Raw genomic sequence first — 72,089 nt, 5'->3', positions numbered from 1 at the left:
ACATTTTTATGTGTAACTGCTGAGTGACAGACATCTCGAAAATTTTTCACGTACTCTAGGTAATGTGATTCAATTTGAATAGTGCTACTGTTCGAAAGGTTGTGGTGAAGGGAAACAGGTTGTCGTTGGTTCATGGAGAGGAGTCTTCTGTTTTTTAAAATCATTCAAAGTGTCAATACTTTCCAAGAAACATCCTATTCTCTACCAACGAGCACTATTTTCATTAAATTCCTCTTCTACATAGCCGCGTGATCATGTCAGCTAGGTAAATCGCTACCCCGGCAGCCCCTTCCGCAGCTAAGGGTGACGTATTCCAAAACCCACCCAACGCTAGTCACGTGATCCCTTCAGCCAATCAGAGGAGTCGTAGCATTTGTCAGACCACTGGAAGTGACATTAGGAGAGGACATTCGGTATTAGTGTGTCTCGGTACAGTAGTGTGCTAAGTTACGGTTCGCTTTATGTTGAAATGCTCGTTATTGTTATTGGTGTTCTTTGTGGGATACTTTACTGTGTCTTAGTACCATCCTTCATCCAAAAGTAGAACTAGTTACGTACAGGTCTCTCTCCGACCTGCCATCAGGGCCTCTACTCAAGCATCAACCGAAGCCGTAAACGACAGTGAGGTAAGTAACAAAGGATTTCGCAGCTGAAGAACAGCCGGAAATGTAGACCGCCGAGAAAATACTTTTCGTATGGATGTATCTTATGGAAAGCGTCAGTAACATCCATCAGAACCGCCGCTGTCTTTCATGTCATCGATTCATCTGTAACAGAAAACGCGATTTGCCACCATTTGCATCACTGTTTAAAAAGCTTAGCTCAGTTACTGTTTTCCATATCCTGCTACGAAATCCGTGTATATGTACAAAAGTATCCGAACGACCTGATTTGCATTTCGCCATAACGCAGCTGTCTAGCAGGTCCTCTAATCGTTCCTTGGTACAGTAGATTGACTATTGAAGATGGTTCCAACAAGTCACCACTTGAAAACACTGCTCTATATCGCAATAACTCAAGATGTAAAGTAATACTACGATGCTACTAATATCAGGGAACACCTGATCACAAATAAGACTGTCCTTATGGCTTGTAAGCTCACATTTATTACAATAAATGACACACCTCAAATGTTATCACTACCGTTATTACGTCAGATAGGTAATGCCCCTAGTAAGTTCGTCGTATTCGTGATTCCCTCTTCAAAGTAACATACCGTACTTAATATTTAACACAAAATGAAATTAGAACTTTAAGTTATTCACCAGCAGCTAGTTGAGAATATGTATGAACTTCAAATGACGCGACGAACCGTCTCGTTGCGCATATGGATTCAATACCAGGTTTGCAGACTAAGTAAAGAGTGCGTGACTGAAATTAACAATAATTCCTGACTAGGCATACAGAGAGTGATATACCTCGATTTTAGACAGTATCAGGTAGCAAATATCAACTTTAAATTACATAACGTAAACAGTTTTAATTTACGCGAATTCCTACACAGAATCAATTGTCCCTGTTAACGAACTTCGAGAGATGTTAAATATGGCTTCTTCACAAGTAACTTACTTGAAATGCCGTGAGGTAAAGCTTTGTGTTGGACAGGGATTCGAACCCAGAACCTAATCGGACTGATATCGAAGCAAAGTCAACTGCGACATATCGGAGTTTCTCGGCAGTAGCTAGATGTCTTAACTGAAATGACGAGACGATACATTAATGTTTTCCTTCCCAGGACTCAAACCTGGCATCTGTTATATTGTAGAGAAAACTAACGTTAAATATCGGTTTGTTACACCAGCAGCGATATGTGAGCATGTTTGACCTAGAAATAATATGACAAAGAGTTCAGTGCTGATTGGAAATCGAGCCCCACACATATCGTTGTTGACTACACACAAAGAGACGTCAGCTACCGAATTTTTCTACAGCAGCAGCTCGGAATAACATCCTTGAACTTAGAGTGATCTCACAAATAGTTCTGTGTCTCACTGCGAGTAAAAAACGTCAGATACGTTAGTGCTGACAACGTATGAAAAGACATTAAAAATCAATATTATTATCCACCAGCAGATAGGTGTTCTTATGCTAGAGCTTGATAATACATAATTAAAACTTTAGTACCGGGCCAGGATTCGAACCCATTTTCGTGCAATATGTGGAGATGTTGAGGAATCTGCAGTTTTGAACAAACAACAAATTGCAGTCGAACTATATTGTCATGAGGGGATCAAATTCCGCGTTAACTTCGGTCTGAGTTGCATTCCCAGTTCAGAACCAGTTTTATCGACATACAGAAGCTCAAATAAAAGATAGAATAAGTCCTGTGACCCTACATAGCGTTTGTTTAGTCACTGTAAATACGTAACTAATACAGGAAACGTTACTGGTGATAGAGTTTCTACATGTCACCACTCTTGACCTTATTCTGGTTTAAAAAATGGTTCAAATGGTTCTAAGCACTATGGGACTTAACTTCTGAGATCATCAGTCCCCTAGAACTTAGAACTACTTAAACCTAACTAACCTAAGGACATCACCCACATCCATGCCCGAGGCAGGATTTGAAACTGCGACTGTAGCGGTCGCGCGGTTCCAGACTGCATCGCCTAGAACCGCTCGGCCACTCCGGCCGGCTATTGTGGTTCAACCCAACATCTATTTGATAGAGAAGGAATATCATCTACAATGTAAATTTCAGACCACAATGCCATTATACCTTCTTCACTTGGTATAGACGGAAGAGAATAGAATCTGTCTCTGCCTATAAAAAGTCATCGGCAGAAGTTGGATCGATCCCAGATCATAAGTATATGAACCAATCATCAATCCAACAATTCACCAAATCCTGTTCTCTGTGACTCATTTTTCAATCATAAAGCCGTTGCGCCACACTGGATGAGAATTCTGACACACAGGTTCCCTGTAGTGGTTTGCATCATGTTCAGTACATTCATTTACTTGATTGACCGAATCGCCATGAACTAGCTGCCTCAGCGCATACAATTTTGTTATCACCAAAATAAAAACATGTAACTGCCGTCTACACACAACAGCCAACACTGTAGGATGCAGAAATTTAAATAGCAATTGTTCCTTTAGACCTGAACTACTCTATTGCACTATCTGTTTGTTGAAAACGTCGTGCGGTGCAAAAGAAAAGCTGTAACTGTCTGTCTCTCAGAAGTCTAGATCCGGCCATATGCATTATCTCACAGCACTGTGGGATGCGGAAGTTCTGCAGGAATTGTTGTCGACTTTTGGTGCTACTGCAGCTACTTGTCAGGTGGCAGCGTAACGGTAAGCGTTGCGTCCCATACATAAAACGTCGTGAGTACGAGTACATTCTCTCCTACTTTTTTTTTAAAACGAAATTCGGATGTCTGCTGAAGTTATCACTCTAATGGAACTTTGAACATAATCCCCTTCACTTCTTAACCCAAAATAGTCGCATGTGGAAAAAGGGCTAACTTCTGCGACATTTTGTTCTTTTCAGGTTTAATAGACGGTCAGACAGCAGATGCATCTCGAAACTTTTGTATTATGGATGGGGAGAGCGCATCGTGCCAAAATACGCCAGAAAAGTATTTTCTACATTATCTGTCGTGTGCTAGTGGTATTTCATTCTTCTTCAAAACTTGATTGACAGCTTTAACTGCAATTGCTGAGCATTAAATTTCCACTGGACACTCAATGGAGTATGACAAGACGACAATTTTGGCCACAGCAACATCCTTTTGGGACTCTGTCATAAAAGAACCAGTGGAAATTCGCATGACAGACAATCTTATCAACCGTGACAATGGCTACCAGCTAGATTATGCATGGAACCCCGTCATCTCTAAGATCTGCTCCAGACGAAGACGTCAGAGTACTCCGATGGCCGCGGCAATTGACAACGCCGAAGACAGCTGAGTTCTGGAGTTCCACCAGCGGGGGCGCTGCTGTCAGGCGGTGTGGTTCGCCTGTCCATTTGATTTTGACGCATACGTGGAATACTCGCTGCACGCTATATATTATGGAACGGAGGGCGTCTTAATCAGTCTTCGATGGCTTACCGGAAAATGGCTGGCAGTTGCCCACTCGAAATATCGTGGATGGAAGCTATCGACGACCGGCTGCAAGCCCGAAATCTTTTTGAATATTTCGTTCGCCGTGAAAATTGCAAAGGAAAACAATTGACTTTCTAAAACATTCTCTGTCATAAACAACTTGAAACAGGTCACGTCGACCAAATCATATGGAAGAACTGACAGCGACGTACATGGGAAGGCGGTAAGATCCCTTGGCTTTTGGTTTGGCTGTATCCGACAGACTTTTCTAGGTGCAAGTAAATGAAGAAAGGCAGCGCGTTTTTGTTATCAAATAACGTCTTCATCAATTACTTTAGTTTTAATGTAATTTACGAGTAATTGCTGATGTTTGTTATCAACATGGAAAGCGTACCATAGACAAGGAAAGATCATATTCTTGGGCAAATACTTCTATAATGACCAAAAGGCATTAAATGATCTTCAAGCACATGTGTTCCAGCAGCGGTATGAAGAAAATGATCGTAATAATGACTGTAATAATCGAATTATGCGGTAACTTTATACTTCACAGTGGATTTTCTCGAACTAAGAAATTTGCTGAATTAGTGAAAATATCAAAATGGCTTCACATCGAGGCTATGATGCCTAGAAGAGTCTTCACATCCTGCTGGCATGAGAATAGCATAATCTCCACGTCAGAAGCTTGCTTCTACATAACCATTTAATAGAATCGTATGTTTTCCACCGTGACTAATTTTGTAAGCAAAGCACATCATTCGTTACAGCACACTTCTGGGGCTGGGAAATGTGACCACAATGGTCGGGTGGAACCAACTATCACAAGTGCAGTGCGTGGGTTCAGGCATTTACCTTTAGAGGCACAAACAGATTTACTGTAACTCTGGTAACCTCAAGAGAAAGACGTTATAATCCAGAATCCGCATTAAACATCACGTTCCTTCATTACCAACTGGGCAGAGCTGGTTTACGTTGGGAAATAACGTAGGCGGAAGTCATGAGAAATAGAAATACTGTCGCCAGTAAACTTACTTACATTCGAAAATTTTATTTTATTTGATGAACCGATAGCCATTTAAAGGAATAGGGCCCTTATTTTACTTGTGCTTCATTGAACTAGAGACGTTGAAAAATTTGGTGCCGGACTGTGATTCGAACTCGTATCTCCTCTTTCGAGGATCTGAATCTCTCGGAACAGTATAGTTCAATCATTTCGCTCCCTTTCCCAAGACTGCCATCTTCTCTAGGTCTCCTCCAAAGGTAAGTATGTGGGTCCGAATCCTGATCCAGTACAAAAATATTCATAATTTCATTTCAAGCCCTATCACGTGCAAACCGGCCTGCTAGTGAAAATTAACATGCATTTTTAATGTCTGTTCATGTTCCCAACAATCGCAATAGGGTCGTTATTTCTGGCCAAAGACGCACACTTCTTACTGTTGGTGGGTAAGCAATTGATACTTAAACTATATTCATGAATGATAAAGAAGGACGGTAGGCGTGCGGTTCGACTCTCTCTCTCTCTCTCTCTCTCTCTCTCTCTCTCACACACACACACACATTGTTTTTTTTATTTTTATTTTTTTCTTGTGCTCGACTATCGGCAAGGCACGAAAACGTGCTTCAATGAGTTTCTTAGTTTTGAGTACACTTACGAAAGAAATATAAAAACAACTATGAGAGTTACTGATTTATGATGCGTAGTTTGCAGTCAGGTCTGCGTATTATTAGTAGCTACGCTCCAGTCCCTAAACCTAGTTACAGAAATGTGACTCAGACGCTTTACGTATTCCAGGCCATAGCAGCCGCATCTTTGAGATGCCAGCTATGGTCATTTCCTAGCCCGTTATAGAATCACATCGGTTCGTCTTCTTCCTGCTGGTACTGTATCTGAGATTTGGCAACAAAGCAAGGTATGTTTGACAACTCTGTGTTACTTCCTGGTGTACACGGAATTAAGTGTCAAAGTCACTGCACGTGAAAATCGCAACTAATCTCGTCCTTTAAATAACGGTTTACAGTTCTAGCTATTATTGCCGCGTAAAAGGAAGCTGGACACGTATCTCTTATCTAGCGCTGTGGTAACGTGCTGACCTGCAAATAAGGGTCTATTATGGTTCGCCGTTCCGGTGTCGCTGACTTTGACGTTTTTATCCCTTCTGCGAAAGAGCTACAAGCAGTCAGATCAAACATCGATAAGGAAATCGTAAGAAAGTACTTTCGGCTCATAGTGCAATGGTGAAAAAGTTACCATGCTGCACAGCAGGTACCGCCTCTATCTGCAGCTGACAAACAAATTTTGGGTTTCTAAGAATACATAACTTTATTTATGAAATGCCACATTTTCATACCTCTTGAGTATGGAACAGCATAGAAATTAAACACATACCCAATCGAAATCTAGATGAGTAGTATTTTACTAATTCGTGTCCGATAGAGGCACGCTTGTGTACAGATACTCAGTTTTATTAAAACAGACTTCTGTCGTAAGGTTGTTGTGGGTAGTTTTCTTTCATTTCTTATAATACAGTGCACAATTTTCGTAGGGTTTCTTTTAGTGCTGTTAAAACAATAGTAAACATGAGAGAGAAATTAATCATCAACGAAATATGCCAATTCTCTGGTGTTATCTATAGCAGTCTGACAATGAACACGCAGTTCATTGATTACATGCATGTAGAAAACTTGTTGCGAGTTAAAGCTGTCAAACAAGGTTTGAAGAAGAATAAAATACCACTACCACACGACACATAATGTAGAAAATACTTTTCTGACGTATTTTGGCACGATGTGTACTCCCCATACATAATACAAAAGTTTCGAGATGCATCTACCGCCTGGCCATCTATTAAACCTGAAAAGAACAACATGTCGCAGATGTTAGCCCTTTTTCCACATGCGACTATTTTTGGTTGAGAAGTGAAGGGAATTTTGTTCAGAGTTCCATCAGATTGATAACTTCATCAGAAAGCGGAATTGCCTTTTAAAAAAAGCAGCAGTGAATGTACTCTAAGTTACGACGTCTCACCTAGCGGGCGTAACGCTTACCGTTACCCTATTACCCGACACGTAGCTGCAGCAGCTCCAGAAGTTAACAATTCTTGCAGAACATACAGATTCCACAGTGCTGTGAGAAAATGCATATGGCCGGATCTAGGCTTCTGAGAGACAGACAATTCCAGCTTTTATTTAGCACTGCACGACGTTTTCAACAAACAGATAGCCCAATAGAGTAGCTCAAGTGGAAAGGAATACATCCTATTTAAACTTCTGCAACCTACACTGTTGGAAGTTCAGTGTAGGCGGCAGTTTCGTGGTTTCATTTTGGTGATTACAAAATAGAGTCGAATGTATGCACTGGGTAGCCGAGGCAGCTAGTTCATGGCGATTCGGTCAACCAAGTAAATGAATGTACTGAACATGCTGCAAACCACTACAGCGAGCCTGTGTGTCAGAATTCTCATCCTGTGTGGCGCCACGGCGTTATGATAGAAAGATGAGTCACAAAGAAGGGGTTTTGGTGACCTGCTGGGCTGATGATAGGTTCATATACTTGTGGTCTGGGTTCGATTCCATCTTCTGCCGATGATTTTTGATAGGAAGAGACAGGTTCTATTCTCTTCGGGCTCTACCAAGTGAAGATGGTACAATGGCATTGTAGACTGTGAGAGGCACCCACATGCCTTGCTCATACTGTGGCATCAAGCAGTCAGGCCTGCAAGATGAGTGGTCTGCCAAGTGAGTGGATTCATTCTTATTTATCGAGTAACATGAACTCTCGTACTCACAATTAAGTTACAAATTATCCTCCTATGTGAATAATACGCAACGGAAACGCACATCTGACTATCAGTAATTTACAGAACTCTTACTGTTCACTTCGCACTGGCAATACCACATTTTCTTTTTGTCTTTCATTTAACGGCTTTTATCAACACGTGGCCACCGCACTGAATACGAATGGCGCACATATTATAAATTCGGGACATCATGACAACATACAATTCGAAGGAAAAGTCCACCAATCTTTCACTTTTCACTATCTTATTTATTCCGATAAATTCTATAACCTAAACACACAAATTGTATAACCTACAACAATAACACATGAGAAATTCCGCCCCAGTGGGCATGGCTTTACATTGGTGATTATCTTATGGTCTCGTAATTATTTAACGCTACAGTGCACTTTCTAGATAGGATGGTTGATCTTTTATTATTTCTCACACTCACGACAACATACCATACCTTTGCTCCCTTATACTCAACCACATAACACATGATGCTGTTTCGGATATAGCTTTGCAGTCTCCGAATTCGTCCTTTCACCCTGGCACCTCTCTCCATCGGCTTACCTCTGCATTCACTTTACCGATTATTCATCCTGCTAAATATCAACTTAGAATTGCGACATTTCATCTAAGAACAAAAAATTCACAAATTATTCATCCTGCAAAATAACTGTACACATTCTTGGTACCGTTTTGATTAGTTATACTGGTACCAGGCTTCAACAACAACAACAAAAGTTCTTTTTTTCATATTGCAAATATTATGGTAAGAATTAGATTTACACTTATATTAGATCTTACGTCAGTATTCCACAACGTTCACCATCTGGATCTCATACTCCCTTTATGTCCCTTCACGTTGTGCAGTTGTCCTCATCTCTTCATTCGTATTTCGGCTCTCCGTCCGTCCATTACTCCATCATTTCCTGGTCTTCCTTCGCCATTGGCATCAATCTCTATTGCAGCATACACAGGCCTCTCTGTAACATACATCTAAGACATCTCCACATTATTAATTCTACTCACCTTTATTTACCACTGTTTCATCACGTCGAATCTCTCTTTATTAATCACACTGCTTCACGTCACTTCTCTCCTTAAATATCGCCTTTATCAACTACTATTTATCACGTCGCTTCTTTCTCTATCTAACATCTTTATCCACTCATTAATCATCATGTCGTTTCTGCTTGATCCTTATTTATATGACAATAAATACGTACATACACCACGCTGTCGACTCCTGTTCATGACTCATTCGACCAGTCTATTCCGTCATACTTCCTGACATCCCGCCTGAAAATTCTTATGTTCGATTTAACCCTGCACAACGTTACACACCACAAATAAATACACTGACTATCTACCATAAATTGCCTACTTTCGATCTATCCTTAACTTTTCCATAATTTGATGTTAGAAATGTGATGAAGCCCACGAGATTGTTTTCCCTTGATCGTCTCAATCAGTATAGCATTTTCATGGACAATCCGCCTCACTCTGAATGGTCCACTATACACAGTAAAGAATTTGCTAGTTAGGAATCTGTGCTTACATGAAAATTAAATGTGTGCAGAGAATATACACGCTGGGAGAAATGGGACAACCCAAGTGTTAGAAACTTTGGTGCTAGTGGCCTCTTTCACTAACACCAGATTCCGAACAACCATTCACAGCGCCTCATTATAACTGTCACCACTACTATGACATACTATAAATTAGATGGCATCTTACTTAAAAACTTCGATCACATTACTGATGTTACCTGTAACAGCAGTATAAACGTACCCTATTCCATACAGATCACAATGTTTACATTTTACATTACGTGTTAAGTACCTGCAATAGTGAAATCACACTAATTAAACTGGACTCATTGGCATTATTACATAAAATTTTTTTAACAACTGGTTTGTTTTGAGGAAACAGTCCTTTTACTTTAGTGTTCGAAATTAAAATTTGCAAATTTTGCTCTGAGAGACCAGCCTAACAGATACCATTACTGGTGTTTTATTCTCTGATCAGAAGTATGGTATTTGCATTCCTACATATCAGTAGAGTATGTCTGTTACATAGACAATTTTCAGTGCCAGCAGCATGTGTTTTAAGGCAAGATGCTAAGGGCTGATATGTTGGATTAGTTTCTCCTATTCTCCAATCCATTATGACAAGAATGAAATGCCAGGATTCCATGCTCTCCTGTCATTCTGATAGTTTCTGCCGTTCCTATCCTCGACTCTGTCTGACCTATGAGTCGTGGCTCCGTTTACGATGTTGCTCTCATTACCAAGTTCCTGTAACAAGTGCTGAAATGACGAAGAATCGTCTAAGCCTCTGCCTGCTATCACTATATCTCTGCGCAATTTCACTGGCAACTTCGTTATACAGATCCTAAAGAGCTCCCCAAGTTCGTATGGCACATCCAAATACCTATTTCGTCTCAGCATTTCCTGATAGCACGCCACTGGTTCTCTTACACCACCTTCGTTACAATTTGGCATCATCAATATGCTTTGCATAACCTGGTCCTGCTTACTTTTCGACCAGAATTCATTTAAATACCTACTACAGTCTTTAATAACTTCCTGCATTTTCGCTCTAGCCTCGTCCCTCAAATGGTTACACACAAACTTCATTTTCAGGGGCAGTCCCCACGATGAAGGTAATGAATCTTGAAATTGAGACAGCCTTGGACTATACCCAGTTGGGTTTGCCACCTGTTTTATCCGACACAACCGTACTTCTAACTCTCTGAGTTCGTCTTCCGCTTTCTGCCTATTTTCGTTTTTTGAACTTATCTCACTCTCCCTCTGCAATCTACCTGGTGGTGTGTCACCTTCGCTACTGCACGCTAATTGCAACTGTGCTAGTTCTTCTCTATGTTTCCTACTTATTTCTAATTGCACCTCTTTAAGTTGTAATAGTGATTGTATCTCCCCCTGGTTGGCATAAACCTCTCGCTGCGTACTGTCAGAGCCTGTCTTGCCTCTTATACTGAGCTTTTCTACATCTGCACAAATCGTATTCATTCTGACCACTACCTCTTTGATTCGCTCGTCCGGCAACACGTCTCTACATTCAGTAGTATCACTCTCTATTGCAAATATTCGTACCTCCAAATTATTGGCTTTTTCGTTCACGGCGTCACATACTTGCTTCAGTGCACCCAGATTCTTCTCCCCCTCATCTAAATGATTATTAACTGTGGGCAGACGCTCATCGATAACTGTGTGTAGCTTCGTCATTGCCTCTTTATTTCCCTTATCCACTGCCTCCAATCTTTCCTTATTATTTTTATCCACCGCTTCCAATCTTTCCTTTTTATCTATATCCATCGTTTCCAATCTTTCCTTATACACTTCCCATCTTTCCTTATACGCTTCCCATCTTTCCTTATTACCTTTATCAATCGCTTCCAATCTTTCCTTATATGCTTCCAATCTTTCCTTAGTCTCCCTATCTCTCTCCTTATTATCTCTGTCCATCCTCTGTAAAAACTGCAGTAGCACATTGTCATTTGCTACTTTCGGTGTGCTCACCTCATTCGCCTGAGAAACCGTAGCTTCGCCAAGCATAGGTTCACTTTCACTCCATACCTGACCTAGTCCCGGCTCGCCCGCGTCATCGGGAAAAGCCCCCATTTGTGGACAAAGTCCGCCGCATAAAGGATCACCTAGCCGCGGTTCGCTGAACAATTCAGCCCCTTCCGAGTGTTTGCCGTTCCCGCTCATTATCCCATGGTCGACAGCTACTTCCTGCTGCACTGCTACGTTCATGCCAGAATCACTATTCTCCATGCTGACTACACTTTTCGACTGCAACCTAGTTACTACGGACATTACGCAAAAAAAAAATTATACAACGATCTTCCAACTTTAGATGATATAGCAAGCGATTACATAAAAAAAGTAAAAGATCCTCACCAATACAGAAAGAAATTGCAAACAAAAAACAATTACTTCTTAGCGCTATCACAATATATTCCATTAAAAAAAATCTTCACAGCAAACCCTAACAGCAAAATATCCTGGCACGGTCGAAATTATGAGAGGCACCCACATGCCTTGCTCATACTGTGGCATCAAGCAGTCAGGCCTGCAAGACGAGTGGTCTGCTAAGCTAGTGGATTCATTCTCATTTATCGAGTAACATGAACTCTCGTACTCACAATTAAGTTATCCTCCTATGTGAATAATACGCAACAGAAACGCACATCTGACTATCAGTAATTTACAGGACTCTGACTGTTCACTTCGCAATGGCAATACCACATTTTCTTTTTGTCTTTCATTTAACGGCTTTTATCAACACGTGGCCACCGCACTGAATACGAATGGCGCACACATTATAAATTCGGGACATCATGACAACACACAATTCGAAGGAAAAGTCCACCAATCTTTTTCTTTTCACTATCTTATTTATTCTGATAAATTCTATAACCTAAACACACAAATTCTGTAACCTACAACAATAACACATGAGAAATTCCGCCCCAGTGGGCATGACTTTACATTGGTTATTATCTTATGGTCTCGTAATTATTTAACGCTACAGTGCACTTTCTGGATAGGATGGTGGATCTTTTATTATTTCTCACACTTCGACTCTCACAATCATCATCACGAAACTTTCCTCCAAACCGAGCAGTACAAAAGGAACACGCATAACCCACTAATCTTTTGAAACTACCTCGCTACTCTCCCATGCAAACCACACATACCCAAATTACATGGCATACACCACACTACAATATGAAATACTACACAGGGAATAGTCACAACATTATCACTTTCAGCTTTCCCACTTCAATTAATATTTATCCCAGTTTCACACGACACTGCCCCACTTCGTAATTCTACTTTCCTACTATGAACTCTGGAGATATATGCATGTCTTCCCGTGCAATGCAAGCCAAGTGGCGTTGCTGGATAGACGGCCGACTCACCTTGCTTCTCTCTCAGAGTTTGAATCTAGCGTCGCACGGAATCATATCACGCAAAGTAATATTAAGAACGTATTCATCACACATATTCATCACACACGCGAGTCCTCAACTGATACCATGGACGAGTACTTCTCTTTATCTTTTGTCTCATACACAGTTTGAGTCTCACACAGTACTCACCACATGGAAATACTCATCTCTAATTTCAAGTCCTGCACATGCCATTTCTTAAATATTTCAACTTATGATACACACGCTATTTCTTAAATATTTCAACTTATTGTACACACGCTAGTAATTCAGCTTAACTTAAGCACACGGAAGTATTTCAACTTATTGCTACACGTGGTTTCATTGTGAGCATTGGTCACTTCCGAAGATTATTACAATCCCATTAATATTACCTGCCTCACATTTAATTCTCCCCACAAAAGTTCCTGAAATAGAGAAATTATTATTTCAAACTACTCTTAAATATTCCACATGCATACCATGTCTCCACTCTTTTGTCATTACAGAGCACAACTAAAACAGGTCTTAACAGCACAAGATCCAGCGCAGAGTGCTGAATCATTGCCGTTCTTCAGGTTCTCTCGCCCCTCTGTCGAAGTGGGGGAGCACCTTGCTACCGTATTGGTCAGCCACATTTCAGGCGCTCAAAGCTCAGGTAAATTTCATCTCTTTGGTCCCATCAAGGGTGGCCAAAGGATCGTCTCAAAGATGATCATATATTCACATTCACTATCTGCGGTTAGCAGACGACCATACATGCATTCATTTCACAGATCTCACCAAACTGGATGTAGGGATTTATTTTGTGGGAGTGCACATGTGATAAATTAAATAAATAAATTGCCATTCTTTCTGACACTGGTATCCGGCTTTGCTGTATTAATTGAAATTGAGTTATTTTTACAAAAAAAAATGTGTTGTTCTGACAAGAATAATGACGTATGTTGTACCTATTTTCAATGTCGGGTGGTACTGTACCCTTTCAACTGAAATTCACATTAAAGATGATATTCCTTCTCTGCCAAGTAGATGTTGGGTTGAACCATAATGAAGGCAGGAGTGGCGACATGTAGAAACTCTATCATCAGTAACTTTTCTTATACTGGTTTCTTATTTCTAGTGACTAAACAAACGCTATGTAGGGTCACAGGACACTTATTCCATCTTTTATGTGAGCGTCTATAAGTCTATAAAACTGGCTCTGAACTGGGAATGCAACTCAGACCGAAGTTAATGCAGAATTTGATCGCTTTGTGAGAATACAGTCCGACTACAATTTGTTGTTTGTTCAAAACTGCAGATTCCTCAACATCTCCACATATTGCACTAAAATGGGTTCGAATCCTGGCCCGGTACTAAAGTTTTAATTATGTATTATCAAGCTCTAGCATAAGAACACCTATCTGCTGGTGGATAACAATTTTGATTTTTAATGTCTTTTCATACGTTGTCAACACTAATGATATCTGACGTTTTTTACTCACAGTGAGACACAGAACTATTTGTGAGATCACTCTAAGTTCAAGGATGTTATTCCGAGCTGCTGGTGTAGAAAAATTCGGTAGCTGACGTCTCTTTGTGTGTAGTCAACAACGATATGTGTGGGTTTCGATTTCCAATCAGCACTGAGCTCTTTGTCATATTATTTCTAGGTCAAACACGCTCACATGTCGCTGCTGGTGTAACAAACCGATATTTAACGTTAGTTTTCTCTACAATATAACAGTTGCCAGGTTTGAGTCCTGGGAAGGAAAACATTAATGTATCGTCTCGTCATTTCAGTTATGACCTCTAGCCACTGCCGAGAAACTCCGATATGTCACATTTGCTTTTGCTTCGATATTAATCCGATTAGGTTCTGGGTTCGAATCCCTGTCCAACACAAAGCTTTACCTCACGGCATTTCAAGTAAGTTACTTGTGAAGAAGTCATATTTAACATCTCTCGTAGTTCGTTAACAGGGACAATTGATTCTGTGTAGGAATTCGCGTAAATTAAAACTGTTTACGTTATGTAATTTGAAGTTGATATTTGCTACCTGATACTGTCTAAAATCGAGGTATATCACTCTCTGTATGCCTAGTCAGGAATTATTGTTAATTTCAGTCACGAACTCTTTACTTAGTCTGCACGAGCTGGTATTGAATCCATATGCGGAACGAGACGGTTCGTCGCGTCGATTGAAGTTCATACATATTCTCAACTAGCTGCTGGTGAATAACTTAAAGTTCTAATTTCATTTTGTGTTAAATATTAAGTACGGTATGTTACTTTGAAGAGGGAATCACGAATACGACGAACTTACTACGGGCATTACCTATCTGACGTAATAATGGTAGTGGTAACATTTGAGGTATGTCATTTATTGTAGTAAATGTGAGCTTACAAGCCATAAGGACAGTCTTATTTGTGATCAGGTGTTCCCAGATATTTGTAGCATCGTGGTATTACTTTACATCTTGTGTCATTTTCTAGTGGTGACTTGTTGGAACAATTTTCAATAGTAAAATGACTGTACCGAGAAGCGATTAGAGGACCTGCTAGGCAGGTGCGTTATGCGGGTTGCATGTGAATCAGGCGAAATATAGTTCAATTCGTTCGGATACTTTTGAGCACGACTGTACAACCACGTTAGTTCATTACGATTTTGGTGAAAAACGATATGTAGTAACATCTGTTTCTACATCATACTCCACAAGCCACCTAATGACGTGTGGCGGAGGGTACTTTCGGTACCACTAATCTGATCCCTCCAACCCTGTTCCATTCGCGACTAGTGCGTGGGAATAATGATTCTCGGGAAGCCTCTGTATTGGCTCTAATTCCTCGATTTTTCTCCTCGTGGTCAATACACGAGATGTATGTGTGGGGAAGTAATATGTTGTCTGACTCCTCCTGAAAAATATTGTCCAGAAATTTTATTAGTAAATCTCTCCGTGATGCACGAAGTCTCTCTTGTAACGTCTGCCTGTAGAGTGTGTTTAGCGTCTCAGTGACGCTCTCTCGCCAGCTAAGCGATCCCGTGACGAAACGCGCCGCCCTTCGTTGGATCTTCTCTATCTCCTTATCAGTCCTGCCTGATAGGGACCCTATATCGGTGAACAATACTCAAGAATCGGGCGAACAAGCGCCTTATAAGCCACTTCTTTCGTGGATGAGTTACATTTCCTTAAGATTCTGCCAATGAATGTGAGTCTAATGTCTGCTTTTCCCTCTATCTTATTTATATGGTCATTCCACTGAAGGTCGCTCTGGATAGTTATGTCTAGGAATTTTACGGAAGACGCTGTCTCCAGCTGTTTGTCATCAATAGGGTAGCTGTGCAGTAGTGGAAATTTGTTATTATGTACTACAGAGAAGAAAATGTACAATCAAATGCATGATGTTAGGAAATTTTACTATCGGCTATACGCTATTGAGGTGACAGCGCAAAATCGTGGTTTGTGTCCGACGTAGCGACAAAGATTGAGCTCCAACTTTCTGAATATGATATTTCTGTTGGTGCTGGGTGGTGTTCAACAATCGGTGGTAACATTTTTGCGTTTTAGGAGTTCCAAATTCTACGGATTAAAATTAAAATGAATTACTGACCATGAGATAGCAGGTTGACTTCTCCAACTACTGTGAATGTAGCTTCTTGATTCTGAGCGTTTTTAAAAGTTTTGTGATATCACTTCCTCCTTATTTGCGTTTTTACTTCGAAGATGGAACTTCTAACAGATAGCGTCACTATACTTCTATTCTTTTTCTTTGAAAATCTGTCAAATTAAATTAAAAGAGTGTTGCTGAATGTGACAACTGAGGGGATTTTCAAGAGTATCTACTGCCATGAAATCTAGTTAGTAGCATGTAAAGTGATCAGAGTATTACAAGGAAGTCATATTTTTAAAAAGTTAGAGCTGTTGATAAAAAAGAACCTTCATGAATCACTAGTTTCAGTCAACCGATTATCATCGTTAGCTAGTATAGAATTATTTACATCTTTATTATTATACTACTCAGCCTAATGGAAATGTTTTATATTGTCTCATGAGCTTCGTCTAATCGAAACTGGTAGTAAATAAAAATTCTTTTTCATCAGCAGCTCTTGGTGTTACTTAAATATGCGTTTCTCCAGTTGCACAAAGTATTTTGAAAATAAACTGCCTAACATAACTAGTGAAGGACCCACAACGGGAAGAGGAAATCAGATGAAATTTTGGTCTGGATGCATGGACTGATTCAGTTGGGAAGGGCACATAATGATGTCAGAGGTAACACCACTGCGATTCTACATGACATTGGAAAATTGTGACTTCACTCCAAGTCGCCACCATACTCGCAAACGTGGTCGTCCGGGTTACAGCAGAACCAAGATTCATCAATGAACGCAATACACCCCATTCTTCAGCAGACCATGCTTTCCAGTCCAGACACCATTCCAAACACCTCTGTTTTTATGTATTAATGGCAGCCTACTCATGTGACGGCAGTTCCCTAGTCATGGTCTCCTACTCTTCGTCCATTGGTGCAGTATGACACGTAATGTTGCAGGATGTACATTATTTTTTCTCTGATAGCAGAAGCAGATGTGAAACGATTGGAATTTGCTTGATGCACAATACTGCGATCCTCCCTTTTGATGGTCAGCTTGTGGTCCACTGGAACCTTGAAGATGGGCACGTGTGCTTGGCTACCACAAGCGGAGAGGCAGTCCCCAGTTGCCGGCACCGTGCCTGTCTCTGTTCAGTTTTCTTACGCCTTCAGTGGAGGCAGGCAGCGCCCTACTGTCTGCCTTGCCAGGCATATTTAAAAATATCAATTGTTAACGCAAACGCACGTTACACGTAGCTCTGAATGCGGGTTTCCAAAAAGTTTCGAAAGCCGCCAAGAAACGTATGATTCAGTTTAGTAAAATACGTAGTTTTTTCAATAACTAGGTAGATTAAAAACAAAAAAAAGTGGAATGAACACAAAAATAACTTCGTTCTTTGTGTTCTATCGTTTGCCAGTAATTTAGATTCGATTTATAAAAACATGGACAGTATATCGTGAGTTTCCAAGCTTTTCATCAGAAATATTGGGTTAAAAGAAGTCCGTATTCTCTGAAGTTCGTTGTGGATGACGTAGTAGCACCCAGGACTTTAGATGAATTTAAAATTGTTACGAGAAGCAGAAAAATCCGGAGGTGCAACATCTTCTTCAACACTATCATCGATAGAAGCCTGTACCTATCACACTACTGTTCTAATTCAATACCTCTTCATTTTCTTATCATCTCAGAAAGGACTAAACCATTTGTCATCGCGTCTTCCTTAAAGCATCAGTTTGTTATGTTGGTAACTTCTATCGAGAGGCTACTGGCTGAGTGTATTCGAATACAACGCCACTTTTGGTCCTTCTCGATCACAGTAATTTCAAAAAGAATTGACCGATTCCGACCATCCTCAGATCTCCAAGACAAAAACGTTAAAGGCAAAATATGTTAATTTACGGCAAAATCTGCATAACTTCTCTTTTAAGTTCTAAACTTACGTGTCATGGAAATCTGAGGATACGCCTTGAAAGCCAAAACCGATTATTTTGTTTTGAAGTTAGTTAGATTGTGTCGGAAAGTTTATCATTTTCTTAATAATCAATCATTGTTTGTCTGTTGTTCGATCGTAATGTCATTCTTTCCTGAATCATAGCCATCACCTTTGCGCAAAAGCGCTGCTACTTTATTTACTTCACGCATTGTTCTATTGAAATTCATTCTTTAATGCATTATAAGGTAGATTTCCTTTTTTGTTTCTTGTAACTTATCCTTCTACTAGGCACTGCAAGATCCTGATCAGTACACACAATGTATTGCCCCAGATAAGGCACAAAATTGTTTTCAGAAACAATAAACTATGAAGTTAATTTTGCGATTCGTGGGGTTATGGAAATAGGAAAATCACATAGAGTTGTAAAGACAAAAGTTTTTGAACAAGCGAAGTTTATTTGTGTAGGTCTATATCGATACGCGTTGAACATTTCCCAGCGCTATCAAAATATTAGCTAGACAGTCCATTTTTAGCCTCAGAGGGCGTAGAACATGTTTTGGCACTGGATTCGCATATTGAAAAATCTATTCTCAGCTAGATTTTTCAAGGTTTCGATGAGATAGTATTTGTACGGAAATTACATCAAGATGGTATTTCTGATTGTCCTGTTTGATATAGTTATTTCAATGATGCCCCCAGATGTTTGCTGCCTTAATAACCTGTTGTGCCTGAGTTGGAAAGTGAACAAATGAGAAAGAAGAAAGCTGAGTATAGGACCGTGAAAGGGTCCGCACATGCAAGAGAGAAAATTATTTCGATCTGTCTGGGAAATTTTGGGTGGATCGCATGACGGTAGTCTATGAGAAGAGACTTTAATGAAGGAATTTCGTTTACTTGGCGTTCTAGAAAGAAACCAAAAGCAGGAGGATCCGCAAATATGGAAGGCAGAAAAGATTGGTTAGATTTCATATGGGTGTTACACTATTGCGATGAATTTATGATCTGAAAAGGAAGGTCATCGAATACTCGTTCGGCAGGTGTAGCTTCAAAGCAACAAAAACCTCTTTGTACTCTTGATGAGAACTTGTGTGCAACAAGAAAAATTAAAACATGATTACAGGACATATGTTAAGTACACTTCCATGGAAGTTGTAGGGTATACATGTAAACCTGTCTGCGGTCAACTGAAGGAGCATATCGGATGTGGTACCCGAAAGATTACTCTTATTGTTTAATTATGGAAAGGAACAGGTAGTTCTTCGGTTGGAGAGCTGGATGGAATCTGTATTAAGTATTAGTGGAGTGTTCTGTTGCAAATGCGATACGTACTAGGGAGACAGGTTGGAGACTAGTAGTTGTAGTTTATTTATTGCTTGAAAAACAGTGACAAGTAAGATTTTATTTACAGATTTCAGATGTGAAATAAGATGGGAGAAGATAGGCAGCAGATTTAACGAGGCAAAGGAACCACGAGAAACACTGGAGAGTGTAGTGCAGGAATCATCCAAGTAACAGTAAATATGTGGACGTAATCAGTGACCATAAGATATGTTTGTATTTTTGTAAGATACCCAGGTAGGCCAACTGAAAACGAAATTCAAGAAGGACATACCGTTACTTTGCAAATCTGCAATTGTACAAAGTAAATTACCAGTACCGTAAGTCCACAAAACTGGTAACACAGAATATACCATTGCGATCTGTCATTTACCAATATAAACAGGATAAGAAACTGTAGTGATATATTGCGCCTGGGTGCTGATTTTTGTAGTACTGGATATCCTGACACACCCCAAGTTGGGCACCAGATATGTAGTGACAGATTTTATTAAGGTTAAGAGTCTTAATTTATTACCTGAAATTGAGCTATCTGCAGCAAAGTAAAAACGTTACGTTACAAACACTGATTACAAAAATACTCTTTTGAACCACAACTATTAAATTTGGTTACCCTTTACAAATCACTATAACAAAACCACAGTCACGTATCATCCGTACAATCGATAATGTACCCGTTGTTTCGACTAAGATCCCATAGGGTTCTTAGCGCCGCGTTTAGCACTTGTTACCTCAGAAACAAACGGAACTCTTGGTGCTGTATTGTGACATGTCAGCAGGCAATGTTGTGTGTGATGGAGAGTTTATGTGAGACTTGTGAAGGTAGACGCCCGTTGCCAGCATTCCCGTCTGGTCGCGCTTTGTGTGTCAAGCAGATGCAGATGCGCTTATGTGGTCCAGGCTGGAACGGTTCGCAAGCGTTAGTGGCAGTGATGCTCAGAAGTGTGTCTCAGCATGAATACCGTCCAGGACTACACTGAAGAATAGATATGAAGAACTACAATTGGACAGTCTACCTTCTAAGGATTCCAGAGGTTTCTATGAAAGTTTCCATTCACATTTCACATAATGGAAATTAACGTACACTTAAATAAACATTTCTCAGAAAGTTTTTCGATGTGTCAAGTTCTTGAAGCGCTTTCGTTGATGTTCGTCTTATGTCTTCCTTTAAAGATACTGTCCATTACATTGCTCCTCCAATTACTTAGCTGACTCTGATATAATTATCATGTCATCGGGTAACTACAAAGTCCTTATTTCTTCTGCTTGAACATTAAGTACATCTGAAAGTTTGCCATGTTTTCCTTTACTGTTTGCTCAAAATAAGCGTTGAATAACATCGAATATTCTTTGCAACACTATCAAAAGCTGTTCTCAACCTCTGCTTCCCTTTCATGTCCTGAGAATTTTACAATTGCCATCTTATTTCTATACAAGTTGTAAATAATAATTTGATCCCTCTGTTTTAATCTTGATCCCTCAGAATTTCACGTATTCTAGTTAACATAATCAAAAGCTTTCTCTTAGCCTACAAGCGCCATTTACTTAAGTTTTCCTTTACTTATCCAGCCTTCCAAGAGACGTTGTGGGGTCGGAACGGCGTCGCGGGTTTCTACGTATCTCTTAATCCAAAGTGATCTTCCCTGAAGTCAGCTTCTACCAATTTTTCTCCATTCTTCATCAAAGTATTCGTATCAGTATTTTTCAACCATGAGCAATTAAACTCGTTGTTTGGTTACATATATGTCTGTCAGCACACACTTTTTTGGAATTGGTATTATTATATTCTTCTTGAAGTCTGAGTTATTTCCCCAGTCTCATACATCTTACACACAAGGTGCTTGCTTCTCTAACCCAGTGTTTGTGCTATAGCCATTCCTGCTAAGACGTTTATCACTTCTTGTCATTCTCATTGTCTAGAAGTTTGTATTCCCTTTCGCATGCTTCATTTGCTGCATTTGGGTGGGTCATAAATCACAATAATTAAGATGTGGGAGATTCTGTTATGTTATATTGGTATGTCATACATTTGGCTTAAATAAATGATGGATACGTGCAACAGTGACCAGCTTGTTTACGTAAGGGGCATATATTAAAACAGACCAAGTGGCCAGTTTGTGTACATAAGGAGAACAGTGGGCCCGTTTTTCTGAAATATTCTATGTTCCACTACTTCTATAATGGAATGCCATTGCAAATAGTACACTTCATAAGGTTCGCTAAGAAACTAGTTGAGATGGGCATTTATTTACTGACAGCAGCACAAGAGATCAATCTGTTTATGCTCTAAGAGCCAAATCCTAAGTTCTAAATGTGAAGAGACGAGGTGTGATGTTGCTGGTATACGTTTCATTTGTATTCATATCCAAAGGATCGATTATATGTGACTGAAACCACAACCACAGATGTCTTCAAATATCCCACCAATGAAGCCTTTCGCTCCAGTATATTAGCAAATTTACAGACGCAATCAGTTTTATATTCAGAAAAATGGACATTCGTTAGCACACCTAACTTAAAAGAACGTTCTGCCACCAGAACATTCTTAGCCAGTTAGGTAAATGACATGGAATCTACCATTAAAATTTTAAACTTTTCTAGCTCTCTAAATAAATTTGATTGATGTCTCATTGAAACTGATTCATACACAATAGCTCCAAATACATCAGCGAAATGATAGAAGTAACTAATGTTCCAATTAAAAAATTATAACATGTTACTTTCACCGTTTGAAATGATTATGTCCAGTAAAGAAACATAGATTACATTACCATCATTGATTTTAAAAATAGTCTTTTGAACCACAGCTTTTGGATAGAATGATAGAGATAACTGAAGTTTCAATTAAAAAATTATAGCTTTTTGCTTTCACCATCTGAAATGACTATGTCCAGTAAAGTACATAGATTACGTTATCATCATTGATTTTAAAAACTGTCTTTTGAACCATAGCTGTTAACCTTGGTTGCCTTTATAAACCACTATCACGAAACCATTACCACGTAACATGTCTAGAACTGATAATATGCCAATTATTTTGAAGAGGTTCCCACAGGGTTCTTAGCGTCGTATTTAGTATTTGTTACCTCAGAGACTTTCGGAACTCTAGGCGTTGTATTGTGACATGAGTACTTCAGTGCCTGTGGTCAGCTGGCAGTGATGTGTGTGAAAAGGAGTTTATCTGAGACTTTTGATGGTAGAAGCCCACTGGGAACATTCTCTGCTGGTGGCGCATTGTATTTTACGCAGCAGCAGATGTGGTTGCGTGGTCCAGGCTGGAATGAACCCCCAGCGTTCGTGAAAATGATGTTCAGAAGTGTGTCTCAGCATGAACAGCGTTAAGGACTAAGCTGTAATCTAGCTGTGAAGAGGCACACTAGGACACTCTAGCTTCTACCGATTCGTAAAGGTTTCTATGAAATGCATTGGACCGTCAAGCTTCAGTCTTTTTCCTCATGAATCGTATTATGTAACAGTAACTCATATAATTGTTGCGTACCATTCACATTTCATACCATGGAAACTAACGCAGATCTAAAGGAAGTAGTTTTTCGATATGTCAAGTTGCATTTCTTCTGACACCTGAAAACGTCTCTTTCGCTGTGGGAACGACCTTTTCTTAGTTATTTCTTCAAAAGTCTTCTGTTTATATAAGATTTTTATTTCGCTGCAGCCCAGAAAAATGTGATGGGTCCATGTCCAGTGGATCACTGTACAGTCTTACAAAAAGAGGCTACGTCTTGGCAGCTCAGGGGCTAATTACCGCTCCACCCTATATTTGTCTCCCACCTTCAGACTGGTGCGACATTTGGCAGATGCGTAGGATGCTGAACACTTCAAGATGGGCTTTCAAGTCTCAAAATTCAAAGTTCATTAAATACAAAGCACTAATTTCAGTGAAAGCTGATGTGCTTCCTTAAAATTTGACTGAAGAAAGGTATTCAAATTTAAAATAGCTACTATGAACAAAATTAAGGTATGATTTGCTGTTAGTTTATACCATGTATTTTAAAAATAATTCAGCCGATATTATTAGTAAGGGTCTTAGGTTTCTCATGGGAAATTAAATTAGTTATACATAGTATATGGAAGATTATAGCCCCATGGTATCAAAAGAATCGCACATAAAGATATTATAATCAGTACAAATAAGTGAAACGAAGCAATTTAACACATTAACCCCTGTGTTAAGGGGCTGACTGAACTAATCCGAATAGTTAAACGTTTAAGGAGATTTTGGGAGTAATATATATAAATCTATAAGTCTATATGTGGTGGGATTACCATACGTATACAGATATGAAGATTACAAATTAAATGTAATTTACCTTTAGAGGGGGTTGGGCGCTCGTCCATCAGACTCTCACACGCAGTTCATAAACTGAGAAACATTCGAAATAGTATTGTCGGAATGGATTCGGTTGTTGTTATTGTTGTGGTCTTCAGTCCTGAGACTGGTTTGATGCAGCTCTCCATGCTACTCTATCGTGTGCAAGCTGCTTCATCTCCCAATACGTACTGCAGATTACATCCTTCTGAATCTGCTTAGTGTATTCATCTCTTGGTCTCCCTCTACGATTTTTGCCCTACACGCTGCCCTCCAATACTAAATTGGTGATCCCTTGATGCCTTAGAACATGTCCTACCAACCGATCCCTTCTTCTAGTCAAGTTGTGACACAAACTCCTCTTCTCCCCAGTTCTATTCAATACCTCCTCATTAGTTATGTGATCTACCCATCTAATCTTCAGCATTCTTCTGTAACACCACATTTCGAAAGCTTCTATTCTCTTCTTGTCCAAACTATTTATCGTCCATGTTTCACTTCCATACATGGTTACACTCCATACAAATACTTTCAGAAACGACTTCCTGACACTTAAATCTATACTCGATGTTAACAAATTTTTCTTCTTCAGAAACGCTTTCCTTGCCATTGCCAGTCTACATTTTATATCCTCTCTACATCGACCATCATCAGTCATTTTGCTACTTTACTACTTTAAGTGTCTCATTTCTTAATCTAATTCCGGCAGCATCACCCGATTTAATTCGACTATATTCCATTATCCTCGTTTTGATTTTGTTGATGTTCATCTTATATCCTCCTTTCATGACACTGTCCATTCTGTTCAACTGCTCTTCCAAGTCCTTTGCTGTCTCTGACAGAATTACAATGTCATCGGCGAACCTTAAAGTTTTGATTTCTTCTCCACGGATTTTAAAACTTACTCCGAATTTTTCTTTTGTTTCCTTAACTGCTTGCTCAATGTGCAAATTGAATAACATCGGGGATACGCTCCAACCCGGTTTCTCCCTTCCCAACCACTGCTTCCCTATCATGTCCCTCGACTCTTATAACTGCCATCTGGTTGCTGTACAAATTGTAAATAGCCTTTCGCTCCTTCTGTTTTACCCCTGCCACCTTCAGAATTTGAAAGAGAGTATTCCAGTCAACATTGTCAAAAGCTTTCTCTAAGTTTCCAGATGCTAGAAACGTAGGTTTGCCTTTCCTTAATCTAGCTTGCAAAATCCCTTCGCTTCTAAACTGATACTGTTGTTACTCAGCTTAGCCGCTAGTCCGTAGAGGGTGGTATATGTGACGTACAGTATGACTGGTCGGCATTTCCACCCGGAATTTTCGAGTGTAAGTCGGACCTTCCTTGATCCGTCTTGGTGTGTCGTGTCGTCGGATTTCCTCCTACCTATGAGTGGTGCAGCTCTCGTAAATGTCGTCCCGTGCAGGTTCTTCATTGGCGCATTGGAAGTCTTTGTCGGTGGAAGCTAATTATCTGAAATTGCTGTCGGTCAACTTTGGGGTGTCTATTTATTCAAAATTAACATTCAGAATGACGTAACATCACCTTTATTCCTACTAGATCAATAATGAAACACTCATGTCACAAACTACTCGTAACCGAGAGCATGGCTACCATCGAACAAGACAGGAAGAGCTCTTAACGCCGACTGCCGACTTCGGCGCGCAGTCCGTATCTCTTACTAGTTTCGTCATAGTTCGTGGATTTCCGATAAAGTTCGTACTTACTAAGATATGCATTTGTTAATGAAAGGGTGTGAATTTTAACGAGGCAAAATTATGATACATAGTTCTAACATCCAGAGGCTACTCCTAGTATTCATGTTGTCATAAATGACTTTAATTATTAAATATAAATAAACAAAATCGATGATTTTGGCGCCAAGATGGCGGTACTTGCCGTCATGTATATTTCCCAGGCTAACGCTTTTTGCTAGGGTTCAGCGCCAAGCACCACCGCACTACGCGCGACATATGGTTGCTTCGTCACCTAGCCAGCGTGGGAAATGCTCTCCGATTCATGGCCGGCTACGGACTACAGCACTTCCTAACTATCGTGAATACATCAATCAGAGACAATAATTTGTTAAAACTGGTAAAAATGTCTTCTTCACGTAAGAGGCACCTTACAAGCTTCTAAGATAAGCCACAGGGTCTGTATTGCTTCACCTGTTCCAACATTTCTACGGAATCCAAACTGATCTTCGCCGAGGTCGGCTTTTACCAGTTTTACCATTCGCCTGTAAAGAATTAGCATTAGTATTTTGTAGCCGTGACTTATTAAACTGATAGTTCGGTAATTTTCACATCTGCAACAACTGCTTTCTTTGGGATTGGAATTATTATATTCTTCTTGAAGTCTAAGGGTATTTCACCTGTCTCATACATTTTGCTTACCAGATGGTAGAGATCTGTCAGGACTGGCTCTCCCAAGGCTGTCAGTAGTTCTAATGGAATGTTGTCTACTCCCGGGGCCTTGTTTCGACTTAGATCTTTCAGTGCTCTGTCAAACTCTTCACGCAGTATCATATCTCCCATTTTATTTTCATCTACATCCTCTTCCATTTCCATAATATCGCCCTGAAGTACATCGCCCTTGTATAGACCCTCTATGTACTCCTTCCACCTTTCTGCTTTCCCCTCTTTGCTTAGAACTGGGTTTCCATCTGAGCTCTTGATATTCGTACATGTGGCTCTCTTTTCTCCAAAGGTCTCTTTAATTTTCCTGTCGGCAGTATCTGTCTTACCCCTAGTGATACGCGCCTCTACATCCTTACATTTGTCCTCCAGCCATGCCTGCTTAGCCATTTTGCACTTCCTGTCTATCTCATTTTTGAGACGTTTGTATTCCTTCTTGCCTGCTTCTTTTACTGCATTTTTATATTTTCGCCTTTCGTCAATTAAAATCAACATTTCTTTTGTTACCCAAGGATTTCTACCAGCCCTCGTCTTTTTACCTACTTGATCCTCTGCTGCCTTCACTATTTCATCCCTCAGAGCTACCCATTCTTCTTCTACTGCATTTCTTTCCCCCATTCTTGTCAATTGTTCCATTATGCTCTCCCTGAAACTCTGTACAACCTCTGGTTTAGTCAGTTTATCCAGGTCCCATCTCCTTAAATTCACACCTTTTTGCAGTTTCTTCAGTTTTAATCTACAGTTCATAACCAATAGATTGTGGTCAGAGTCCACATCCGCCCCTGGAAATGTCTTACAATTTAAAACCTGGTTCCTAAATCTCTGTCTTACCATTATATAATCTATCTGAAACCTGTCAGTATCTCCAGGTTTCTTCCATGTATACAACCTCCTTTTATGATTCTTGAACCAAGTGTTAGCTATGATTAAGTTATGCTCTGTGCAAAATTCTACTAGGCGGCTTCCTCTTTCATTTCTTACTCCCAGTCCATATTTACCTACTACGTTTCCTTCTTTTCCTACTATCGAGTTCCAGTCACCTATGATTATTAAATTTTCGTCTCCCTTCACTATCTGAATAATTTCTTATATGTCATCATACATTTCTTCAATTTCTTCGTCATCTGCAGAGCTAGTTGGCAGATAAACTTGGACTACTGTAATAGGCGTGGGCTTCGTGTCTATCTTGGCCACAATATGGCGTTCACTATGCTGTTTGTAGTATGTTACCCGCACTCCTATTTTTTATTAATTATGAAACCTACTCCTGCATTACCCCTATTTGATTTTGTAGTTACAACCCTGTATTCACCTGACCAGAATCTTGTTCCTCCTGCCACCGAACTTCGCTGATTCCCACTATATCTAACTTTAACCTATCCATTTCCCTTTTTAAATTTTCTAACCTATCTTAAGAGATCTGACATTCCACGCTCCGATCCATAGAATGCCAGTTTTCTTTCTCCTGATAACGACGTCCTCTTGAGTAGTCCCCGCCCGGAGATCCGAATGGGGGACTATTTTATCTCCGGAATATTTTACCCAAGAGGACGCCATAACTATTTAACCATACAGTAAAGCTCCATGCCTCGTGAACAGTTACTGCTGTAGTTTCCCCTTGCTTTCAGCCGTTCGCAGTACCAACACAGCAAGGCCATTTTGGTTAGTGTTACAAGACCAGATCAGTCAATCATCCAGACTGTTGCCCCTGTAACTACTGAAAAGGCTGCTGCCCCTCTTCAGAAGCCACACGTTTGTCTGGCCTCTCAACAGATACCCCTCCATTCTGGTTGCACCTACGGTACGGCTATCTGTATCGCTGAGGCACGCAAGCCTCCCCACCAACGGCAAGATCTATGGTTCATGCGGGGGGGATGGATTCAGAACAAGAAAAATTTGCACAGTAGGTTATGGGATTGTATAGTCAGCTCGAAAGTGTTATAGAAACGCTAAACTGTATCCAAAGAGTCGATACAACGTTTACTGTTCATATTCTTCAAACGTATGGTCCAATTGCCAGCATATGAGAAATATTATCGGAGCCCCCCATACATCTCATCTAAAATGAATGCACCATAGAATGAAACATAGGTGTCAAGAAGCTCGTTGTTACCACGCTCCACCAACGAATGAAACACACGGGAAATCAAGAGATACTGATCATTTACGAACATTTCGCCACACTCAGAACGGTTTCCTACGGAATCCAAATGTGGATTTAGATTACATGTGATATTTGACAAGTTATTGTGAACTCCGTACGCAACCCACGTCGCTATTCTTTTAGTGTTTAATTGTGGAAAACGAGCTTACCTTCCATTTTCATCTCTGCGTCATAAGAATCATCCTGGCAAGGATGATGATCTGAGCCCCGATATGAAAAGCGATGCTATCATGTGGTATCGGTATGATCTAAATTATTTCTGATTCTCTGTTTTCTCTGATCGTATTGTCTTTGGCAAGAAATCGTTAAACGACGACAGTTCTGTCAAATTGTCAGGTATTCTTGGACGGTGGTCAGAAGACCGTGTCAATTTTGTGTTGTTTTATGAGTCTCCCAATTTTTGCCGTCACGTTGCCTGCATACGGTAGAAAGAAAAGGCCTGGATCCTATCTTTAGACTGTTCTTCATCTGGGTTTCTGCTGTGTTTCCGTCGTCTTAAGGTTGTCTGGATCTGTCGATTGCTGTACCCGTTCTTGCGGAACACATTTTCTAGATGTGTGAGTTCTTTGTGCAGATCTTGTTCGTCCGATATCGAGTATGTTCTGTGAACCAGTGTGTTGAGCATCCCGTTGAGTTGTGCAGGAAGGTGGCAAATATAAGTCCGAATGTGTAGGCTTGCGGTACTCGCTATGAGTGTGGCATTTGATCTCCGCTCTACAGGTACATTAAGAAAGGGTAATTTCCCGTCCTTCTTGGTTTCCATGGTGAACCATATGTTGTCGTGGACGGAATATAGATTTTCTAAAAACGTCTGTAGATGATCAGGTCTGTGGGGCCAGATGACAAACATGTCGTCCACGCATCGGAAGAAACACACAGGTTTCCGTTCGGCCGCTTGCAGTGCCTATTCTTCAAAAATGGTTCAAATGGCTCTGAGCACTATGGGACTAAACATCTGAGGTCACCAGTCCCCTAGACTTAGAACTACTTAAACCTAACTAACCTAAGGACATCACGCACATCCATGCCCGAGGCAGGATTCGAACCTGCGACCGTAGCAGCAGCGCGGTTCCGGACTGAAGCGCTTAGAACCGCTCGGCCACACCGGCGCCTCTTCTTCGAAACTCTCCATAAATAAGTTGGCTATCACTGGTAAGAGAGTGCTCCCCATAGTCACACCGTTTGTCTGCTCGTAGTATTGGCAGTTGAAGACGAAGTAGATGGATGTAAGTACGTGCCTGAAAATTTATGTCAACTCGGGACCAAATTTCTTACTGATACGGTGGATCGAATCTTCTAGCAGGACCCATGTGGAAAGTGACACGACATCAAAGTTGACCATGATGTCTGTTCCTCGTAGGATCAGCTCCTTCAGACGACCAATGTAATCCGTTGAGTTCCGAATATGGTATTAGCACTTTCCCACATACAGTCTGAGCAGGCCTGCCAATTGTTGAATGAGAGGGTACATGGGCGCCCCTATGTTGCTGACAGTGGGACGCATTTCGTCCTTATGCGTCTTAGGGAGGCCGTATAGTCTCAGAGCTACTGCGGAGCGCTGTCGAAGTCTCTTGATACCCTTGTTCTCAATTGCGCCATTTTTCAGTAGGGTGGCAGTGCTTAGTTGTATCCTGTTGGTCGGTTCCGTCTTGATCTTCCGGTATGCCGGGTAGTCAAATAGTTGGAGCATCTTCTGTTCATATTCCTGTCTGTTCAGAACGACTGTGGTGTTTCCACTGTCGGCGGGCAGGACGACGGTCTCTTTGTCTTCTCTGAGGGCCCGAAGTTCCGCTCTTCCTTCCCGTCAGATGTTGCTGGTGGTCGGTTTCGCCTTGCAAAGAATCCGACATGTTTCCCTCTTGACTTCTTTAGCCTTGTCCTCGGTTAAGCCCCGGACCGCTTGTTCCCCTGCGGAAATGATCTCAGTGGAACGGAGGTGAGCTGGCGCCGTTGCCAAATTGAGGCCTTTTTCGAGTGTGGAAGTGGCTGAGTCGTCCAATGGCTTCCCCGTGAAGTTAATCGAGGTTCGTTTCATCGGCTATGTCTCTTCTTGTTGTTTGCCTGGTAGCCTTGCAAACTTGTCAATCTGTTTGTCAGTGGATTTCAGGTGTCTCCAGTCAGCCTGGGCCCATGTGACACCATCCACCCATTCCCAGGAATGGTCTAGAAGCGTGGAGGCTACTTGAAGGTGAAGGTGCAGCAAAAAAGATAGTCTGAACAACCCAGACACATCACTCAAATCATCTTTTAATTAAAAATAAATGTCAGTCATAGAAGCTTGTAATTCGATTCTTAGTTCCAATAATCTTGTTAAGGTCTTACTCTGAGATAACCATCTAACCTCTGTGAGTAGCAGTAGTGTTTTATGTGTGATCCCATAATCTTCACATAATACTGGAAACTATCGGCACTGAAGTGGGTGTGATATAAATTAACGGAATAATTTTACTGCTTCATCAAGAAGCAATTTTGAATTTGGCTTGTGCTTGTCTACGCAGGATACAATGGCTGGAACTACTATTTGCACTTAATTTTTTTTATTGGTAATACTGTTCCTGCTGTTTTACCAGTCAGTGCCTTGGCCTCTGTACAAATATGAGTAGAATCGTTCTAATCAGCATGGTTTATTTAAGAAAAATTGTTAAATGGTGAAAATTTCTTTTCCCATGGTGTTAGTTGGCAGCGATGCGCATATAAACAAGTCTTATTTGAGTGATTGTTTATTGGGATATCGTAAAATTATGAGGAAATTTGTCAGTCTAGTAACATCGGTCGACTCATACGTTTGCAAGCCGAATTTTGTTATTGGAAGTGCCCATCTGGTTCTTAGATGATATAGCCTGCGAAGATTGGGACACTGTATGTGAAATGATTACAAGTTTCCGTAAGTTATGTTCACCACTCACGTGTTCAGTGAACATCGATACGTGCAGAAAGTCGCTATGTGCTGGTAGTACGACTAAGCTGCATCAATTCAAGAAGGCGTTGGCGTCTGTACACTACGCTTTCAGTAGGAAAACAGGAGCTTGGAAGAACAGATATGTCACGCAGTGCCCTAAAATATCTGGTAAATACTCTACAATCAGGAATTCGAGACGTCGGTATGGACCGACGGAAGTCTTCGACAGCTACAGGAGAATTACAATCGCAATAGCCTTAAACGTGCACCATATCTGCGTATTCTTCATTAGTACTGATATGTTGCAGTTTTACCCAGCTTGTATACGAAGACAGTTAACTGATGATTGTCTTTGATCCACTCTAAATTACTCTCAAAACACATCTCGGACAGTTGCTCTTTAAACGAGCTAGTTTGATGGCAGAATGACATCCCGAGAAACGAGATTGAAAGCAACGAGGTAGGTTTGGCTAGAATAACAGGTCAAAGATGTTGCGTGGAAATGACATGTATGTGCGCACTACTAGCCCGAAAACAAATGTACGCCAAATGTGTTCTACCTCAGAAGCCATTAGTTATAGGACAGATCTCTATATCAATTATTTTGCTTGAAATAAGCATTCGTGGCATGTTACTGCATGTTCACAATCCATCTTGGGACACCCTGTAAAAAAACAGCTTCAAACGTCTTCTTACAAAACGCTTGTTCTTCCATTCTCTCAGTGATTATGACGTCGTATCTTAGGAAATATATACTGATGAGCCAAAACATTACGAACACTACCCGCCGCGAGGTTGAATGCCTCCTGGTGGCGTTGCGGGCACTCGACGCAGTAAGGAAAGAATGTAAGCGGAAGAGAGGCAAATGGGCAGTAATTATAGAAAAGATACTGACCGAAAATGCGGGAATCCACTGATATAAGCGATTGTGACAAAGGGCACATTGTTGTAGCGAGGCGGCTGGAAACGAGAATCTTCAAACGGCGAAGCTGGTCGTTTGTTGGCATACTACTGTCGTGAGTACCTACGGAAAGTGGTTGAAGGATAGTGAAATAACGAGTAGACCGTATGGTATTGGATGACGACGTCTCAAAATAAAGCGTAGAGGTCGGAGGATCCCCCACTGTGTAATCTCCGGCAGGTGGCCCTCTGTGGCAGAACTGATAACAGAGTACAATGACGGTACAGGTACAAATGTTTCGGAGCACACCGTTCAAAGGCTATTGTTGAACATGGACCTTCTTATCGCACGAACCCTTTGTGTTCCTGCGTTGACCCAACGACATCGTCAGTTATGACTGCAGTTGGAACAGCATCAGTGAGTTTTCACCGTGGATCAATAGAATCGTGTCGCATGTCGAATGAATTGACACACCAGGTCGACGGTTGGACCCTTGCACGCCGTCATTCAAGCGAATAGCTACACGAAGCCAAACATTTATATTGCAGAAATAAAGGATGATTCAAAGGACATGTGCCATAGGACAAACAGGATGAACCACAACTCCAACGACAAACTTTCAGAGGTGGCAGTTGGACCTAACTATAAAAAAAAAAATCCAGTAAACATGGGTTCTAAAATTCATACCTAAAAAACTATGAGCACTTCATATTCGATATTGTGAAACAAATCTGCTCTGCTACAAGCTCTTTTCTTCCAAATTTTGGGAGGTGGTAGTATGGATCAAAGGAGAAAAAAAAACCGTCCAGTAAACAATGGTTTTAAAGTGCGTGACTTAAAGGATACGAACACTAGTTCAGTAGATCACACGTGTTCCGCAATAGCGATGACGAAAAAGTTCTCATACCTCTTAAGGTATGCACCTTAGAGCCCATGCTTACTGGACGTTTTTTTCGTGTTTCTTTCCATGTTGCCACCTCTCAGATTATGGAAATCAAAGCACCTGCAGTAGAAGAGATTTGTTTTACCATATCGAAGATGAATAAGTGCCGATGCTCTTAAGATACGCAATGTAGAGCCCATTTATACTAGATTTTTTTAACCGTTTTGATCTGCTGTATCACGTCTGAGAGTTAGCCTTTTAAGTTCTAGTTCACACTATTTGTCCTACGGGAAACGATTTTTGAATTGCACAGTTTTGGCTCAGTGCTCTTATATTACAGATGCCTCTTATTTCATGGACACATCCCATAAAATTGGCCTCCATAAAATACAGTGAATAATGTAAAATATTTCATGGTAACAGTTGGTAATCTAAATTGATACAAAGGAATAAAATACAGTTTAAATTTGCGTTTCATAAGAGAATACAAATTTACATTTATTTTACAACATTTTGTAGATAGCTTTTTTTCTGCGTCATTACTTGAACTGATGTTTTTCATCACCATTTTCAAGCTTCTTTGGTACGAAATAGCCTGATCTGAACACGATGCAACACATCTGATAACGTTATCTGGCACTTATTCTGTACCTACAAACCACCTGCAAAAAAATTACAGGAAGTGAGTGACTTGTGTCAAAGTGCTGGTGCCACATACCTCTGCAAATCTACCAAGTATTTTGTTCCAAAAGTCGACCGTCAAACTAATAGGGAGGTGATCACAATGCTCGGCTCATCAGCATATGTTGTGTCGAACTGTTGAGTTAAGTTTGAATCACTATTTTTTTAACTTGTCCTAATGCAGTCACAATAGTTAGGAAATATGATCTGCCTGAAGTTAATAGCGCAATTCAAACTAGCACATCATTCAAAACGACAAAAACGAAACAAAGTGGTTTGGAGACTGTAACCTACTGTTTTGTAGCATGGCGTTCTGTCATCAGCTGTAAATTAAGTTGTTACATTCTGTAGTGTTTATTCACAGCCGATGATGTGACGGGAAGCTGTCTCTTGTCATGACACAACCAGTCATAATGAGCTTAAATCCTTCCAGATCAGCTACTGGCAGCACTTCCATCGGCACTGTGCATTGAACCGGTGCAGACTCCGAGACTGTAATGCGTCAAATGTGTAGCCTAGCAGCTACAACCTCACAGAGCAGTGTCATCAGCTGGGAGTAGCCGTTCTTCTACGAGCCATCATTAGTATAAGTAATTACTACCTGAGCCACTTTGACGTTTGTAATGGGTTTCCCTACACTGAAGGGCAGGGTCAACGACATGCTACATTTGACGTTAACAAGTCAAGTCTACTCCGTATACGTTTCCCTGACATCCACCACCCTTGACCCTCCACATCCTCTCCCCTCTCCCTCCACCATCCTTCCACCACCCTACCTCCATCCAATCTTAGCACAGTATAAAAAATGAGATATCGAATGAGAAATCAAATATGATGGAAATAGTGCAGTTGCATTAGTGAAAAAAATTTCGTCTCCCTCTCTCTCCAACCAATCACACAATACTGTATTCCTTATATTCAGCCAATCATAGAGCAGTATTACAATCAAAGATGATGGAAATAGATAAATTGCACCGGCCGCTGTGGCCGAGCGTATATAGGAGCTTCAGTCCGGAATCGCTTTACTGCTACGGTGGCAGGTTCGAATACTACCTCGGGTATTGATGTGTGTGATGTCCTTAGTTTACTTAGATTTAAGTAGTTCTAAGTCTAGGGGACTGATGACCTCAGATGTTAAATCCCATAGTGCTTAGAGCCATCTGAACCATTTTAGAAGATCAATTGCGAGCCTTACAACCAATAATCCCTCCCCTTTCCAACTAATCACAGCGGTAGTATTAGAAAGTAGTCTAAAATATTCTGTAAAATGTTACATAGCCTCAAGTGGAACGTCAAGGACATGCATTACTTGTGTAAAATGGTGTGCACACACTACACTGTGTTTCACATCCCTCTCTTCTTCTCCAGTCGGAGACTAGTATCGCTGTAACAGTGTAGGCTGAACTAGGCTGCACTAAAAAGTATCCGAAGTATTTATCAAAAATTGTTTCAAACTATCTGAATTGCGTAAACAATGGAATATTTTGTCAACTATGTAGCATTACTGACTTTCAAAATATCGTTTATGTACCGGCTCACCAGTCACATCAGTAAATTTCATTTGAAGATATGAATCATCTGCTATGGAATATTGTAATGAGCATTTAACATAAATCATTGAAAATCAACATTTGCTTATAAAATATAAATAATGAGTTAGGAATATGAAGTAGTGAAAACTGAATTTTACCTTAAATACAATTTTAAACCTGGAAACGCGAAATAAAACTAACTGCTGTTTCAGTTCCCAGTTGCTTACTATCACAAACATGTGGCTCTACTGTTAAAATGACAAAAGTTAGATCTTTGTACCACAAGTTATCCTCTCTGTCACCATCATGTGTCTGTACTGGGTAAATCGGCCAGTGTTTGATCTATGGACCACACTTGGCTTAAGACACAACAGAGCCCTAAAGTAATAGTTTTCAACGTCTATGACGTCAAAATATTCTAAAATGTCTGCAAAATACGTCGACAACTCAAAAAGTACGATGTCTATGTTGATTATCACAATGGTCATTTTCATCAAGCTATATTTCGTCTACAAAACATGTTGTTAATTTTCAGGGAAAGGGGAGAAAGAAGGTAACATAGCAAGAAAAAAATATAAACGATAAAAATTAGTGCAAGTGAATGGGACGTAGTTAAGGGTCAGTATAAGAAACTGTTGTCAGGTTCAAATTCAGCACTTTACCTCATCCATGATGCCATTCAAAAATATCGCTGTATTCTAAAGTGCATCAATAATGGAATGTTTACGTCGCAAAAGTATCTAAATACATACAGTGTATTTAGTCTGTGCAAAACGAACAATGTTAATGAGGATTAACACAGTATTTACATCAAGTTATTTTCCTCGCCAGTTCGCATTGACTCTAAACTCTAAATTATGTGAAATAGGGGAGGGGGTGTGGTGGAGATAATGTATCACTAGAAAAATATAATCGACAATAATTTTTACAGAGATAATAGGGACCTAGTGGGAGTTAAATACAATAAAAACATTGTGAGGATTAAATTAGTTATTTTACGACTTCTGTGAAGTAAAAGTATTCTAAAATGCGTCAGAAACTAAAGTTCCTACAGTATCTAAGTGTGTAAAGTATGTTCACTTTGATAATAATGCTTTGCTAGTGATACATTATCCTCACTTTCCCCTTCCGCTGCTTAGAGTTCACAATCATTTTTTACAGATGAAAAATAACTTGGCGAGAAAAACATTGTGATAATCGACATAAGTATTGCACTTTTGAAATAGTAAGCGTATTTTTCAGACTTTTGGCAGAATGGATATGAAAACTAATTCTTGTAAGGCTCTGTTATGTCTTAAAACCAAGATGTAACTTTGAACGATTTTACCATGTACAGCCACCAGTTGGTGATAGTCAAAAGAACTCGTGGTACAGAGATATATATTTTTCCTTTTTCAACAGTGAAACCATGAGTTGGTGACAGTAGACAACCAGGATGTGAAACAGCTGCTGATCTCAGTTTACGGAATAGTATTTTAGGTAAAACTGATGTTCAACTATGAATTTCTAAACAGTTATTGGCATTTTATAAACAAATGTTGGTTTCTAATTATTTATAGTGAATGTGTTACATACTCGTGGTTTGGCGGCGTCATGTGTACGAGGTCTATTACCACGCCCCGGAATGTAGGCAACCCCAATGCAAATCTCGAAGTTCTTTGGACAGTAGTTATCTATACTACTGCTGTCAGTTATCCCTGATAGTTTCGGTGTTCGAACTAGAGTTGAGATGAAACCACCCATTGGGTGCCATTGCCCGACACTCCACCCAGTCTCCAAGAGGCCGGGGTTTGACTCAGGGCGTCTGCAGGCCCCTGTCAGCAACCCTGGACAGCGAGCAGCCGTAAGCTCGCCGCACTGCGAACCTGTCACCCATCTCGCGTTAACGAGGTAGAAGTTGCCAACGCCACTGTCCTACCTCTACAGCACTCCGCAGTCCACTAACTACCACCGGCCGCCGGCCGCAGTCAACGACTTCCTGTATGGAGGCATCGGTTGATAAAGAGTGTGGCTGTTGCAGTTCCCTGCACACTTGTGTTCTATACACGATTCTTTAAGGCATGAGCTACACGTTCCTAAGAGTCTTCCAATAAACCTAAGTATATTACTCGCCATTTCTACTATCGACATTTCGTGCTCCCGCCATCACTTGCCGTTTTGTAACATTGAGCCTAGATATTTATTCAATATTGACTGTGAAGTAGCACACGACTAATAGAGTACTCAGACACTGCAGGTTTGTTCCTCCTACATACCTGCGTGAACTTAGCTTTTTTTCTTCATTTACAGTAAGCTGGCATTTGTCACATCAAACAGAAATTTTATCTGTCATCCTGTATCCTCTTCCAGTCATTTAACGACTACTCCTTCCGGTATTCTACAGCGTCATCAACAAACAGACTCAAATTGCTGCTCACCTACCCGTTGGATCGTTAACGCACATGCGAACATAAGCGGCTGTATCGCACTTCTCTGGATCAATCCTGACGATACCTTTGTCTCTGATGAGTTCTCGCCGTCCTAGAAAACTTACTGGGTTCTGTTACTTAGGAAGTCTCCGAGCCACTCATACTCGTATATCTGAGAACCTATTCCGTATTCTCTGACGTTCTTTACCAGTCTGTAGCAGGGTATCGTGTCTAATGCTTTCCGAAATCTACGAATATGGAATATGTCTGTTGCTCTTCATCCAAGGTTCACAGTATCTCGAGCGAGAAAAGGACAAGCTGCGTTTCGCATGAGCGATGCTTTCTAAGGCCGTGCTGATTTATGGGCGGAAGCTTTTCTGCCTCAAGGAAATTTATTAGATTCGAATTTACCATATTCTGAAAAAATTCTACAACAAACCGATGTCAAGGCAACTGTTGTACAATTTTTGGGGCCCGTTCTTTTACCCTTTTCATATACAGAAGTCACATTTGCTTTTTCCCAGTTGCTTGGTGGTTTGTGGTTAGCGAGAGATTCGCGATAAATGCATATTAAGTTAGGGACTGTGTCGAAGGATAATTTCTGTAGAACTACACTGCTTCTTAGCACCAGGGATGACTATTTCTATGTCCTCCATAGAGGAGTCCGTGCGACGGTAAAATGATTCAATGTCTGTACAACCCTCCTACACGAATGACTTTTTTAAACGCGAAATTTATAACTTCCGCTTTTCATTTGCCGTTTTCTATTTTTATACCAGGCTGCTTGACGAGAAACAGGGCAGAGGCCTTGGACTCGTTTAGTGATATTACATAGGAGCTGAATTTTCTTGCGTTCTCCTCAAGATGTTTCAGTAATATATTACTGTGGCTGTCGCTATAAGCTCTGGGCATAGATCTTTTATACATGCACTAATTCCTACTGACTTTTGTCTCTCTGCAATTCCACTTTCTTTTCAGCTGACAGCGCAACAGTCCCTGCTTGCTTCTTCAACATCTTCCGTCCTTTGGTATTAAATGACGGAAAGTCTTCCTGTTCTTAATACACATACTCGGTTCATACTCCTCCAGGGCGCAATTTACAACGAGTCTATAATTCCTCTACGTTCATCATACTGGAACCCAATGATGTCCATTCATTGCCTAAGTGGGATGCTAAAAATTGCGTATCTGATCTTTCTAGCATAAATATTCTCTTAGCCTTCTTGATGGATTTATTAACTTTAGTAACCAAGAAAGTTATGACTATACCATGATCACTTGTCAGTTACTATATACAGACACTGTAAGTAAGGTAAAGTGAGTCTGTAGCTACAAAGTCTAAAATAATTCCATTGTGCGATGGTTGTCGAACTAACTGTTTCGGGAAATACGTTCTGAATAACTTCATGAGAATGTATGTCGCTACTTCCTGCAGTGAATCCATAGAAGTCGCTGTATGTAACTCGTAGTGCATATGGTAAAAACATTCTAAAGCTAAGATCAAATAAATATTTCTCTATTTACAAAAAAAACTCGTTTCGACTGACTTTGCTGTAATCTTCAGGTCTTACATTTTTTTTTATAAAATATGTTCATTTTAAGTTGAACACATTTTATAAAATAATTTTTGGGAGACCTGAAGATGACAGTAATGTCTGTCGAGAGTGGTTGTTAGAAAACACATAAATATTTATGCGATCTTGGATTTAGAAAGTTTTTAACAAGTAAAAGAGATTGCTCCTCCTGCCAACTAGCGCAGCGTGATCAGGCTGTTTTCGTGCTACTGACGTTTGCATTTCCTTAGGCCGGATTCTACATCTACATCTACATCCATACTCCGCAAGCCACCTTACGGTGTGTGACGGAGGGTACCCTGACTACCTCTATCGGTTCTCCCTTCTATTCCAGTCTCGTATTGTTCGTGGAAAGAAGGATTGTTGGTATGCTTCTGTGTGGGCTCTAATCTCTCTGATTTTATCCTCATGGTCTCTTCGCGAGATATACGTAGGAGGGAGCAATATACTGCTTGACTCCTCGGTGAAGGTATGTTCTCGAAACTTTAACAAAAGGCCGTACCGAACTACTGAGCGTCTGTCCTGCAGAGTCTTCCACTGGAGTTTATCTATCATCTCCGTAACGCTTTCGCGATTACTAAACGATCCTGTAACGAAGCGCGCTGCTCTCCGTTGGACCTTCTCTATCTCTTCTATCAACCCTATCTGGTACGGATCCCACATGGCTGAGCAGTATTCAAGCAGCGGGCGAACAAGCGTACTGTAACCTACTTCCTTTGTTTTCGGATTGCATTTCCTTAGGATTCTTCCAATGAATCTCAGTCTGGAATCTGCTTTACCGACGATCAACTTTATATGATCATTCCATTTTAAATCACTCCTAATGCGTACTCCCAGATAATTTATGGAATTAACTGCTTCCAGTTGCTGACCTGCCATTTTGTAGCTAAATGATAAGGGATCTATCTTTCTATGTATTCGCAGCACATTACACTTGTCTATATTGTGATTCAATTGCCATTCCCTGCACCATGCGTCAATTCGCTGCAGATCCTCCTGCATTTCAGTACAATTTTCCATTGTTACATTCTCTCGATACACCACAGCATCATCTGCAAAAAGCCTCAGTGAACTTCCGATGTCATCCACAAGGTCATTTATGTATATTGTGAATAGCAACTGTCGTATGACACTCCCCTGCGGCACACCTGAAATCACTCTCACTTCGGAAGACTTCTCTCCATTGAGAATGACATGCTGCGTTCTGTGGATTCGGGTGGCTGGTAAAACATCCATGTTTAGCTAGAGTTCAAACGTTCTGGTTAGGGGCTTCCAGGTTACTCAGCAGTCATAGTTTCCATCTCTTGTCGACTGCAATGAATACTCCCTTTCCTATAGCGTGTAACCTGTCTTTTCGAGATACTTTCCGTTCTCGTTAGATATTCCGATCTTTTTACTTCAGGATTCATCCAGCGTTCGGTACCGAATATAATTAGAGTGCGACAACTTTTCTGGGTGGCGGTAAATTCAGGAAGTTTGTTACGAATTCTTTTGCAATTTACTGTTAAAATTTTGACACTCGAAATGACTTCAGTTTGTACGTGATCTGATATCGCTCTCTGTATATCGACAGTCGAACCATCATCAGAAGACATTGATCTATCACCTAGCCTAAAAAAACCATGTGCACTCCAAAAGTATTCAGCCACCCGAAGAAATGCTTCATCTGTGTATTGCACTCCAGACCTGTCAAGGGAAGTCCTATAATTCTCCATCCCATACTACAGATCCATAAATCTAGAGCCAAGACCGTCACAGAATCGACGTCGCTTCCGGCTGAGACAATCCACTCGTCTCCATACCGAAGGGTCCCGTTCAATTCTTGGTACAATAATGCAAATCGTAAGCTCTATTTGCTTACCACGGTCGAGGCCAGCCGCTAGCATCACGTTCGGATTGAGGATGGCCCGAAAACCCAAGCGACAGGAGTCACTGGTGCCGATATGAACGAACACCTTGTCTACAGTATCTTCCGTTTCTAAGAAAACGTCAACCACCCGTGCTCTAGGAGGTCGAGCATTATTGTCCATCAGTACGAAGTCTGGACGCACAGCATCTGGCAACAACCGTTCACGTAGTCACAAGATCTTGTCTCGATACCTGACAGTAGCCAAGCCTTGCCGATGCACCCGTACAGTTTCATGAAGAGGTGTTCAAGAGATCAACATAATCGCTTCCCACACCATTAGGGATCCTCCCAGAAATCGGTCTCTGTCCTGAATGTTTGGGTCCCAAAATCGTCTCCACGTTCCCTCCAGATACGAATCCGTCGAGAATCATTCTCCAGACCACATCGGGACTCATCTGTGAAAAGAATATTTGCTCACTGTGTGACCGTCCACGCGGCATGTTGACGACGTCTTCTCCTGTGAAGGCGTAGCAGAAGTATACAAACAGCAGGTGTCCGACAGTAAAGACCACTCTGCCAAGACCTGTACACCGTTTGCCTCGATAAAACACGTCAAGTAAATGCTGCGAGATCAGATACCAGTTGTCGTGCAATGCCAAGGCGGTATCGTCGTGCCCTCACAGCCAAATAATGGTCCTCTCTTTCTGATGTCGCACTGGTCGGCACTGCCCTTGTCCTCAGGACACAGTTTCGGTTTCTGTAAACTGTCGCCACATCCGAGAAACAACAGAGCGATTCACATTAAGCCACTGGGCCACATTAGTTTGCGAATGTACTGCTTCCATTCTTCCTATGGCCCTCCACCGCAGAGACTCTGGTAGGTGCCATACAGCACCGTCTTTGATTTTGTACACAGTGACTGTGGGTGTGGTACTACCCGGCAAACATTCTCCGTTTGATAGGTGTCCTGACGTCATCGATGGCGTGGTTGTCCGTTGGCTGAAATGCTACCTTTCGTGCAGAACATGATCGTACAGACATGTGTTGACAGTTTGTAAGAATATATCACTAATTAGACAGGACGGGCAAAAAGCGGTTTGTTGCTTTAATTTTGGATACCAGTGTAGCAAACCCCTCCCCCTGTGTTCTTACTCGGACGCTGTTGAAGGAGAGGCAACTTGTCCGCTCAAAGTGACGACTAAGTTCGCGCAGTGAACAACTGGCTAAAAACATTGTCCAAAACACAGCACGATCTTCGTAAGGGTACATATCAGTCCAGAGTGAATACTGAAAGATAGAAAACCGTAACACAACGTTTAGTTGAACATCGTATCGACAGACGTGGTCTGAAGACCTCCAATGGTGGCATGATTTTACCGTTGACGTATTTTAGAACAGAATTCCTCAAGGCGGCGCACTCAATGTACTGTAGGATAGCTCTGTTTTTCGAGATGTGAGAAGCTGTGATTGCATGCTAGGTATACGATCTCAGACGCTATATCGATTAAATTTGACTTCTGTATAGCATGATTGCTTCCGTATTAGTCCACCTTACACAACCTTAACTATCTCGTTTTTTGCGTTTGGGTTTCCATTGCTTTGTACCTCTGTGATCATTTGTAAATTACTGAATTGAACAATAGATAGATGATGACTATCTATGCTCTCCCCACCTGTGTCAAACATCGGCGCCCCACAATATTGGTAAGAGACCAGGTTAAGAAGCTGATGGCATATTTGCCGCAGGGATGGATATACTTGTGAAGAGATTACAAGAATTTCATAGCTAGTGAAGATTCATTACACAAGTTTCATATAGTTTCTTCTACAGTACTGAATCAGTCCATTAAAGCGTAATAATGGAAGCAGTAACCCAAGTAAGATAACGTATGTGATCAAATAACAATTTCTCCATACAGTCTCGGTAACACTGCTCGACAGTGAAAATCTTTCCGACTTGTAAGTATCTACTTCTGATTAGTTTCATAGAAAAAGATTGGGGATTGATTGGGAGATTAAAGGGACCAGACTGCGACGGTCATCGGCCCATAAAAAAAAGGTAATCAAATTTAAAACTTTCATTTAATTCTTGGTTCTCGGTTACAGCCCGTTTAAGTGATACCGATAATTTTTACGAAATTCGACGCTTGAAGATTGTGTTGGCACATCTGAGTATAGCATTGATTGTTTGGGGCTAATTATTATAAGTAGTAGGAACATTTGTTTCAAATAGTTCAAATGGCTCTAAGCACTATGTGACTTAACATCTGAGGTCATCAGTCCCCTAGATTTAGAACTTCAGAAACCTAATTAACCTAAGGACATCACACACATCCATGCCCGAGGCAGGATTCGAACCTGCAACCGAAGCAGCAGTGCGGTTCCGGACTGAAGCGCCTAGAACCGCTCGGCCACGGCGGCTGGCTCTAGGAACATTTGGAATCTAGAGGTAATGTTAGTACAAATGAATGGAGGAATAATTAGTAATTTTTGCTAATGTTTTGTGAAGTTTTTGATTGTCATTGTCGTTCTGTATAGCTTTAGAACATAGTAAATTACTGTTTTTTAGTTCGTTTATAAATGCAAGATGCTATTTATTCTGAAAAATCAGATTTTGGGTTTTTTCTCAGGTTACTTAGAATGCTGGATGCAACGTAAGTACAAAAAACCTGTTGACAATTTTTCCATTTTACAGTAAGGGAGTATTGTCTCTCCAGACACTTAGATTTAGTCTAAAAATAAAGACAGCGTATCATCAATATTTTGGAAACAATTAGAAGATGCGGTCATATCCTGTGCACGGCATACAAGCTGCAGTGAACCTACGTGGGTGGTTAAAAATAAAGTTCTTTTAAGGCCATTTGCCATTCCAGTAATTTGTGGAGAGACTTTATATCAGATCAACGATCGCTATTTCTGCATGATTCCCCTCCCCCCATCCTCTTTTTCCAGCATGGCATGTCCAGAAAAAAAGTAGCGGATCGTAGAATACCCCCAGTATCCCATCAGCCATGCGAAAAGTGTCACATGGACACTGATCTGTCTTTACTACTATATAAGGAAGAGTACATTCCACATTCAGATGCTGACAAAGACTGTGAAGGGAAGACATCATTTCATCCCTTATCTTCAAAGGAGACGTACGTTGTGCCATTGTGCCTGAATATGAACTGGCCAGTCTGAAATAAGTGATTTATAGGGTCGTTCTACTAAAAACGAGACAGACGGAAAAAAGTAAGTCAGCTGTTTATAATTTCAAAAGTGGTCGTTATAACTGTTAATCCATTCATCCCACTCTCAGAGAAGACAGTCAGTGCTTTCATAGAAAAAGTGTTTGAGGTTGCTCACGGAACTGTTATTCCACACAGGCTATCATTTCATCAAATCAAATCGACGGCCACGGATGTGTATCTTGAGGGCTCCAAAAATATGGAAATCTTACGGGGAGAGATCGGGACTGTATGAAGGATGTGTAAGGGCCTCCCAGCAAAACTTCTGCAGCATAGTCGAAACAGCCTTGGCAACATGTGCGCGGGCACACATTTTACCAGATGCTGCCAAGGTTCTTTCGACATAGCTGCATAAGTTTCGCTGGGAAGCCCTTACATACCCTCAAACAGCTCCGATCTCTCCCCATGAGATTTCCATATTTTTGAAGCCTTGAAGAAAGACATTGGTGGCTTCGGACAAAGAGGTGCACGCCTGAGTGCGGTCACCTTTCAGTAGACAACCACTGTCATTATTCTATGAAGGCATAGACAGACTTGCCCCACAGTGGTATAAAAGTATTAACAGTTATGGTGAACATATTTGAAATAAAAAACAGTCTACTTATTTTAATCTATGTGTCACATTTTCATTTGTCTATCCCTTATCATTAGAGATTCTGGCCTGTCTAAAAACAAAGCAGAGCTTCTGACATCAAAGCTTCAAAAACGGAATTTTCTACAACCTTATGTTAAAGTGCCTGTGTACAGGACACGGCAAAATATTTGAGTCAGTACTTTAGAATGGAAAATACTATTGCTACATCTTGTAGCGCGAGCTGTTTGATGAAAGCTTTACATCTGGAATACAATCCACGAGAGTGGAGACGATTTATAGACTCTTGAAAGCTAAATTTAGAAGTTGTATATTTATACAATGGAAAATTCCCGCCTTAATTTCGAACAGATCATGCTGTCTACGTGAAAGAAATCTACGAAAATCTAATATCACTCCCGAAATCAATTAAGTACACCGACAATCAGTGGCAGGTATGTAGAGACTTGCGGGTCATTGCAATACTGCTGGGCATTAAGCTGGGCTACATAAAGTACTGCTGCTTCCTGTGCAGCTGGACAGTCGGTCTAGGTCATTTCAGTACAAGGTAATGGTCTGAACCGCAAGGGAAAATGTGTGACCTAGACAATAATAGGCCAGCGTGATCCTATGGTAGAAACAAGATAAATTCCTTTGCTCCTCCCTCCCCCCTACAAATAAAGCTTAGATTTATGAAGATCTTTGTGAAGGGGACTGAACAGAGTGGATAAGCTGTTCAGTACCTCAGAACGCTATTTCCACATATCAGTTAAAGAAGTTATCTACATTGGTCTGCAGATAGGTAATTTTCTTAAAGATAAAACTGTGATCACGCTCTCCAGGGACATTAAAAAAAAAACATCAAGGAAGGAATTTAAAGATGTTTTGAATTGCTTCATGGGAAATCTATGAGCTGACAACTACATACGGATCTTGAATTTTTTTTTTTTTGAAATGTACCATCAATCAGGTTTCAACATGTCGCATTAATTGCTTTTCCAAAATTCCCTCCTGGATTTCTCTTCTGATAACTGTGGTGCTGTAAGTGACGGACATGGGGAGCGGTTTCATCATGACATTTCAGAAATGGAACGAAGATATCGGGGAAAATGGAACACTTGTATGTTTGTGAACTGCTGTTAATCTGTGACAAGGAAAACTCAGAAAGGGAGTACAATCGACGAGCAAATAGAAGACGTACACGTGAATCAGTTGTTATATTTTAAGTCAGCGAAGCAAAAAACGGGAGTTACACCCACTAAAAAATATCTAATGCCGCATTCGTTTCTATCGACCCCAAATTAGGGTAGGTAAGCTATTCTCAGAAGGAAAAGAATTTTGAAGTGTATTTTTAGTATTTCTACTTCACATTAGCATATCTTAAACTCTGCTGCTAACAAACAACATTTGACGTCATACTCGTATTTATCGACCCCAAAACTAGACCTGTTTACCTATTCGGAGCAAGTAAATGCTTCCAAAATATATTTTTGTCTAACACTGTAATAAGAATAGACAACGCCACATACCGTATATTCGTGTGTGACGCCAGAAGTAAAAAGAATGTAAAATGCAAGAAAATAAAACAAAGATAAACTTTCCAAGAACCAGAAATATATGTACACTAAATAAAAAATGAAGTGTTAGGATTCTGTTCAGAAAGCACACGTTTGGTGTATAGCGTTATATCTACATCTACATCTACAACTACATGGATACTCTGCAAATAACATTTAAGTGCCTGGCAGATGGTTCATCGAACCACCTTCACAATTCTCTATTATTCCAATCTCGTATAGTGCGCGGAAAGAATGAACACCTATATCTTTCCGTACGAGGTCTCGAACTGATGGTGGACGTCGTACAGTTGTTGTTGTTGTGGTCTTCAGTCCTGAGACTGGTTTGATGCAGCTCTCCATGCTACTCTATCCTGTGCAAGCTTCTTCATCTGCCAGTACCTACTGCAGCCTACATCCTTCTGAATCTGCTTAGTGTATTCATCTCTTGGTCTCCCTCTACGATTTTTACCCTACACGCTGCCCACCAATACTAAATTGGTGATCCCTCGATGTCTCAGAACATGTCCTACCAACCGATCCCTTCTTCTAGTCAAATTGTGCCACAAGCTCCTCTTCTCCCCAATCCTATTCAATACCTCTTCATTAGTTATGTGATCTACCCGTCTAATCTTCAGCATTCTTCTGTAGCACCACATTTCGAAAGCTTCTATTCTCTTCTTGTCTAAACTATTTATCGTCCACGTTTCACTTCCATACATGGCTACACTCCATACAAATACTTTCAGAAACGACTTCCTGACATTTAAATCTATACTCGATGTTAACAAATTTTTCTTCTTCTGAAACACTTTCCTTGCCATTGCCATTCTACATTTTATATCCTCTCTACTTCGACCACCATCAGTTATTTTTCTCCCCAAATAGCAAAACTCCTTTACTACTTTGTGTCTCATTTCCTAATATAATTCCCTCAGCATCACCAGAGTTAATCTGACTACACTCCATTATCCTCGTTTTGCTTTTGTTGATATTCATCTTATATCCTCCTTTCAAGACACTGTCCATTCCGTTCAACTTCTCTTCCACGTCCTTTGCTGTCTCTGACAGAATTACAATGTCATCGGCGAACCTCAAAGTTTTTATTTCAATACCTACTCCTAACTTTTCTTTTGTTTCCTTTATCGCTTGCTCAATATACAGATTGAATAACATTGGGGATAGGCTACTACCCTGTCTCACTCCCTTCCCAACCACTGCTTCCCTTTCATGTCCCTCGACTCTTACAACCGCCATCTGCTTTCTGTACAAATTAAAAATAGCCTTTCGCTCCCTGTATTTTACCTCTGCCACCTTCAGAATTTGAAAGAGAGTATTCCAGTCAACAGTGTCAAAAGCTTTCTCTAAGTCTACAAATGCTAGAAACGTAGGCTTGCCTTTCCTTAATCTTTCGTCTAAGATAAGTCGTAGGGTCAGTATTGCGTCACGTGTTCCAACACCTCTACGGAATCCAAACTGACCCCCCCCCCCCCCCCCCCCCCAAGGTCGGCCTCCATCAGTCCTTCCATTTGTCTGTAAAGAATTCGCGTTAGTATTTTGCAGCTGTGACTTATTAAAATGATAGTTCGGTAATTTTCACATCTGTCAACACCTGCTTTCTTTGGGATAGGAATTATTATATTCTTCTTGAAGTCTGAGGGTATTTCGCCTGTCTCATACATCTTGCTCACCAGATGGTAGAGTTTTGTCAGGACTAGCTCTCCCAAGGCTGTCAGTAGTTCTAATGGAATGTTGTCTACTCCGGGGGCTTTGTTTCGACTCAGGTCTTTCAGTGCTCTGTCAAACTCTTCACGCAGTATCAAATCTCCCATTTCATCTTCATCAACATCCTCTTCCATTTCCATAATATTGTCCTCAAGTACATCGCCCTTGTATAGACCCTCCATATACTCTTTCCACGTTTCTGCTTTCCCTTCTTTGCTTAGAGTCGTACAGTACAGACAAGAAAAAACTACTGAAATGTGGTAAACAGAAGACTACTGTAGGATAGAGGGGTAGATCGAGTAAGTAATGAGCTAAGTGATTCAAATAACAAAACACTGAACCAGGTACGTTTCTTCATACATAGCACGACGAGTCTCAGGAATTTACTAACAATTTCCAAATACGGATATTATATAGTTAATTTATATGAGGTTTGCGTATGTGTTGTCCTGCTTCTCCTGCCTTGTAGTCGTCTTTTCATGCCTTTAATGCAATCGGAAAGTATTAATCTCGTGATTTTTATAGGTGTTAATAACTGATGTAGTGCTTCATTACTTAAAACATTAATCACTCAATGGCAGACTTTCTAAAAACGTCGAATGAAGACGTTCACGTCCCGATGACGTTTCTGCTGGTAAACCTTTCGAGATATGAGGTAGTGGTCAACGAAATTCTTCTGTTCCTAACGTTTCCTTCAGAACTGCCCTAGAGGTCTTCTGAGGTGTTGCTCCTCCGTTGATCACCTTCCTCGAGATGACTGAGTGTTTATGTTGACCTCATCATTTCATCATCATTCATGAAAGTGGCGAGATTGGACTGAGCAAAAAGGTTGGGAATCTGTACGGGCGCTGATAAGCGCGCAGTTGAGCGTCCCACAAACCAAACATCATCATCATCATCATCATCATCCGTTGAGTCTTGCCGACTGACGGGTCTGACACCTGAGAGCGACATATATACTGCCGAAGATGCACGTGATAAGCAGAGATGATCCTTGTCAAAGATAAAACTTAACTGTCGACTGTCGTCTTGTCAAATATAAAAAGCTGTTTAGCGATTCTTAAGAGCTACTGTACTTATGTCACTATGTTTCAAGGTCTCTTCTTTCCTACTACAATAGTCCCTATATTTACATATTTCAATGACTTCTCTACACAGCCGTGGATAATAGTTCGTCGTAGTAGACGAAATTTTTGTTTCAAAAAGCTTCACTTCGTGACTTTCTGGCATAAGAACATGCTCTGCTACACCCCATCTGTCTATTTTCCCTAGTCGGCAAAGATTTTTGTATTCCTGTAACCGTGTATTCACGCTTCTCTTGGTTGCTCAGATACAAACTTTAGCGCACTAGACGGAAGTTTATATACGCCACACGCTGACAGGAGGGCATTCATCCTTCACAGATCGGAGCGCTTGATTAATTTTTTTCTTTGGTCTAAGAACAGGTCTAATGTCATTTTTCTGTAAAATCTTTCCCGTCTGATTTGTTACTTTTTAAATAAAAGGGAGAGCAACTGTACTCTTTCGTCGTTGTTCTTCGTGCTTGTCCTTCGGCCTACCGTTATTTGGCCTTAGAATTACGTTTACTTCATTCTGCGCGTAGCCATTTTCTCGAAAGCCTGCTGTAGATGTTTTAATTTGGTGTCCAGGAATTCCACCTTGTAAATCCTTCTGACCTTATTGACAAGACTTTTAGCGACACCTCCCTTTTGTTGTGGATGTGATTAGAGTGCTTATGTAAATATCTGTCCGTTAATTTAATTTTTATTTACACGTGAAGTTCAGTAGGACCAAATTGAAGAGCAAATCTCTAAGGTCATGGAACGCGTCAGTACATGAAATTACAACATAAAAGTAATAACAGATAAAAATAAAATGTTAATGAACCCGAAAAAGTAGATCCATAAGTTTAAATAAACGCAATCAACAATACAACAAGAATCAGCTTAATTTTTCAAGGAACTCTTCGACAGAATAGAAGGAGTGACCTATGAGGAAACTCTTCACTTTAGAGTTCAAAGCGCATGGATTACTGCTAAGATTTTTGAATTCTAGTGGTAGCTTATTGAAAATGGATGCAGCGGTATACTGCACACCTTTCTGCACAAGGAAGCCCGATCCAGATGCAGGTGTGATTTCTGCCGCGTATTAACTGAGTGAAAGTTGCTTATTCTTGGGAATAAGCTAATATTGTTAACACGAAATGACAGTAAGGAGTACGGGGTGAGTCACCTAACATTACCGCTGAATATATTTCGTAAACCACATCAAATACTGACGAATCGATTCCACAGACCGAACGTGAGGAGAGCGGCGAGTGTAATTGGTTAATACAAACCATACAAAAATGAGCGGAAGTATGTTTTTTAACACAAACCTACGTTTTTTTAAATGGAGCCTCGTTAGTTTTGTTAGCACATCTGAACATATAAACAAATACGTAATCAGTGCCGTTTGTTGCATTGTAAAATGTTCATTACATCCGGAGATATTGTAACCTAAAGTTGACGCTTGAGTACCACTCCTACGCTGTTCGATCGTGTGTATCGGAGAGCACCGAATTACGTAGGGATCCAAAGGGAACGGTGATGGTCCTTAGGTACAGAAGAGACTGGAACAGCACATTACGTCCACATGCTAACACCTTTTTATTGGTCTTTTTCACTGACGCACATGTACATTACCATGAGGGGTGAGGTACACGTACACACGTGGTTTCCGTTTTCAATTACGGAGTGGAATAGAGTGTGTCCCGACATGTCAGGCCAGTAGATGTTCAATGTGTTGGCCATCATTTGCTGCACACAATTGCAATCTCTGGCGTAATGAATGTCGTACACGCCGTAGAACATCTGGTGTAATGTCGCCGCAGGCTGCCACAATATGTTGCTTCATATCCTCTGGGGTTGTAGGCACATCACGGTACACATTCTCCTTTAACGTACCCCACAGAAAGAAGTCCAGAGGTGTAATATCAGGAGAACGGGCTGGCCAATTTATGCGTCCTCCACGTCCTATGAAACGCCCGTCGAACATCCTGTCAAGGGTCAGCCTAGTGTTAATTTTGGAATGTGCAGGTGCACCATCATGCTGATACCACATACGTCGACGAGTTTCCAGTGGGACATTTTCGAGCAACGTTGGCAGATCATTCTGTAGGAACGCGATGTGTGTTGTAGCTGTTTGGGCCCCTGCAATGAAGTGAGGACAATGTTTCAAGCGTCAACTTTGGGTTACAATATCTCCGGATGTAATTAACATTTTACAATGCAACAAACGGCACTGATTACGTATTTGTTTATATCTTCAGATGTGCTAACAAAACTAACGTGGTTCCATTTTAAAAACGTAGGTTTGTGTTAAAAAACATACTTCGGTGCATTTTTGTATGGTTTGTATTAAACAATTACACTAGCCCCTCTCTTCACATTTGGTCTGTAGAATCGGTTCGTCAGTATTTGGTGAGGTTTACGAAATATATCCAGCGGTAACGTTAGGTGACTCACCCTGTATATATATTGAAAGGCCAATGTCCGAATACCCAGACTCGTGAACAGGGGTCGACAAGAAGTTCGTGAACTTACACCACTAATTGCCCGAAAAACCAGTTTCTGAGCCAAAAGTATCCTTTTAGAATGGGAAGAGATACCCCGAAATATAATACCATACGACATAAGCCAATGAAAATAAGCAAAGTAGACTGATTTTCGTGTCGAACGATCACTTACTTCAGATTGCGTTCGAGTAGTAAAAATGGCAGCATTAAGTCTTTGAACAAGATCCTGAACGTGAGCTTTCCACGACACTTTACTATCTATCTGAACACCTAGAAGTTTGAACTGTTCAGTTTCACTAATCATACACTCCTGGAAATGGAAATAAGAACACATTGACACCGGTGTGTCAGACCCACCATACTTGCTCCGGACACTGCGAGAGGGCTGTACAAGCAATGATCACACGCACGGCACAGCGGACACACCATGAACCGCGGTGTTGGCCGTCGAATGGCGCTAGCTGCGCAGCATTTGTACACCGCCGCCGTCAGTGTCAGCCAGTTTGCCGTGGCATACGGAGCTCCATCGCAGTCTTTAACACTGGTAGCATGCCGCGACAGCGTGGACGTGAACTGTATGTGCAGTTGACGGACTTTGAGCGAGGGCGTATAGTGGGCATGCGGGAGGCCGGGTGGACGTACCGCCGCATTGCTCAACACGTGGGGCGTGAGGTCTCCACAGTACATCGATGTTGTCGCCAGTGGTCGGCGGAAGGTGCACGTGCCCGTCGACCTGGGACCAGACCGCAGCGACGCACGGATGCACGCCAAGACCGTAGGATCCTACGCAGTGCCGTAGGGGACCGCACCGCCACTTCCCAGCAAGTTAGGGACACTGTTGCTACTGGGGTATCGGCGAGGACCATTCGCAACCGTCTCCATGAAGCTGTGCTACGGTCCCGCACACCGTTAGGCCGTCTTCCGCTCACGCCCCAACATCGTGCAGCCCGCCTCCAGTGGTGTCGCGACAGGCGTCAATGGAGGGGCGAATGGAGACGTGTCGTCTTCAGCGATGAGAGTCGCTTCTGCCTTGGTGCCAATGATGGTCGTATGCGTGTTTGGCGCCGTGCAGGTGAGCGCCACAGTCAGGACTGCATACGACCGAGGCACACAGGGCCAACACCCGGCATCATGGTGTGGGGAGCGATCTCCTACACTGGCCGTACACCACTGGTGATCGTCGAGGGGACACTGAATAGTGCATGGTACATCCAAACCGTCATCGAACCCATCGTTCTACCATTCCTAGACCGGCAAGGGAACTTGCTGTTCCAACAGGACAATGCACGTCCGCATGTATCCCGTGCCACCGAACGTGCTCTAGAAGGTGTAAGTCAACTACCCTGGCCAGCAAGATCTCCGGATCTGTCCCCCATTGAGCATGTTTGGGACTGGATGAAGCGTCGTCTCACGCGGTCTGCACGTCCAGCACGAACGCTGGTCCAACTGAGGCGCCAGGTGGAAATGGCATGGCAAGCCATTCCACAGGACTACATCCAGCATCTCTACGATCGTCTCCATGGGAGAATAGCAGCCTGCATTGCTGCGAAAGGTGGATATACACTGTACTAGTGCCGACATTGTGCATGCTCTGTTGCCTGTGTCTATGTGCCTGTGGTTCTGTCAGTGTGATCATGTGATGTATCTGACCCCAGGAATGTGTCAATAAAGTTTCCCCTTCCTGGGACAATGAATTCACGGTGTTCTTATTTCAATTTCCAGGAGTGTATTTCCATTCTGTGAAATTAAAACGTCAGGTTTTTTAATTGTGTGTTAGAAACTGCAAGAGCTGAGTGTTACTGTGATTTAGCGTTAGTTTATTTTCTACAAGCCATGAACTTAGGACATGAACTGCACCATTTGAAACCGAGCCAATGTTGCACACAACATCTTTTAAAGCTAGTGTCATCAGCAAACAGAAATATTTTAGAGTTAGGCATAATACTACAGGGCATATCATTTATATAAAGAAGGAACAGGAGTGACCCCAACACTGGTCCCTGAGGTACCATACCCCACTCAGACCCCACATCACAGTCATTCTCAACATTGTTAATAATGACCGGTTGGTGTCTTTTGTTAAAGTAAGAGGTGAACCATTTGTGAGCTACTCCCCGTATTCTGTAATGGTCCAACTTCTGGAACAATATTTCGTGATCAACACAATCAAACGCCTTAGTTAAATTTTAAAAAGATATGCCTAGCGTTCGAAACCTTTCCTTTAATCCATCCAGCACCCCACAGAGGAAAAAGTATATATAGCATTTTCAGTTGTTTAAAGACTTCTAAAGCCGAACTGTACATCTGGTAGCAAATTGTGTGAATAAAATCATCAATTATCCTTACATACACAGACTTTTCAATAACTTTACCAAACACTGAAGGCATAGAAATAGGTCTAAAATTGTCTACATTATCCCTTTCTCACTTTTTATCATGTGGTTTTACTACTTAGTACTTTAATCGTTCAGGAAACTGGCATTCCTAAGGGAAAAATTACAAATATTGCTAAGTACAGGGCTAACATGTGCAGCACAGTACCTTAATATTCTGCTAGGCACGCCATCATATCCATGAGAGTCCTTAGGCTTCAGTGATTTAATTATTGACTCAATCTCCTCCTTGTCTTTATCAAAGAGGAGTATTTCAGACATCAATTTCGGAAAGGCATTTGCCAAGAAAGTTATATGTTTCCCTGCAGAAATATAAATTTTTATTTAATTCACCAGCAATGCTCAGAAAATGATTGTTAAATACTGTACATATATCTGATTTATCAGTAAGAGAAATATTTTTACTACGAACTGACTTTATAACGCCGAACTTGTGTTGCTGACCAGACACTTCCTTCACAGCTGACCATATAGTTTTAATTTTATCCTCCGAATTAGCTAGTCTATTTGCATACCAAATATTTTTTGCCTTCCTAATCACATTTTTAAGCACATTACAATACTGTTTGTAATGGGCTACAGTAGCGTGATGTGACTACTTCTAACATTTTGATATAATTCCCACTTTGTTTTGCATGATATCCTAATCCACTAGCCCGCCATCCGGGCTGCCTATTACTGCTAGTCCCACATTTAGAACGTTGTAATGGGGAGTAACTCTCAAAGAGCATGAGAAATGTGTTAAGGTCACTTGCTAGTGAATCTGCTTCAAAAATTCGAATTGTTTTCCATCTTAAATCAATATTTAGAGTTTTGTGAAGAATGTGGTAGTTAAATGAATCGATTCGGACATTGGGAACATCTTTAAAAACAAATTTAAATATATGTCGGAATGCGGCAACGACCGTGTGTGCGCTGCAGTCGGATGTCAAATGGGAGTCATTATTATTTGGCCACTTCGAAAAGATACTCTGCATAATCGTTTTAGCCTTGTTAGTACACACGCTTTCCGATGTTCCTTTATGTATCTATGGTTTTCGAGAGTGTTTGTGTTCAAACTTCTGTACGTTGTTGAGTTGTTGGTGCTGTGTCATTCTCGGAATGAGTTATGCCTCCAAAAACGTGTTTTGGAGCGGGAAAACGTAAGTTTTATGGCAATCGGTTTACTTCGTTGGAAAGCAGAGACTGTGTAATTACATCCACAAACCAATTGCATGTTATGTCGACTCCGCCAAGTGCCTCAAGACAGTAGCTAAAATATTTGAGTACACAGAGTGACGTTTCTATAAAATATGATCAGAACACCGTAACGGAATGTGTTTCCATAATTTCTGAATTGAGTGCTTTATGTTCGCTTCTATAAAAGAATGCTACAGTGTGTGCGCTTTGTGGAAAAGGTGGTATTAAAATCGTCAGATTTTGTCGGCAGGAAAGGTGTGACTAGTAAGTTGTAAGTGTTTTGTGATTTCTGTGGGATAGCAAGAACTAGGTATTCTTCTGGATTGTGCAAAGCAAGAGTTTATAACACAAATATCAGACTTGCATATCGAATGAGGTGCACTGGGAAGAGTAGAAAGGCAGCTCAAACATTTTGTGCTATCATGAATTTGCCCCCACCTACAAGATTTGAGAAGTACACACAGTTACTTCTTGAAAGTCTTGGTCAAATGAGTGCTGTGTCAATGAAGAAAGCACTAGAAGAAACTGTGTTATGCAATGAAGGTGACACCGATATAGCTGCAACCATTGATGGGACGTGGCAGATGCGAGGTTACCTACCATTGAATGGTGTGGTCACCGCAACATCCCTAGAAAATGGAAATATGATTGACATAGAATGTATGACAAAGCACTGCCATGGTTGCAAAGGAAATAACCAGGATCATGTTTGTGTTCAGAATTTCTCTGGGTACAGTGGTGGAATGGAATCAGGGAGGTGCTTAGAATATTTCAAAGGTCAGAAGAGAATTATGGTGGATGATGTGATAAGTACCTTGGAGACGTAGACTCCAAAGGATTTGCAAATGTGTTGAAAATATGCCTTACGGGAGAACTGTAAAAATTGAAAAGTTAGAGTATGTTGGTCATGTCCGATAGAGGACGGGGACACGTTTACATAAGCTAATAAAAGATGTGAAGGGGAAAAAGCTCAGTGATGGCAAACCAATTGGTGGTCGGGGTTGTCTTACTAAGGAGGATTGGACAAAGTGCTGCTCTATTATGGTTTAGCCATAACAAGGAATCGAGACAATATTGAGGCCATGAAGAAAGCTTCTACGGATGACTATCCATAACATGCTCTCTGCGACAGTGGTGTAGACACGTGGTATGAATGCAAAAAAGCAATAGCAAATGGTGAGACTTGTGCACACCATCACTCATCTGCCTAAAGCTTTGTTTGTTGGTTTCAGTACCATGAGAATAGGTTTATTAGATGCAGTTATTTGCTTTAATGATAGGGGCGTTAGCCGATGTGATGTTTTAGAGTTGGTGGGACTAATTCCTGGTTTCAATATGAGACAAGCACTGATGGTAATTGAATCCTTGAGAGTGGCCGAAGGCAAAAAATGGGTTCTTGAGGCAACTAAAGAGGCCAGAATAGCAAAGAGGAGCAAGAAAAGGAAGAGAGAAGATGAGGAACACACAGACCAACCGTATTACGCAACTGGAGTGTTTTAAGAACAACAGAGGTGAGTAACAGATGACATGTACCTATAAACTGAATTTCCCAAGAATCAAATATTCTAACATGTTTATTTCATGCAAAAAAAATTATTTGAGCTACGGATGACTATCCATAACATGCTCTCTGCGACAGTGGTGTAGACACGTGGTGTGAATGCAGAAAAGCAATAGCAAATGGTGAGACTTGCGCACACCATCACTCATCTGCCTAAAGCTTTGTTTGTTGGTTCAGTACCATTTTTTGTGATATTTCAGGCTATCATTTGGAGAAAAGTAGACTACAGACACCAGCTTACTATCACCAGGAGGAAAAATATGCCCTTATTTATTATAAAAAGTAACCCTAATTTTGATTGTCAAATTTATGTATTTATAGTATAAGAGCTGTTCATTGAAATCATTTGGTTGTAGTCTACTTTTTAGATAACAATGGCGTAAATGTGTGCACAAAGCTTTAAAGATCTAAGGAAAGTAGTTCATAAGTCTATAGACTTCAAGTATAGACTGGCAGGAAAAATTCTAAATTACTGACCGACATAAATAATATATAATAAATTTTTTTCAAAGTTATTCTGGTTATTCTTATACCAAAATCTTTATCCTTAAAACACTTTCATATTCCTAAAATTTCTTCGAATTCAGAGTTCATATTATGTAGTTAGACCGTCATAAACTTTATGAAAATTCTTACTGTTCTTCCAGACTTTCACTGGCAAGTTGCCTTAAGGAAAGCATTATTTTAGAGCCAATGTTATCGGCACTATAAATATCCTACCACTCTTGTTCCTTGACAAAGTTTAAAAACCTCTCTGTTGCTGTTGGATTAACTCTTCTACGTAGTTTGTAATTATATGTGACATTTGTTTGATTACAAAAGCCTTTTAGTGTTGAAATTTGTGCATCATGGTCTCAAAGGTCATCACCCTTTTACTAACAGAATGACCATCTAGTAATGAAGAGTGAACAAAAATATTGTCTATGGCTGTGCTACTGTTACCCTGCTTCCTAGCTGGAAAAAACACAGTCTGCATCAGATCATATGGATTTAGGAGCTGTAACAACATCCTGTTTCTTGCACCATCACATACAAAATGAATTTTGAAGTCACCATATATAACTAATTTCGGGCACCTCCTACAAACTGAATCAAGAACCCTCTCTCGCTTGAGCATAAATGCTCTGAAGTCAGAGTTAGGGGATCTATAAACAACATTTAGAAGTTTAGTTTCACTAAATTCAATTGCCCCTGCACAGCATTCAAATATCTGTTCAGTGCAGTGCCATGATATGTATATGGACTTAAATGGAATACTGTTTTTTATGTACAAGGCCACTCCCGCACTCCATAAGGAACTGCTTGAAAAACAGCGAGCTAATCTGTATCCAGAAAAAGGAAGCCTCTGAATCGTCAAATTATTTAAGTGGTGCTCTGATATACCAATAATTTCAGAGTCAACATCTATAAGCAGTTCACTAACTTTATATCTAATAACTCTTATATTTTGATGAAATATGCTAATTGCTTCCCTACTTTGAAACATTACATCCTCTGAAGGTGAGCCCTTAGTTAGATGGACTTCCTTTAAGCAGGATACCTGTCAGTTGACTTCAATCTAAAATAGGCGCAGCTCTGACAATAACTACTATAGGAATTTTTCCATGAGTGATGCCTTGACCACCCACTACACTGCCGCCTACAAGCTTTGCCAGCCTCCCTTTCCCAAACCTACTAAGGTGCAGGCCATGCCTAGTGGAACCCAATCTAATGGTAGACCCAACTAAGTGTACGTCACTTTTCCAATGACCTTATGTTCCAAACTTCCATCAGTTTGTCTCATAACTAAAACATCCAAAAAAGGTGTATATTCGTCATTTTCTATTTCCTTCGTGAACTGGATTTCTGGATTTATGTTATTTAGAAAATCAAAGAATTAGTCAAAAGATTTTTTACCATATGCCCTGATCATAAATGTGTCACCCAAAAACTGATACCAGAGAGATGGTTCCTTAATTGCTTTCTCTAAAGGTAATTGTTCGTATTTCTCGATGTAGAAGTTAGCTGTAGCAGGACCTAACGTGTTACCCATTGCTACACCATAAAGTTGTTCATAAAATTCATTACATTGGAACTGATTAGAACTAAGGCAGTGTCTGAAAAGAGCATACAAATCTTCAAAAGAAATATCCGTTGTAAATATCATAACATCGTTCAGTAGAATTATACACTACGCCGAAACTGACAACGATATCTTCAGGTTCAAGAATTAGACCTTCAATTTTCTCCACAAAATGACACGGGTCTTTTATACATGGGTGAGTTTTTGCAATATATAGCTGTTAATGAGTTGCTACAAATCTTCTTTTTCCATACGCGGGAGAACTGATAGCGCCAACAGTGAGTCTCAGAGGATGATCGATTTTGTGAGTTTTGGGTAGGCCGTGAAGTATAGGACGCAAAGCAACAGACTTCAATGAAGCTCTTTTTTCTTCTTTTTGAGTGGCAGTAAATGACTTTATCACATTATTTGTTTTCCTCAGTATGGAAGCTGCAGGGTCTTTTTCAAGTCTTTTTACTGTACTGGCGTTAAAATTCTCACAATTTGCTTTGATAGCCCTCTTTACTCATACAACAGTAGCATTTCTCTTAACAGAAGGAAATATCACTATGTCTTCACCTGCATTTAAATCTCTAAGAGCCTTTCCTTCACCTTACATTAAATTACTCACTTTTCAAAGTAACGTGACAAATACAAGCTTATAATATAAATCTACATGTGACTTAGCCATTTCCTTCTTCACACAGTAACTTCAGAAATAAAGAGTAGGAATATTCATGACTCCCAGTACACAAATAATTTTCTTCCTGTAAAATATCTGTTTCATGGTCATAGCAGTTAGCTCTATCCGTTACAGCAGTTCTTCCATTCGAGAGCAAACGGAGATTTTAAGTTAATCTATTATCTCCTGCATAACACTATCGTTACAAGTCTCTGCATCTTCCTGGATGTATATTGGCAACTCTTCTGGTCCGCATTCTTGCGGAACTTCTGTATGGAACTTAATGTTTACAATTTTAGAAAATGAAGGTCCATTAAATATCGTTATTCCATCGGTTGTAAACTCTGCAAACAGCGAATCTTTTGCTCGGTACACATCAACCAGGCTGCCGCCGTTAGTTACAATACAACAACTTTTAAGCAGATCCAAATCTGCATGGAGATTTAAAGAAAAGTTACTGTGTATCCTTTAACGTAGTAAACATTCTCGGTTCCATCGATTTTGGCCAGTACTCACACATTTGTCCAATTTCGATTGTTATTTAACGTAAATGGAGACATTTTATATTTAAAGTAATATGTAAGCCTACCTTGCAAGTCAGCAATAGCTCCTTCTTTCTCCTATTGTACTCTATATTCGTCGGTTGTTGCAATTGTCTTTGAAATATACTCCAGTTTTCGTTTTCTAACTACAATCTTTTCCATTTCTAGTATTCGTTTTCGTACCTACAACACATTAACTACACTTAAAGAGTAATTTCTTTGATGAGAAAGAGTACCGTCTGTGTGGTAGATTTACTCTTTTTCCTAGGGCTTGTGGTATAACATTGTTTGTGGGTACCAGTCCTAATTAAGCGTTACCCTTGTCTGACAGTATTGTGGAGAAATATGTGAGGGAAATATGTTTATCCCGGCTTAATTTAGCACTTCTGTGTAATATTTACATCGGCTGTGTTGGAGTCAGTGTTAAGAATCTCCACGTAGTTCGTAGCCAGATAATTAAACCTCTATGCAAGCAGAAAATCGTTTATAAGCTTTTCTCAGTCTGCAGTGTCAGGAAGTTCTATCTGTATACCAGTGATTTTTGAGTAATCTAATTTTGCCAGTAGACAAACTGCGGAATGTTGTTAACCACAACACAGGAGTTGCTCTGCAAGTTATCTGACACAAGTTAGGTGACACAGCATAGATAAGACTGGGACACTTGCGGCGTTGCTGGGTTAAAATTCGCGTAACTGCTTACTGCTTCTTACGTCGTACTGTCAACCACAAATTTCCACCTACCACAGTACGGTGTCTGGTCACCATCCCGCTTCTCTGAAACGTGGATATTCTGCTGGAGATATTAAAAGCAGCATTGAAGAAAAACATCGTCAATACTTACGTTAGCACAGTCAGCATTAACCCTGTAGCTAAATGTTATGTAAATATCTTACAACAATGTTTCATGTCTTAGACAAATGTCAAGATTCGGCAAATAGTTCTTTATTTGCTTTAGATGCCAAATCAAATAGGTGCCATCAGCATGCATTTAAAACTAACAGCTAATATCACTGTCTTCATCTCACAGTTCATACCATCTAGTATGCATGCAGACAGCCAGAAATGTACCAAAGTTCAACCCGAATTGTTACGCGATTTTCACATTTTATATTCAGCTACAACATGAGTTTTACATTCGGTTCTTTTTCAGTGGATTTCCTTAAAAGAAGTTGCTGGCCAACTATTCCGTAAACAATTACGAAATATGCCACACGGAATTCTTCACATAGGCCAAGAGTTCACACGCATTTATCTCTTCAACTAATATCCTCACAGAGCTCACATTTTCACAATATGTCCCTAAACGCATCTGCTTTCACGACCATATAAACCGAACACGAAATAACAGTACCTTCTTCATTTTACATATAAATTTTTCAGGCGCTTTCAACATGACCTGCGCGTCCGACAGCGAGACTACGACTGCCTCCATGCCGTTGCTCACAGCGCATATACTACTTGATAAAGTGCAGGGAAGACTCCGCTTTGATTGGTTGATCGAATAAACAAACAATCAGATCAATCTGTCAAGATCATATTCGTGCCAAAACTGTTTTACTCCAATCAACATTCACAGATGCATGTACGTCATTTTATGCTGCAAATATTAATACAATGTTCCATCAAACCAAACCAAACGAAAGCTAATCTTGAAATAACTTTAGAAAAACATTACTCTACAAATAACTATTGCGGCTGCCTTCTTACAAAAACAAGCACCCTTGGACATACGTTATTAGCAAGTAAGGGGAATTACAGCTTTCGTTGCAACAGCTTGTTGCACATTTTCCCATGACCAAGTTACGTAATGTTTAACAGGAGATAATATTGAATCCTTACGTATGTCCCGCATACACACTTTCATTTATTTACACAACAAAACACACAGTTATTAAATGAATATTAATCCTTGCTGAATTCTCTATTACAAAAACGAAAAATAGTGTACGTTATTTAAGTATAAAAATTCAAACATGCTGACCAAACATTTTGTAAACTTCAGTAAGGATTCCAACTGATAGCAAAGGACAAGCTGTTACGCATCCGAACTGACTTTAATCTCACTAGTGTCGGATTACGTATTTTTGGTAATTTTCTCTAACTTTGAAAGTATCCTTGCCAGAAAGCTGAGATTGAGCAACCAGCTTCTTTTTAATAAAAAAAGGCTACGTATTAAGTTTTATCAAAATTGAATCATATTCAGTGTGGTTTATTTAGATTCTTAAGGATTCGAATATTCTGTCGCTGGAAGTGACACAAGAAGCGCTTCCAACTGGTCGTGCTAGCGACAGGTGCGAGTGAATCACGGCGAGATACAAGCGGCTGTCACCGCCACCGACTCCAAAGCTACGAGCCCGCACTGCAAGGTAGCTTACTGCAATAAAATGCTATTGCAGTTTGACTCGTGACGTTACACACCCCCTAAGAACCTAAAATTTCTTTTAAGAATGTTTATGGTTCTTACAAAATACGGAGCGAATAGGAAGAATTTCAACACCCATATCGACACTGTCAAATCTAAAATGGTCCTTACGAAACTCTATGTTGAACTAAAGTCTTTCATAAATAAACAAAATATTTCAAAATACGTTATAATGTTTGTATAATTACATCAAACAATAATTGGCTAGGGCTTGATGGCATACAGAAAATTCTTATACAAGTAAAATTTTCAATCCCTTTCTCTCCCACAATCCTCTACTACAACGTTTTCGCCGGACGCTGTGGTCGAGCGGCTCTAGCCGCTTCAGCCCGGAACCCAACAGCTGCTACAGTCGCAGGTTCGAATCCTGCCTCGGGAGTGGATGTGTGTGATGCCCTTAGGTTAGTTAGGATTAAGTAGTTCTAAGTCTAAGGGACTGATGACCTCATATGTTAAGTCCCATAGTGCTTGGAGCCATTTGAATCATTTTTTGAACACATTTCAATTTCTTTCAATTTAAATTTGCAATACACTTATGAGGAAAATTTTTCATTTTGTACCTAATTTTTAACCCAAAAACAAATATTCTGTTTCATCGCTTATGGAGCGTTTTAAAACTTCACTGAAACATTAACTTTTACGGCGATACGGGGGTCGTCTATCACTACAACAATTTTCCTAAACAAAATTGGTGTTTCGACTTCTTTCACTGACGAAACAAATCGATGTGGATCACTAATACATATGGGTCACATTATGGCTTGTCACTGGGATACAGCGTCCAGCTCTGTCTCAACAATCGGGTTCTTTCTCAGTACCGTTTCCGGTTCCGTCCCATTATTTGTACCTGCAATATGCAGTACGCATTAGTGTCCATTCTTAGTATCTAGATCCTAACGTAACACACACATTTATCCTAATTACAAATTTCTCAAAGCTTGACTCTCAGATTCATAGGTAAAAACAAAACTTTTTCAAAGAACTTTTAAAATGTTTTTTTCACTACTTTACTATAGTAATAGCTTCACTTTACTCAAAACTCTTTCTTAGGCAAATTCATATTCATTATTAATCCAACATTTCTTTACATTTAGTATTAACTAACTCAGTGAAAAATGAATTAACTGTCTCCCTCAAATCTTTAACATTACTGAAACCTTTTTTTTAAAATCTGTTAATGGTTAAAAAGTTATGGTAACAAAATTTGCTGATTCACAAGAAACAAAATTTACTGCTTGACTCCATACAAATGAGCTATTGTACACAAAGAAAAAATATAACACCATTAAACATACTGAAAAACTACTTTCGCCACCCCTTGTTGTTTTGAAACAACATCATTACAAGTTATATAAGAAAATCGAAAATCATTATATTCACTGAAAAATCATTCAGTCCCCTTTCTGCAGTTCAGCAACACTTCCTGTATACAACACAGAAAAAGAGAAAACAATTTCTGAAAATTACTAAAATTATGTATATCCGCTTCAATAGCTCTGAAGCACATCTTACATACTACTATATACAAAGAATACATACTTCGCAGAAAGTTCTCATAATTTACTAAAAAATTTCCTTGCCCTTATCCGTGGTCTTAGCAATGTCCTCACACGTCTGCTTCAATAGCTCTGAAGCACATCTTACATACTATTATGTACAAAGAATACCAACTTCACAGAAAGTTATCATAATTCACTAAAAAATTTCCTTGCCCTCATCTGTGGTTTTAGCAATGTCCTCACACGTATCCTATCTACAAAAATGTACTCCATTCTGGTTCGCAGACTGAAATTATTTCACACTAGCTTCTGTGGTTTAAGCAATACACACCAGACACATCTTATATAAGGAATACTCATCATTATTGGTACACAGAATTACCAAAAGTCCTTGTAAAATATTTGAACATAACTCATGCCACCTCCGTGGTTCTGTACATATCGTACACAATATTCCAGACGAATACAAAAAGTCCTTATAAAGGATTACTGAACCAACTAGCTCATTACTATGACTCTTCATTACACAATATTGAACCTAACTCCAGCTAACTTCTGTGGCTCTCATAACACCTATAATAACAGTCAGTTACCATGGCCCTTCATCATCTCATGAGGCAACTTACAATATACATATAGTACATACAAAAAAGATCATTACTCAGGCCAACATTTGTGGCTGTTCATTATATATATATCATCATCATCATCATCATCATCATCATTTAAGACTGATTATGCCTTTCAGCGTTCAGTCTGGATCATAGCCCCCCTTACACAGTTCCTCCATGATCCCCTATTCAGTGCTAACATTGGTGCCTCTTCTGATGTTAAACCTATTACTTCAAAATCATTCTTAACCGAATCCAGGTACCTTCTCCTCAGTCTGCCCCGACTCCTCCTACCCTCTACTGCTGAATATAAATATAAATATATATATATATATATATATATATATATATATATATACACTTATTTTCATGACCACTTCTGTGGTTCTTCATTATTATCTATACCAAAATACTTATTAAACACACATTATATACAACAGGTCCTTACAGAAACTACTAAGCATAACTCAAGCCAACTTCTGTAGCTCTCTAATTCATCATAGGCAACTTCATTCTAGAAACATACATTACTGACAATATTAAATACACTTAAGTCCACCACTCTGTGGCTTTAAAGTCATCTCATTTACATTTTTGTTAATTTTGGTCAGTATCTTCGTTCACTATTAGAACAAATGTGTCAATGTAGGTTTTTGCTGTTTGGTTGAAAAACCACACTCTGATCACCTACGCCAGGGATAGGAGGGAGGAGCATTGTTGCCTCAGTCATCTCATCACTCAACAAGTGCGTAACTAAATGGTATCGTTGAGTCCATACAAGGGCCTGGGCAAGAATGGAAAGACCGTCTAGGAAAGCTGTCAATGGTTTAACCAAGAAACAGTGCTGGAAATCGGTTCTACTTCTTCCTCACGCCAGGGAAAAAAGAGGGAAGCATTGTTGCCTCAGTGTTCACATCACTCAACAGGTCCATAACCGGTTGGTAGTGCTAAGTGGCAATACAAGGAATTGAAATGGGTAGATAGAAAAGTGTTCCCTCAGCAATCCCAAAGGGGGGGGGGGGAGAAAGAACGCATAGATTAAAGAGACAGGTACGTGACCGGTTTACAAAAACGAAAATTGAAGGAATAAACCTATCAGGTGGGCACTCTGCGGGCGCTAACAGCAACGTGCAAGACGCATGGCCCTTGAGGAATAAGCCCAGACGGTGAATAGGGTAGTAATCCAGTGTAGTTACTACGGTTTTAAACCTCTTTCTGAATGGATCTCTTTAAATCAATAATGTTTCTTAATCCAAGTAGTTTATGTGACTTCACATACTCCAGTCATAGGCATTAGCATGCGGTTTCTCTATAACTCTAAAGGGTCCTACATACGCGTCTGCAAATTTCTTAGTTTCAGCCGTAAGTTTCCTAGATTTTTCCTTACTCTTTACTAGCACTAGGTTGCCAATCTGAAATCTCGTTGGACTAGCTCTCGCGTTACGCCTCCTTTTTCTTTCCAACACCTTTTTTCTAATACTAGCACGAGCTACTTTCTTCTTTTCTAACATTGCCAATTCTATAATATTAGGGAATTCCACTAAATCAAAATGGAGATTATAAGATCTAATTCCTCCCATTAATTCTAATGGCGCTAAACCCGTCGCTTCGTATTTCCAATTGTTAATTACCTCCTCAAAATATTCCAAGTAGCTAGCCCAGGCAGAGTGTTTCTTATGAAAGTATATCCTACAGGAACGATTAAGTTCTTTGATGATTCTTTCACACATGTTACCCAGTCGAAAACAGGCCGAAATTTTAATGTGTTCCGCGTTTTTCTTCTTTAAACATTCCTCAAAACGCTTAGAAATAAATTGAGGCCCATTATCTGACAAAATTGCTTTTGGATCCCCAAAGATCCCCTGGATCGGGCATAATCCCTTCACTACTAACTATATGTCCCAGGAATTTAATTTCATTATTCACAAATTCGGTTTTGTCTAATTTCAGTTTCACTCCCCTCATTTTAATTGCCTCTAATACCTTCTCTTACAATATGCCATGCTCTTCCCAACTGGTAGTCGAAACTAATACATCATCCACGTAAACAGTTATCCACCTTAATAACTGATCACCTAAGATCTGGGACATGGCCCTAACAAAAGCACACACACCGATGTTCAGCCCAAAGGGCACTACCTTATGCTGTTAACATCGTCCTTCAAACAGGAACACTGGGAACTTTCTGGATTCTTTATCCAAAGGCAAATTCCAGTAAGTTACTACTATAGAAGTAAAAAAAGAAGATGTTTTCAGGTCTATCACTTTCTGGTAAGATAATTTTATTTAATGCCCTGGCATCCAAAACTAGCGTAGTTGAGCCATCTTTCTCAGTTACTACAACCAATGGGTTATTGTAGCCACTTAATTGATTTTTCAGTTATCCCCCATTCGAGCATGTGTTGTATCAAATCGCGAACAGCTTCCTCGTGCACTTCTGGAACAGCGAAGGGTTTTCGGAAAAAATGTGCAACTTCTTTCTTAGTTAAATAGAACTCAGAGTTCCGAACTAATCCGGGCTGGTCCCAAAGTACTTCACGATATCTATTTGAAATTCGCCTCAGATCTTGTCTTTGTACATTAGTCAAATCAGTTGTTGTTGTTATGGCGGTATTCAGTCCAGAGACCGGTTTGATGCAGCTCTCCATGCTACTCTATCCTGTGCAAGCTTCTTCATCTCCCAGTACCTACTGCAACCTACATCCTTCTGAATCTGTTTAGTGTATTCATCTCTTGGTCTCCCTCTACGATTTTTATCTTCCACGCTGCCCACCAATATTAAATTGGTGATCCCTTGATGTCTCAGAATATGCCCTACCAGCCGATCCCTTCTTCTAGTCAAGTTGTGCCACAAATTTCTCTTCTCTCCAATTCTGTTCAATACCTCCTCATTAGTTATGTGATCTACCCATTTAATCTTCAGCATTCTTCTGAAGCACCACATTTCAAAAGCTTCTATTCTCTTCTGGTATAAACTATTTATCGTCCATGTTTCACTTCCATACATGGCTACACTCCATACAAATACTTTCAGAAACGCCTTCCTGACACTTAAATCTATACTTGATGCTAACAAATTTCTCTTCTTCAGAAACGCTTTCCATGCCATTGCCAGTCTACGTTTCATATCCTCTCTACGTCGACTATCATCAGTTATTTTTCTCCCCAAATAGCAAAACTCCTTTACTACTTTAAGAGACTAATCTAATTCCGGCAGCATCACCCGATTTAATTCGACTATATTCCATTATCTTCATTTAGCTTGTGCTGATGTTCATCTTATATCCTCCTTTCAAGACACTGTTCATTCCGTTCAACTGCTCTTCCAGATCCTTCGCTGTCTCTGACACAATTACAATGTCGTATGCGAACATCAAAGTTTTTTTTTCTTCGCCATGGATTCTAATTCCTACTCGAATTTTTTCTTTCGTTTCCTTTACTGCTTGCTCAATATAAAGATTGAATAACATCTGGGATAGGCTCCAACCCTCTCTCACTCCCTTCCCAATCCTTGCTTCCCTTTCATGTCCCTCGACTCTTATAACTGCCATCTGATTCCTGTACCAATTATAAATAGCCTTACGCTCCCTATATTTTACCCCTGCCACCCTCAGAATTTGAAAGAAAGTATTCCTGTCAACATTGTCAAAAACTTTCTCTAAGTCTAGAAATGCTAGAAAAGTAGGTTAGTCTTTCCTTAATCTATTTTCTAAGATAAGTCATAGGGTCAGTATTGCATCACGTGTTCCAATATTTCTACGGAATCCAAACTGATCTTCCTCGAGGTCGGCTTCTACCAGTTTTTCCATTCGTCTGTAAAGAAATAGTGTTAGTATTTTGCAGCAGTTGCTTATTGAACTGATAGTTCGGTCTAATGGGATGTGGTCTACTCCCGGGGCCTTGTTTCGACTTACGTCTTTCAGTGCTCTGTCACACTCTTCACGCAGTATCATACCTCCTATTTCATCTTCATCTACATTCTCTTCCATTTTTATAATATTGTCCTCAAGAACATCGCCCTTGTATAGACCCTATATACTCCTTCCACCTTTCTGCTTTCCGTTCTTTGCTTGGTACTGGGTTTCCAAGTCGTTCTCTTTTCTCCAAAGGTCTCTTAAATTTTCCTGTAGGCAGTATCCCTAGTACCCCTAGTGATATGCGCCTCTACATCCTTATATTTGTCTTCTAGCCATCCCTGCTTAGCCATTTTCCAGTTCCTGTCTATCGCATTTTTAAGACATTTGTATTCCTTTTTGCCTGCTTCATTTACTGCATTTTTGTATTTTCTCCTTCCATCAAATAAATTCAATATCTCTTCTGTTACCCAAGGGTTTCTATAGACACTCGTCTTTTTACCTACTTGATCCTCTGCTACTTTCACTACTTCATCCCTCAAAGCTACCCATTCTTCTTCTACTGTATTTCTTTCCCCCATTCTTGTCAACCGTTCCCTAATGCTCTCCCTGAAGCTCTCTACAACCTCTGATTCTTTCAGTTTATCCAGGTCCCATCTCCTCAATTTCCAACCTTTTTGCAGTTTCTTCAGTTTTAATCTACAGTTCATAACCAATAGATTGTTGTCAGTGTCCACATTTGCCCCTGGAAATGTTTTACAGCTTAAAACCTGGTTCCCGAATCTCTGTCTTACCATTATATAATCTATCTGATACCTTCCAGTATCTCCAGGCTTGTTTCATCTGTTCAATCTTCTTTCATGATTCTTGAACCAAGTGTTAGCTAAGATTAAGTTATGCTCTGTGCAAAATTCTACCAGGCAGTTTCCTCTTTCACTCCTTAGTTCCTCTAATTTGTCATTGATCCTGATTCTGACATTCTCTAGCTCAGAAGGATCTACTTCTTTCCTTTTGCCGTATTCATTATAACCTTCAATCATCTCAGCGGTCCTACAGTATTGGATCGTAGTATCACTTCCTTTATTATTCACGCTATGTCTTTTACCTATGAAAGGTATAGTTACCAGTTTTCTGTTTACTCTAATCATTGCATCGTTGGTTCTAAAATTAACGCACCTGTGGTATCTAATCAAGAAACTGGCACCTACTAACATTTCCACACTGCGTCCATTGATAATAAAAAATTCACTTCTATCTGTATCCCACCTACAGTGATTGGTAACAATATTTCTTGCTTTTCTACTTTCTTGCTTTTACCTGTGGCTACCAAAATTTTTAACCCACTCACAGGCATTATCACTATTTGTTTACCTTTTGGAAGAGCATTCACAAAATTCTGTGACACTGCACAAACTTCTGATCTGGTATCTATCAAGTAAGAATCTTTTCTTCAAAATACAGTTACTTCTACTATAGTTTGTCCCACGTATTCACTTCTAATCACAGATTTACGTTCTTCCAATAAATCTTACACTACTTAGCACTTGTCAAAGCCTAATCCTTCTGTGGAAAGTACATTTAACTTAACGGCGCCCCCTTTCACTTCATTATTAGTGGCGGCTTTTACTATCCGTTCCACTATAGACAAATCAAAACATTTCTCTAACTTCTCACCCTCCAGAATAATCTTTGTTTCTGCAACCGTGTCCAAGGTCATTTACTTCTTCTTCCTCTTCCGTCCCTTGGAAATGGAAATGAGCGTTTGGCGTCATTGACCAGGAGGCCCCTTACGGGGCAGGTCCGGCCGCGTTGGTGCAGGTCTTATTACATACGGCGCCACATTGGGCGACCTGCGGGCCGGATGGGGATGAAATGATGTGATGAAGGAACACAATACCCAGTCCCTGAGCGGAGAAAATCCCCAGCCCAGCCGGGAATCGAACCCGGGCCCGTTACGACGGCAGTCCGTCACGTTGACCATTCAGCTACGGGGCGGACTCTTCCGTCCCTTCATCCTCACTCTCCGAAATTACTTGATTCAGTCTATTTACAACATCCTCTTGTATTCCCATAGTGTCACTTCCACCGTCGAAGGGTAGTCTCACATCGGTTTCGCAATGCTGATTCACTCCCACCTCCTGACCTGAGTCTTTATTTTCTGTATTAAGTTCCTTCTTAGCATGGTTCCTTGCGATTTTTACTAGAACTTTCCTTTCCTCGAAATGCTACTTCCTTTTCTAAAGCAATAAATTGCTTCTCTGCCCTTCTGATTTTATTAACATTACATTCAATACATTGTTTAGTAGGCGCCTTCTTTACAAAGGGCGGTGCTAGCGGGTTTAGTCTATACAGTTGCGGTCTGCAAAAGATAGCGTCATCACAGACCGCTACGCATTTCCTTGCTATGCGATGTCGTTGCCTCTGACGTTTTTATTACCTGATAGGTGACGCTCATCCATTACGTCATCGACTCACAGCAGATTGCAAACAAAATACTGTACTCTGTCATTGAACCTACTTCCATCAGTACCTCCTCTTCCTTTGTACCTACCCCGGTAACCATTGCCTCTTTGTACGCCTATTCTACTTACATTGATTTCCATCCTATTGTTATTGGGTCTCGCGGGAGGCCTATATTCTCTCCTATTATTATCCTTCTCTTTCAAAATGTTTTCTACTCTTTCTAAATAATGGATAAACCTATCAATATCATATCTAGGAGCCGAAATGATTTCATTGCGCTAATATAACGGCAACTTACTCACTATGCCCATAATGATCTGCTCTGTTTCTACCTTTGCATTTAAGTATGACAAGGTAGTCACCTACTTTTGTACAAACCTTTTGATAATATCTTTCTTTGGGTCTTACTTTTCCCCCTACCAAAACTTGTTTAAAACTTCCACCTGATTTCTCTTTCCCCAGTATTCTTCGAAAGAAGCCTGTTTGAAATCCCCTTAACTGTCATACTTATCAGAAGCTAAATTTCCCCATATTCTAGCCTCCTCCATTAAATTTGATGTAATGGAACCAATCTTTTGCTTATCGTTCCACACTTTAGGCAACACATCTTTGAAATCACTCCAAAACACTTTTGGGTGAACATTCTTATTTGGGTCAAATTTCAAAAATTCGCGATCTGTCACATAGGCAATTTCAGTAGATTCCACAACACCAATATACACTACACACACATTATTGTTCTTAGTTTTCTGTTCAACCATTGTTAGTCTACCTTCATGTTTACATGGCTGCTCATTTACCTCAGTACTAAACTGACTAATGTAGGTTTCTATTTTAGTAATTTTATTAGACATTTGCACACCAGCCTTCATACACACATAATTTCCTTTCTTAATTTCACTTTCTAATACAGTGTTACTATCTTCACA

This window comes from Schistocerca serialis, chromosome 3 (genome assembly GCF_023864345.2).
Source record: "Schistocerca serialis cubense isolate TAMUIC-IGC-003099 chromosome 3, iqSchSeri2.2, whole genome shotgun sequence".
NCBI classification, from domain to species: Eukaryota; Metazoa; Arthropoda; class Insecta; order Orthoptera; family Acrididae; genus Schistocerca; species Schistocerca serialis.
Note: the sequence above shows the minus strand (reverse complement) of the source record.